The sequence below is a fragment of the Equus asinus genome, chromosome 2, assembly GCF_041296235.1.
Source record: "Equus asinus isolate D_3611 breed Donkey chromosome 2, EquAss-T2T_v2, whole genome shotgun sequence".
Classification (NCBI taxonomy): domain Eukaryota; kingdom Metazoa; phylum Chordata; class Mammalia; order Perissodactyla; family Equidae; genus Equus; species Equus asinus.
This window is the reverse complement of record NC_091791.1, coordinates 95,821,341-95,882,288: the sequence shown is the minus strand read 5'-3', so window position 1 is coordinate 95,882,288 and position 60,948 is coordinate 95,821,341. Positions and strand designations below refer to the sequence as shown.

The 60,948-nt window shown below is 47.4% G+C and overlaps 1 protein-coding gene across 1 annotated transcript; it reads left to right on the top strand.

Annotated features, from left to right (window-relative positions):
- Window positions 1-890: 890 nt before the first annotated feature.
- Window positions 891-7,819, top strand: SAXO2 (stabilizer of axonemal microtubules 2). The gene is made up of 2 exons (XM_070519506.1): window positions 891-1,353; window positions 6,876-7,819. The coding sequence occupies exons 1-2, from the start codon at window positions 891-893 to the stop codon at window positions 7,817-7,819; spliced, it is 1,407 nt and encodes a 468-aa protein (XP_070375607.1).
- Window positions 7,820-60,948: the final 53,129 nt, after the last annotated feature.

Here is a 60,948-nt window from a genome sequence, read left to right as displayed (position 1 = left end):
ATGTGAATGTGTTTCTTGGACGGAAAATAAAACACAAACACGGAGAGATCCCAAAGCTTTGAGTTGATTCTTGTAGCTCAGTGCACTGTTCAGAACCTGCTTGCCTGACCTGTGTACCGCTCCCGTGTTTCCGGGAGACCATGGGGCCCTAAACCACCTCAGCGCTTTCCGGAGCCTCCGTTCTCAGCGGATCCTCCTGAGTCTCAGCTCCCTTCACTGGATTTTCTCGGCAGCCCGTGACACCACCTCTTCGCTCTTGCCGGCTCTGCAGTTCTTCGCGCTGGCCAGCAGCCCCCAAGCAGAGAGCTCATTTCTCTGACCTTCTTCCTGGGGGCTCAGTGAGTCTAGATTTCTTAGCTGGTTCCGATTCCTTTACAGAGCATGTTCATCTTCTTGGGGTCCCTAAAGGATGCCAGACCTGAGAAACTGACCTTATGTTTCAGAATTGCGGGATTTTACTTTTTTCTGTTTGTTTTGTTAAGAGCTTTATCTTCTTTTTTTCTGATTATGAAGTAAATATACATGAGGCATGGTATAAAAATTCCACTATAAAAATCTATAGTAAAAATTCCTCATAATCCTCTTCCCCACAGATAACAATTGTTCTTTAAGACTTGTTTTACATCCACAATCTTTACAAAGAGAGAGCGCGTACTGCACACGCTATTCTACAGCCCATGTGCTCACTTTATCGTCTCTCCGTCTTCCAGCCGCCGTGCATAAGGATCAACCTCCTTCTGTTTAACAGTTGCATGCTCTTAGCTTATCTGATGTCCTGGTCACGCTTCTTAGTTGTGGACATGAAGGAGTTTAGGCATGGAGTAGTATATATAGCTCACAGAATTGTTGGAAGAATGGAAGAAAAGTTTCAAGATAAGCCTTCCGGAAAAATGCCCCAAAGTTTCACCGCAGGTCTGGGCTGCCAAGGGAGGCGCTGCCATTGCCACAATCAGAAAACCAGCAGAGCCCGGCGGACCCCTCGTCCCCCTCGGGTCAGGACGGCCCCCTGTGACCGGGACGCGGCTGCTGGCCCCGCCGACCCCGCCTCCCGCGGTCCTGCAGCCTTGCGGGGGGGGCGCTGCCTCTGCCACAGGGAACTGCAGAGCCGGGCGGACCCCGCGCCCCCGTCGGGTCAGGACGCCGCCTGTGACCGGGACGCTGCTGCTGGCCCCACGCCCCGCGCCTCCCGCGGTCCTGCAGCCGTGCGGGGGGCGCTGCCCTCCCGGTGGCACCGAGTCAGCCTCCCGCGAGCACGTGGATGCGGGAGCCCGGGCGGTCCACGTGCCGGCCGTTCCGCCTCTGCGGTGGGAGGAGACGCCGGTGTAGGCACAGCCAGATGGGAGTTTCCACCCGGTGAGGGTGCACCGCGGTTTGTTCACGGCGTTTGTAAACACCACTGCAGAGTGAGCAGAAGGGGTTTTGTTTGCGTTTTTTGGTAAAGCTGCTCTTAAACTTAGCGACGCTGAGTTTATGGAAGGTCTGATTAAAATGCAGTTATCACACAGCATGTTCTGCAGGTGGAAATGATCTTTCATTTGTTTATGTTTGCTCAGGCGACATCGTTGTCCCCATGGAATCACAAGGATTTATGAAAATGCTGGCTTGTCTTGCCCCACAACTGAATACTTGGAAAAATACCCTCCGTATGGCAGTGCTCTTCCACCTCAGAGTCTTAAGCCCAAGCAGGAATTTCGAGCAGGCAGCGGTAAAATGGAAGCAATGACAACATTTAAGTAAATATTGAGAAACTGTTTGCTTTACTTATTTTTCTTCCAACTCTTCTGGTCTTAATAATTTTTTTAACCCTATAAATTGAACTATTTAGTTGATTTAAGTTGAACCAATCCAAGAAGCAATAAACTAGTTGAGTCACAACCTGAGAAAAATAGAAAGGTGAGAATTAAGTTAGAATGGCAAAAAGTGAAAAGGAAAAAGGGAAATAAGTTTTATTGATTTTTTTTACCTCCTAAAATCTTTCGTATTTATCTGCTCTTCCACCATTGCCGCTACCTGGAGGAATGCGGGAGCTTCCTAATTGTTAGATCTGTATCTACCCTAGTTTTTGTCCCTGATCTATTTTCTGTACTTTTGAGCCTGCCGAGATGATCTTCTTAAAATGCACGTCTGATCCTGTCGCCTTCCTGCTTAAAATATTCTTATACTTTCCCATTGTATTTGATAGACACAAAAATCCCTTCGTGGTTCCGTCCCTCCTCACTTCTCTACCTTATCCTCACTGCAGTGCCCTTTGCACTCTTACGCTTACATCCCATGGACATTTTTCCCTTCTTGAAAGGACCAGGTTTCCCTTGCCACAGAGCCTTCCAAGGTGCTGTTTGCCCGCCCGGAATTCTCCCTTCCTCTCACCCTAGTTAATTCCCATCAGGCTGTAGATCTCGACTCCATTACCCTCTGAGAAACCTGCTCCGACCCCTCGCCCAGCCTCCAGGCCAGGTGGAAGTCCCTGTGAGCTCTCAGAGCATCATCCCATTCTTACCGTTAGATTAGTCTCAGCATCTGTGAGGGCAGGAGCCACGTCTGTTCTTACCTCCGAGCTCCCTTCCCAGGAGCCCAGTACCACCAGCGAGCACGTGGTGGACTCGGTGTCCACTCAGTGAGAGGTAGATGAGGGTCCCTGAGCCTGGACCCTTCCTGTGGATGGAGCTTTCTGACCTCTCTCTGTCTCTGTCAGTTGAGCGTGTTAATTCTTTTCTTTATTCTGTTGCTGTGCACACTGTATTCAAGGCACAGTCTTAGGTATTAAGTATAACAATATCCATAAAAACAGGTTCCTGCTTTCAAGGAACTCAGACATCAGATTTCCATAATTTGGGGTTTTAACAGTGTGCTGTAACATCTTATTTAGTGTTAGCGATTTTCATTTCTTTTCAGAAAGAGCCCACTCTGCCTCCCTAGCAGGGGGGGACCCTCAGACTTCTAGTCCAGTGCTTCTGCCTTTGACACCCGGGCAGCCCTTGCGGTGACAGTCCCCTGAGGTTCCATCGCTTCTGTGGGTGTGTGCCTCTTCCACAAATCGGAAGACTTCCCACATTCGTCAGACTTTGGTGTTCTTTAGAATCATCTAGAAGGGTGAAAATCACAGATTCCAGAGCGCCACTAAGGTAGTCAGTAGATAATGGAATGGTCCCAGGAATCTGCATTTCCAACCAGCTTTGCTGGTGACTCTGTTGCCACAGACTCAGAGCAGTGGGTCAGGGACCGGACTGTTCACTGGGCACGACGTGAGCCGTGGAGAGGGGCTTCGCCCTGCTGCTGTCTATAGTCTCGTGGGAATGACAGTCCAAAATGAAAATCAGATAGCTAAACAAGGTACTTACGGATTATAGTAAATGAGATGAGGAAATTGAACAATTCGCTGAGATAGAGCAAAGGGGAATAGTTGCTTCTTTTACTTCGGCTTAACTTCTTTCTTCCGGAGGCCTTAATGATTCATAATGGAGATTTGAAATAAATTTCACAATAGTTGTATTTATTGAATAAAGATTTTGTGTTTAACCAGTTCTAAGTGTTTAAATTGGGAAAACGTAACCTGCCATATTTTTCTTTGGAAAGGCAATTGCTTTTCAACTCTGGGTTTTCTCAGTCAACTTGTTCAGATAGACTTTAATAGTAAAAAAAAAAAAAAAAAAAAAAGAAAGAAAGAAGAAAAAGATGGGGCCAGCCCTGTGGCATAGTGGTTAAGTTCACGCAGTCCGCTTTGGCAGCCCAGGGTTCTCAGGTTCAGATGCCGGACGCAGACCTACACACTGCTCATTGAGCCATGCTGTGGTGGAGTCCCACATACAAAATAGAAGAACATTGCCACAGATGTTAGCTCAAGGCCAATCTTCCTCACAAAAAAAAAAGAAAGAAAGAAAGAAAAAGAAAAAGAAATGTCCCAACTCCCAAAAGGTCCAAATGTGCAATAAAACTAAAATTTCCATTTCTTAAATAATCATCTCTCCACTTAGTACAATGCTGGATCTCTTCTTTCTCCTTAGGCTTTGGAACTCTGGCTTGACTCCCTTGTGTTGACTGTGCTGACTAGGCAGCAGAAAGCTGGTTTATCTGTACAAACAAACAGCAACGTGTATTCTCTACTTTATGTAATCCAGGAAGAGGCGGTGTGGAGAGCAGGTCTGGACGTGACCCCTCATGGCATTACAGTCATGGTGTGGTGGATTGACTGCCAGAGTGGCAGAAGTCAGCCCAGAGAGCATGATCTGGACGTGTCATGTGCTTTGGGATGTGTCAGATGAGTAAGAGAGTGTCCACCCTTTACTGCTTCTCCCTAGAAAGCCGCTGTGTGTTTGGAGGCATCCTTTCTAATGCTTAACTAGTCTAGTAGAGATGCTGAGACTTCGGAGCTTTCTCTCTGTGCCCGGGTCTCCCGCTCCCCGACTGTGTTTAGCCTGCTCCCCTCCAGGTGATATTGGGAAGAGCAGAGAGCCCTCGGGTGTCTTGAGAAGCAGAGATGTGTGGTTTTTGCTGCCATTCCTCCACTGAACAATGTCTCTTAAGCATTTGTAAGTGTCAGGCCCTGTGCCAGGAACCTGGGGTGCAGAGGTGTCGAAACGGTCCTGAGCTCTGTGCTCACGGACGTCGCAGTCTAGTGAACAGGGCAGTCAGAAACCTCACTCAGAATAAGTGTAAAGTTACAACAGTGATAAAATCTAGAAGGAGCCAAACCGGAAGCTATGTGAAGCAGTTGACTGGGCGAGTGGGTGAGGAGGTGCAGTCCAGGAGGAGAGCTGCACGTAGTGGGAAGGAGTGGAGGGGGAGACTCTGACAGGGCGCTGAGCAGACGAGGCGCAGTGTGGACTCGGCGAGTCAGGAAGACTCTACTGGGGGAAGGGAGACCAGTGGAGCACCTGCCACATGGACTGGCATGACAGTGGAATCTGCGAGTCCCAGGTGCTGGGCCAGTTTTCCTTGAGGGATGCTGGCTGAGTTTGGGAGCACGGTGGGAGAGGAGACTGGACCAGAAAGGTCCTAGAGAAGTATCCCGCAGTCTCACTTGGGAGTAGATGCTTAGCAGATGAAGTCCCCCTAGAACGAGGGCTCTGCCACAAACAGCCTGCAGGTCGTGTCCTAGGGATGTCTGACACTGGAGGAAGACTGCGTCTGCCTGAAGGTGCCACAATGAACAGAGGCATGTTCTCAAGAGGAGAGTCAGTGCTCTGCAGTTTCCCAGAATGGATATTCACACTAACATCCGCTCTCAAACCTTGTCCTTCAGTCTAAAATTCTTCCTGTTTGAAAAGCAAACCTGGTTTACAAGGGATAAATATTCTCTTCTACTTGTGAAATAAACTCCTTTTCCTCTCAGTCATCTTGTCAACAAGGGCTCTCCCTGCATGTCTGTGTGGAGTTGCAGACTTTCCGTAGTACCTGTGGTCTCCTCTTAGTTACTGACAAATAGTGTCACAGTTTTACACTTTAGGCTGTAAACAGCGGAGCCTCCTTCGTGGGCCTCGAGGGGAAGCGGGCTCGTGTAAGGCTGCACGTGGACCAGAAGTGGAGAGCCGTCAGGCACACGCTCAGAGAGGAGCCCCTCGCTGCGTCTCTGCCCGGAGCTCGTGCTTTCTCCCGCAGCGTCCTCGCTTCCCTCTGCACCCTGCTCCGACCGCCCTCTGCCCGCCAGCCTCCCCCCCAATCGTTCCTGTCTCCCTGCAAGTCTGCTTGGTGTCTTCAGCTCACCATGGCTCTCCATTCTGCTTCATGGATCCTTTTAGAGTCTTCTCCCGCTTTTATCTGCCCATGTATTTTCAAATTAGGTTCACAAGAACAGGAAATGCACTTGCCCCAGCCCGTCTCTTCCTGCCAGGCTGTCTCACGGGTCTCTGCCAGCCTAAGGAGCGCCTGCTCCTGGAGCAGCTTCCACTCCCGTCCAGACGTCAGTAGCTTGAGGTGGGAGCAATCATTTGGTCCAAAACTTGGCCATCTTGGCAGAAATGTCCATGGATGAGGAATTTTTCTCTTCAAAGGAAGTATCCACATAATAAACATTTGAGTTTTGGCCTTTCCAGTAAACACTGCATGGACTCTAGACTAATGCTTTATGTGGTATAATTTCTGTCATTTATAAATTGACTTTTGGTATTTAGAAATACATACTTATGGGTGAAGTCAATTCTGTAGTATTTCTCAGCTTTCTGCCTTTGTCATCTAGAAATAGAAGAACCTAGATAACCCGCAGTTGAAGTGCAGGCCCTTCAGTTTTCCGTCGTGGTCTCGGCAAGCTGCAGGAGCAGAGTTAAGGCGTTTGATGCCTCCAGACTGAGCTCTGACACTCACTTCTGAACTCTATGCACAGCTTCTGATGCTGTTGAGAGCGTCACGCCACGCTCCTGGCCTCGGTGGCCCTCTATGTTTTGTGAATGCTTTGAACCCACTTCCTGAGGAGGAAAAGTCAGAGCCAGTGACCTTTCTGGGATAGTATGAGTTACCTGTCCTGCAGGCTTCCTAGAGAGAATGGTGCTGAAATTCTCTCTCCTTTGAGCACTCCCTCCAAAGCAAGGAATGATACCCACGTCACTTTCACCCACACATCAGGGCCCTGATTTTATGTGAACCCCTAGAGTCCATGGTTTACTTCAGCACTCAGATGTTCCATTCCCTTCTTCTGTAATCGGATGAATCTGCAATTGCAAAATTGTATGCCTTAAAGTGAGGATATAAGAAGAGGAAGGTGGGAATGAGGCAAAAAACAAATCTGAGGTGAATCAGAGAAGCTTCAGACTCGACTGGTGGTCAGGTTTCTAAAGGAAATGGAAGGGTGTATGGCAATGAGAGAACTCAGTCATGATTTTTAAAAGATGGTTGTTTTCTTCAGTATTTAAAGATGCTCTTTTTTAAAAAAAATTATTTTCAAGATGATTATAGAGCTTGGGACATTCAGAAAACTGAACTTTATAAACGAGAACAAACTTACTCTCCCCCCGCTGTGAAATTTGGAAATTCAACCACATTTCAGGACGACTATGTTCCACAGGAGATAAAGCCCAGGCAGAGCTTTAGACCCAGCTCTGTGGTCAAATGCTCCACATGCCCTTTTGATGGTGACACCAGTCATCGCCTTGACTATGTGCCTTACCAGCTAGAAGTCAAGTCCGCAAGGCCGAGAGAAGTTTACAAGCCAACCAGCCAACCCTTTGAGGTTCTCACAACGCACCGACGTGACTTTCAGGGTCTGGCTGGTGAAACTGCGAAAATCTGCAGACCTGCACACACCAGAGTGACCCAAAGAGCTCATTTCGAAGGAAGCACTGAATTCCGTGAAAGTTTCCAGCTGTGGGAACTCCCGCCCCCTGAGGTCAGGAAAGTGCAGGAGTACGTTCCTCCTGCAGGTGCGATGCAGTCAGACAGCACGAGCCACCTCGACTACGTTCCCCATCAGGCCACACGTGTCCTTCCCGTCAGGCCGCTGTCCCATCGGAGGAGGAACAGTGATCCCTTCCAAGGGAAGAGCACCACGAAGGAAGACTTTCCCGCGTGGGAGAGTCATCGCCAAGGCCCCGTCAAGCAGCAGCCGCAGATTCCTGCCCCGTCTGGAAGGTTCGAGGGTTTGAGCACTTTCAGGTCTCACTATGTGCCTCATGAACTGGTTCCAACGGAGAGCTGTAGACCTTTACATGTTCCTGTTAAGAGTTCTGCTCTGTTTGATGACGTAACCATGTACTCCACAGAGTACGTGCCAAAGAGACGGGAGATCTGCCCTGCCAGCTGTCCTTCGCCTCCAGGCTACGTCTTCGAGCACACGGACTCCCGAGGTCATCAGTTCTTCCGCAAGGTCACTCCCGTGGTAAAGGCCTTCTGATCACCAAATCACACTGAAAGGAAGCTGACTCACAGCGGGTGGGTTTTCCAAAGGCAAGACCAACTTTTTATAGTAGGAAAAAAATTATGAGAGCTAACAAAAATCAGTTTTTAAATTTTTTTTGTTTTTGAGGAAGATTAGCCCTGAGCTAACATCTGCCGCCAGTCTTCCTCTTTTTGCTGAGGAAGACTGGCACTGAGCTAACATCCGTGCCCATCTTCCTCTACTTTATATGTGGGATGCCTGCCACAGCATGACCTGACAAGTGGTGCATAGGTCTGCACCCAGGACCCGAACTGATGAACCCTGGGCCACAGAAGTGTAATGTGAGAACTTAACCGCTGTGCCACCAGGCCAGCCTCAAGTTTTTATATTTTTAAACAAGAAAATTGGAAAATTTTTTATAGGAAATCAGGATCTTAAGATTCATTTTGTATTGATATTTTTACCAAGATTTTTCTTTAATGTGCATTTCTGAAAGTTGAATGAGGTACATTCCCCTCTGAATTATTTTAATGCCCAATATACTGTTTGGTAGCTTGTCCCCAATCTGTTGTCCTTTCTCCTTGTGTTTATAATTAGGCCAATTCTGTGGTTATTCACATGCCGGTTGTCATTTATCAACGCATGAGCACTGTCTAGCACACCCCTGAAAATGATACGGTCCCTCTTCCAGGACCAGAGTGCTCATCTCCCCAGGCTTCCGAACATCCGCATGGTGCCCGGCGGGCGTCTGGTGGTGGAGGTGGCCGCGCTGCTCCTCACCGCGGGCCGGTCAGCAGGAGGCTGTGGTGTGACAAGGACAGGCTCTGGGCACCTGAGGACCTGCGTTCATGTCCTAACCACAGCAGTTCGTGTCTGTGCTGCTCTGGGCAAGTGGCTGCTGTCTCTGAGCCTCAGTGTCTTTGTTTGTAAAAGGATGTCTGCTCTGCCCGCCTCCCAGAAATTTTGTTTTGAGCATCAGGCCCTCTGACACGTTGTGATCCATAAAGTAAAAGCGCTCAGCAAGCGTCAGGGGCCGTTGGTAAGTCATTCAGTCTCTCTTTGCCCCTGGTTCCTCCTTTTCCTGTTAGGGTCATTGCCACTCAGTCCTCACTCTCTGGCCTGTAGCAAGGACTGTAAACCCCCGAACTCGCTCCGAGCTCAGGAGCAGCTCGACCGCTGAGAAGAGTCCTGCCCTTGTGAGCCTCACACCCGGAGAGGCTGGTGCGGGCCCCCCGTGGCTTGAGCGACAGTTTCCAGAGGGGAAAGAGCGCTGCCTGCAGTGGTTTTCAGCATGGTGACGGTTCGGACGACATCCTCAGGGGACCTCGGTTAATTATGTGCCTAATTAATTATGGCACCCAGAGCCACAGCTCAGAAGCCCCAGGCTTGGGATGGGGAGGATTGTCCTCCTGCAGCGTGGAGACGAGGGACAGGAGGGAGGGACGGACGAGGCCAGCAGGCGAGCTGGAGAGAGCCGCGTGTGGGAACGCTGAGAATCGCCCAAGGAACTCGACTCTTTGGGTGGTTTTCTTTAAAAATGATTGATTGTGATAGAATATAATTTATTTTATCAGGAAGTTTAATCTTTTGTAGCTTTAGAATTGTTTCAAAGTATATACTTAATTGACAATAAATCCAATATTTGGTTAAAATAATTTGAAAGTAGTTTCTTCTTATTTACATTTGTATTTATTAGTGAAAATTATGGATATGTAGAATTTTATATCTCTATGAAACATTAATAAAGCGTCAATAAAGGAATAAATTTTCATGAAATCATTTCTGCGCCAAATTTTCTCTAGAAAAGAGAGCTTTTTAATAAAGTCTTGTCTCGGTTAACCTGTATGTAATTAGATATTCCTACCGTTTTAACAGAGAACATATGCACTCAAATGAAAAGTCAGGGAATACTACAGTGCTGTCATCCTGGCCCATGCTCTGATGCTGGGGGTTCAGATCCCTCTGTGATCCAGTGGAGGGGTCTCCTCCCTGGACAAAGGTCACCATAACAAGACACCTCCTAGGGTTTCCTGGGCAGTTTGCCCTGAGCGGAGGACACTGAGATGGGTAACAGTGTCTCCCCACCATCTAACACTCAGTGTAGCAGGTGTGGACATAGCAGCACAGAGTGTATGTGAACCGTTTAGCCTGGGAGTGCAGGAAAGGCTTGCTCAAGGAGAAGACAGTGGAGCTCAGTCCTGAGAGGTAGGTAGGAACTTGCCAGATCAAGGAAAGTGGGAAGGTGGGAACAGCATGAGCACAGGTGCAGAGGGATCTGTATCTCTGTGCAAGAGTTAAAGAGACTCCAAGACACAGTGGGGAAAGCTAGCAACCCGATTCGTCCGTCGGCTCCCTAGGTCTCTGAATAATATTCAGGAACACACACACACTCACACAACATTTTAGCAGCACTGGAAACTGGTAACATTATTTAACAGGCTGCCAGATTCAGAGGGAATTTCCACTAAGCCAAACTGGGATGAGTCTGATGAAGAAAGGACAGTTCAGAGAGAAAAGGTGATAGCAGGTTTCCACCCCACCCCACACCATCTCCCCGTCTCCCTGCATAGCCTGTTGTGGGAATAACACCACAGACTCAGAAATCAGAAGGAAAGGCTTCATGGTTTATGAAAGCTGCACAGACAAAGCTGAGGTGACCCAGTAAGCCGTGGGCTGTGGGTGACGATGACGTGTTGATGTGGTTCACAGGTAGTAACGCAGGTGCCCTCTGGTGCAGGCTGTCAAGATATATATATATATATATATATATAAAGAACTTTTAAAACTCAACAATAGAAAAAAATGGGTAAAAGATCTAAAGAGAGACTTCACCAAAGAATATATACGATGGTGTGTTAGTTTGCTAAAGCCGCTGTAACACAGTACCACAAACCGGCTGGCTTAAACCAAGGAAATTTACCGTGTCGCAGTTCTGGAGGCTACAAGTCCCAGTCAGTGTGTCGGCAGAACTGGTTCCATCTGAGGGCTGTGACGGGAATCTGTTCTGCTCCCCTCTCCCAGCTTCTGCGGGTCTGCTAACCATCTTCGGTGTCCCCTGGCTTGTGGATCTCTGCCTTCATCTTCACATGGCTTTCTCCCTATGTGCATGTATCTGGTCCAAATATCCCCTTTTATAAGAACACCAGCCATACTGGTACTCACAGACATGGAACTCTCACCAATGTCACCCACCCTGATGACCTCATCTTAACTTGATCATCTGCAAAGACCCTATTTCCAAATAAAGTCACATTCTGGGAGTCAGAAACTTTGGGAAGGACACAATTCAACCCATAAAAGATGGCAAATAAACACATGAAAAGATACTCAACATCACTAGTCATTAGGGAAATGCAAATTAAAACTACAATGAGATACCACTACACACCTGTTAGAATGGCTACCAAAGAAAATAACACACACAAAAACCTGACAATACTAAGTATTGGCAAGGATTCCGAGCACCTGGAGTGCTCATCTGTTGTTGGTGGAACCATAAAATGGTACCGCCACTTTATTCACAATCACCTAACTGGAAACAACGCAGCTGTCTTTTGACTGGAAGAATGATGCTCATCTATAGCATATCCACGCAAAGCCCATTCAAGGAACGAACTATCGCCCAACATCACGCATGAGTCTTAAATGTGTTCTGGTGAGTGAAGGAAGCCAGACTTCAAAGCCCACATATTGTATGATCCCACTTACGTGAAATTCTGGAAAAGAGAATATTATAGGGACAGAAAATAGATCAGTGGTTGCCGGGGGAGGGGTGGAGGCACCGCAAAGAGGCAGGACCAGGGAATTGGGGGGCGAGGAAGCTGTTATGTGAGACGGTGGGGTGGTGGATAAACAACTCTCTAAATGGAACCGAAACCACGGAGTCAGTTAGCCATCACCCAGGAGGTGGGGAGAACCCAAAAAGGAAGCAGACTGTGACACACAACGACACAAAGGAATCACCTAACCACTCTGCAGGGAGGAGAAAGGAGACGACCTCAGCAACTTTGGGGAAGTGTCCTGACCGGACGCTATATGGCTGGAGACCAGAAGAACTCTATACAAACACTGTTCTCTAGTTGGTAATTCTTTTTCTCTCACGGGGTATGTGTTAGCAATTCTGAAATTACTTTCTGTGTATACTAAGGTCAAACCAAGAAAATAGATTGTTGATAATGACAGCCAGGCTTCTCACTGTCAGAGAAACAAGTTACAAATAAGAAAAAGGTGTAGACAGACTATAATGATGACCTATTGCACTGGATCGGCACCTGACGTTTCAGTGTGAACACATAGGTAGAGAAATAAAGGTAGATGTGTGTGTGTGCGTGCTTTCATGGGTTAGTATATATATAATAAACCTAAAAAAAACCCAAATAGCCAAAGCTGGGACGATTTGAGCAACAAGATAATGACAGTGTTGGATTTTAACCCAAACAAAATTATATATATCCTAAAGTCCATATCGACATAAGTCAATAAATAAATAAGTAGGGGAGAAGGGACAACTCTTTCTTACACTATTCCAATTAGCAAAAGTAGAAGGAATGAAGAAAATAGAAAGCCACCATTAGAACATCACCAGCACCAGCCGTAGCGGATCCTAAAATCAGGGGACAATACTTTAAGGAGAAGCAGAATATTTGCACAGTCTCAAAGTGTTTCCTCTAAAATATTTATTAATCGCAAAGAGGAAAATAGTAACTCTTTTGAAAGAAACCTGGCAGAAACCACCTCAACCAAGGATCAAGGTAATCTCACCAGCAATAGGACACATTGACATCATGTTCCCCCCGATACTGCACACTGAGAAGGGCAATAATGCAGACCTCACTCCAATCACGAGACAATGGCAGATGACCCCAAACTGGGAGACATCCTACAAAAGCTCTAGCCAGAGTCGTGGTCAAAAGTGTCAGTCGTTAAAGACAAGAAAAGGCTGAGGAAGCGCCATAGATGGGAGGAGACCAAAGAGGCGGGACAACTAAATGCCCTATGGGGTCCTGGATGAGAACCCGGGGCAGAAAAATGGACAATCATGGGAAAATGGTGCACTCCCAATGAAGTCTGTAGTTTAGTTAATGGTAGTACACCAGCGTCAGTGTCTTGGTTTTTTTGGTTGTTGTTGCTTGTTTCTTTGTTTTTGAGGAAGATTAGCCCTGAGCTAACATCTGCCAATCCTCCCCTTTTTGCTGAGGAAGACTGGTCCTGAGCTAACATCCATGCCCATCTTCCTCCACTTTATATGTGGGACGTCTGCCACAGCACGGCTTGACAAGCAGTGCCACGTCCGCACCCGGGATCCAGACCAGCAAACCCTGGGCTGCCGAAGGGGAGCGTGTGAACTTAACTGCTGTGCCACCGGGCCGGCCCCACCACTGTCTTGCTTTTGATCGTTATGGCTGCATAAGGTGTTAACCTTAGAGGACGTCAGGTGCAGGGTGCTGCTTTGTAACACATCTGTAGGTCTTAAGTTATCTCATGTAAAAAGTTCAAAAAATAGATAAACCTGCTCGGCCTGGTGCACTAGGTTTATCTTTTCAACTCCCTAGCCATCCATCCATCCGTCAATTTATTTAAAAATTTTGAGGTCATTCGACACACCTGACAACATGTTAGATGCTGGGGACTAGAAACAGATGGGAAATAAACCCTGCCTCGGCAGAGCTCACAGCTCAGGGATGGGCTGGGGGACGTTGGGCAAGGCTTGAGAAGGGAATGACCCTGAGCGGAGGGGCTGTCCCAGAACCTCTGCAAAACTGATGGGGCCGTGGGATCAAATCTGCCCTGGTTAAACCTTCTCTCTCTGCACTTCAGAATGGAGGCTTGTCGCAAACTCCTCCCGTCCTTGTTTATTACATAGAAATGTGTGGGGATAATCTCCCTATATTTTCTCAGAATGATTTTCTCACTTTTTCTTTTTTTCTTTTTTTTTGAGGAAGGTTAACCCTGAGCGAACTGCTGCCAATCCTCCTCTTTTTGCTGAGGAAGACTGGCCCTGAGCTAACATCCATGCCCATCTTGCTCTACTTTATATGTGGGACGCCTACCACAGCATGGCTTTTGCCAAGCGGTGCCTTGTCTGCACCTGGGATCCAAACCAGCAAACCCCGGGCCTCTGAAGTGGAACGTGTGCACTTAACCGCTGCGCCACTGGGCCATCCCCTCTCACGTTTTTCCTAGTTGATGTGTAAGAGAGTGAGAATTTGGGTATTTATGTCATCACACTACATGAGAGAGGACCCAAGTCTGATCCTAGTGCTTAGATGGTTAAATCTGGATTTTGCAGCGTCCTTGCCTAGTTACTGAAGATTACAAAAAAATTTCAAACTGCCAAGAAAACAGAGGGTATTTCCTAGAAAAATTTCTCTTACTATGAATGAAGTTGCTAACCCCTCCTCTCTCTCCTGATGATGCTCTCCACTCCTTGTCACTTATGTCAGCCTTAGTAAAAAAAAAAAAAAGAGAAAGAGAAAGACAGAGAGAAAGGCAAGCAGGAAAGAAGGAAGGAAGGCAGGAAGGCAGGAAGGAAGAGGAAGAGAGAAGAAAGCATGCTTTTGAGAGAGCTGAGTGTCCGGTTGCTCACCTCCCGTGTGGCTCGGCCTCATGAGGTTGACATCGTCTCACAAGTTACTGTAAGATGATTGACTTTTGTCTTCAGTAAATGACCCTGGAGACTCTAAGGAGGCAGCCAAGGTGACAATACCCAAGGCCACCAACATCAGACAAAGAAGCCACCCACATTCACAAGGATGCCGCTGAATAATCAAAGTAAATTTATTTCTGAATTACTTAAGGATCATGAAAGAGAAACATTAACTCTTATGTTACAGAAATAGTAGTAAAATACAGTACACAGGAATGTCATTTGAATAATAACAAGAAAAAGTACAATAGCAAATGAAAAACAGCAAGTTTTAACTTTAAATACAAAGGTGAAGCAATTTATTAAGAAATTTTGTTAATAAGAAAAATTTATGTCCCATGTCTTTATTAATACTGTACAAAATAAAATATTGCACCTTTAAGTCATATAATAAATATATACAAAGAGTATTTTACAAATGATCTTTCTTTTAATTTACAAACCTCACCAACCAAGTGTGACTGATGACTCACACCCACGGGCTGGTGTGTGCCCTTCACGTCCCTGCCCGCCCAGACACCAGACCCTCTGCGTACAGTAGTGCTCACCCCAGTGTCAGCGAGGCTGGACAGAATAGGAGACCTGGGGCTCGGAGGGCGGCCGGGACTCGGCACGCTCGTCCGCAGATGCATCCAAAGCCGCACGCGCTGCTCAGTGCTGGTGACCGGGCACGCGGTCCAGCAACACCTCCTTCAGGGAGCTTTGTGGCCAACAGACTGTAGGCAGCGTGCGGCCCAGCGCTGGGATGCGGGAGGAGGACGTATGACCACCTGTTGGGGTCATGTGCCCTCTGAAGCTGTCACTGGTAGAATGCAAGGGCAAGAGCCCACGACCACGTCAGCCTCAGAGCTTACGATTTAATGCGAGCCCCAGACTGCTTCAGCAGCAACATTCACCCCAGACTTAACCTCTGCCCCGACCGTAACACCAGCGCTGGCCCCAATCTACACCCAGCCGGACTGACCTAACCTGGCCCTGACCCTAACCCTAACCCTAACCCGATAGCCAACTCCAGCCTTAACCCTAACTGAACTTCCGTTCTCACTAACCGAATCCTAATCCTGAACTTGTCACCCAATCCTAACTCTCACCCCCAGTCCTAACTGCAACTTCCAGCCTGACCCTAATTCACTTCGGATTTACTGAAAAATCAGTTCAAATCAAAACAATTATTTACTATAAACAATTCTTTTCAGCTATCAGGTTTCATATTTAGATTACTTTCTTATAATTTTTCCAAAATAAAAATCCTTAGGAATACTATTTTATGCATAAATTAGGTCTAATAGGGCTTTGATTTTGTGTTTGTGTGCAAGAGAATAGTGCTTACAAAAACTTTTCATTCACAGCTCTTAAAAGAAAGCTTTGAATAGACTCCAAAATCAGTAGAAAAGGTTAACTTTCCCTCTCCTGTGGTTTCCAGGGCGCCTCCTTTGGTCACAGACCGATTTCCGTAGTTGTGAAAATGGCAGCAACATCTACTCTGCGTTTTCTCCCATGGGTTCCCTCAGAGCAAGGACAGGCGCCACCCGCCACGTCCCTGGACCAGTCAGTGTCACAAGCCTGTCCAGAGTGACTGTCTCTTTCACAGACGGAACTCAAGGATCCAACACCGTCACAACTACTGGCTGGAGCTTCTGAAGCGTAGATGCCTCGTGAGCCTGTCGAAACCCTAAACCTTGAGGGGGGAAGTCAGCTGCTGTGTGTCCCCAGGTCTTCAGGACGCCCTCTCTGTAGGAGGCTACTAAGCACAGGAAGCAGCAGCACTTGACAAGGCACTGGCCCCCTCGTGCTTCCCCATCACAAGGACGTGGTGAGGGCCCACGCGCCGCGGCATTTTTGTTAGTCCTCGAGCACATCATGGAAAGAGTCGGAATTAACAGCCGGCCGCGGGAAAATGACGCTGCAAGAGCTGAACGCTGGTGATGTTGCATCCACCTCCCATCGCAGAATCTAGAGTTTGGAAGAAATGCACGTTTATGTGCATGGGGAAAAGAGCTTTTACATTTTTCTTTTATCTTCACAGCAGCATCAGGACCCCTCCAAAGGTTTATCCTTCTTGACATGACCGGCAGCACCTCCGTCTGTAGATGCCTAGCGAACACAAATTGAGATGCTTCACAAACATGCAGCGGTGTGTGGCGTCTGTGCAGTCTCCTGCAGAAAATAAAATAACAACATATATCTCCACTCATCACACAGGTCATCAGAGACCTAGCTGAAAGAACCCTGTGACTTCCTGACAAGCGTAACCTGAGGTCACAGGGTGAAGCGAGGAAACCGGGCCCTGAGCAGGGCAACGGCCTTGCGCCCCAGCCAGAGGGCGCCGACTCTCTTCTCGGCTGGCGACGCCTCTGCCTTCCCCGGGACCCCACGGCCTCGGGCCAGGCCGCTCCTGCAGGTGCTGGGGTAGCGGTGTCAGCTTCGGGAGGGTCAGGACCCCTGGAAAGCTTAAGAAAGCTGGGGGCCTGCTCCCTAGAGAAATGCGTTTATGATGAAATCTGACACCCAACTCAGGACCTTCGCCCCTACGCAGTCCCACCCTCGGACCCCCAGGCCCGGCGGAGGAGGCTCCCAGGCAGGTGGGAGGCCGTGCGGAGGCACAACCCGGGGCGCGGACACCCCTCGAATCCACCTGTCTCTCCTCTAAGGAACACTGGGCTGCGCCCGCATCCAGGCGGCTAATCTGGCGGCCCGGCCAGCGCGTCCGTTCCGAACGGCCCTCGGGCGCGGGGCTGGCGGGACGGGCTGCGGGCGGCCGTGGTCCCCGCGAGGGGTACGTACTGTCACAGGGGGGCCTGAGGCAGCGCCGCCGGGACGCGGGCTTCTCTCCCTGCGCGCAGCGCCTCGCGGCCACCGGGGCGCAGCTCCGCGCGCGGATGCAGTCGACCCTCGGGGACCGAGCCGCAGGCCGCGGGGCAGGGCCGCCAGGGGCCCGGGCGCTAGCACGCGTCACAGGCCCCTGCCGAGCAGCCCCTCCCAACGGCGGGCCTGAAAGGAGAAGCACAAAACAGGAAGGCAGCGGTGTCACTTGCTGCTGGGATCCAGCTTCCACACACTAAACGTGTGACAGTTAGGACCCTACTCGTCAGGACGCTGACTGCCCTTGTTCACGGCTGACTAGCAACGTGGTGGGGCAATCGCGGCCGCAACAGAGGCGAGCGAGCCTGCGAGTCCACGACTCCCAGAGCCAGGGCCAGGCGCACCCCTAGAGGATGCGGTGTCCCCATGAGCTGGAGCAGATCAACTCAGCCAAGGAGGAGGACCCACAGTGAACCACTTCACATCTGTGAACAAACTTTAAGTTTCGAATGTAGGAGCACTTGAAACCTGTTCCGGCACGAGCACGAGTTTGTGCACGAGCATGAGTTTGTGCACCAGCATGCGTTTGTGTACGAGCATGCGTTCATGCACGAGCATGCGTTTTTGCACCAGCGTGAGTTTGTGCACGAGCATGCGTTTGTGCACCAGCATGAGTTTGTTCATGAGCATGCGTTTGTGCACCAGCATGAGTTTGTTCATGAGCATGAGTTTGTGCACGAGCATGCGTTTGTGCACGAGCACGAGTTTGTCAACGAGTATGAGTTTGTGCACGAGCATGCGTTTGTGCATGAACATGAGTGTGTGCATGAGCAGGTCCGTCCACCAGAGAAGGGCTCCTGCGTCTTCTTTAGGCCACACCATGGGTCACAGCCAGAGCCTACAAGACCCTCTCTGAAGTAGGGGCCTGTCTCTGGTTTCCTTCCCCTTTAAAACAGATCAGAAAGTTAATGCTCTCTGATGGTTGAAAACATACGTACTGTGAAGGGTGGAGCCCCTGATGGGACCCACTTTGGAGCGTCTGCCCTTGTTCCTGGGGCAGGGCTCCCGGAACACACATTTGTACTCCAGGAGAAGGTGTCCTCACCCAGAGGTGACAGGCAGAGGCCCTCACTGAGCTGGTTCAGTAACCTTCTTCTTCCCAGGAATCTGGGGGTTGCTGAACAAGATGCCTAAAGCTGAAGGCTGGAGCAGTAGTGCCCATGTTCTGCTGTTCGCGCCAGAGAAGGAGAAGAATAATATTTAAGAAGAGAGAAGAATGAAGCAGAAATGCACAGAGTTGCAGAGCTGGGAGGAGAGAAGTGTCCTGATGCCTTCTGATTTCTTGGTTACAGTTCTTCCTGAGGTCTGACTGCACCCTCCCTCTGGGTTCTTGAAACATTTTTGCATTCCTATAAAAGGCTCCTCTTGAGACATATCGTCTATAAGGAGTGTTGAAACACCGCTGGAAATGTAACAAGATGGAGAATATTGTGACACCCGAACTGTCTAGAATTACACATAGTTGGAAGCAATACTTTGAGTGGCCAGTAGGGGGAGACTCCATCAAAGGGTTTCCTTTAGTACCGTCGCACCAAACGCGTAAGGGATTTATAGGGGATGGGGAGGGTGTCCTCTTCACTGCAGGGCTTTCGTTTTCCCCACTGGGTGTGCATCTTTGGGGCCAAAAGTCAAGTTGCTCTGGACAACAGGGCAGAGACTGAGCACTCCTCAGCCATCTCCCTATGCACAGATCAGCTTTTCTACAGAAAAAGTTTGAGGATGCAAAGAACACTCAAAACTTATGTTTAAAAGGATATCAGGGGCTGGCCCTGTGACCGAGTGGTTAAGTTTGCACACTCTGCATCTGCAGCCCAGGGTTTTGCTGCTTTGGATCCTGGGCGTGGACCTAGCACCGCTCATCAGGCCATGCTGAGGCAGCGTCCCACACAGCACAACCAGAGGGACCTACAAGTAGAACATACAACTATGTACTGGGGGCTGTGGGGAGAAGGAGAAGAAGAAGAAGAAAAAAAAAAAAGATTGGCAACAGATGTTAACTCAGGGCCAATCTTTAAAAAAAAAAAAGGATACCAAATTGTTAGGCACCGATGTAGAGTGGTCCTGTCTTATTAATAAATCTCTGGCCCTCTTTGCATAAATCATTCCAAGTTGATTTCTGTCATTTCCTGCCCAAAGGACCTTAACTAATTCAGTCCCTTCTTCTGTTTTGATAGAAGGTGGAGCCAATGGGAAGTCAGAAGGAACCACTGAGTTTCCTAAATATGAAAGATGAGGAGGCTTAGGGAGCTAGAGACCATCATAGAAGCTGAAGCCCAAGACAGCTCAGACTGGTCATTGAGGACCTAGTAAAAGACACAAGGTCAGTCCAGCAGAGGGCATCACTTCCTCCTGGCCAGGGACAGGACTGGGGATGGGGACGCCAGAGCCAGAGGGACACAGTCTGGGCACTGGCACTATGCACACCATGGGGCTCATGTGTTTTCTACAGGAAAGTCGATTCGGCAGTGGAAGTCTTGAAGTAACCCTGTTTCTACTGGTCTTTCTCAGTTTCTGGCTCCAGTCCCACCTCCAATAGGCCGTGTTGACATCAGGCAGATGGAACCACTGACTCTGTGGGGCCGCAGATTCCAATCCTGGCTGGTTATCAGGAGCAAGCGGGCAGCTCTAAGAAGATGTAGATCACCAGGCTCCGCTCCAGAAGATTCTGATTCAGTAAATCCAAGTAGAGGCCCAAGAATCTTTATTTTTAAGAAACTTCCCAGCTAATCCTGACTCTTGGCTAAGGTCAGGAATCACTGCCTTGGGGAACAGACTCTTTGTGTCCTAAGGCCTTTCCTCAGGTCCTCAGGGCGTCTTCTTGCCATAGGTGTGGCCTAGCCCCACCTGGGTAATTCCCACTCCCTCTGTCACCCTGTCCAATGGAAGCGCCATGCCTACCCTTCCCAGGGCCTGGAGAGGAGGCTGCTGGACAGCCTCTCACCACTGAGCCTCTGCCCATGGCCATGAATGATGCAATTCCCTCTGAAACACCCCCTGATGTTTATGAGGCCCTACTATGGCAGGGGCTGGGGTCGGAGTGGGGGGGGGTTCCTCCAGCCTCTCACCACTGAGCCTCTGCCTGTGGCCATCAATGACGCGATTCCCTCTGAAGCGCCCTCTGATGTTTATGAGGCCCTACTATGGCAGGGGCTGGGGTCGGCGGGGGGGGGGGGTCCTCCAACCTGTCCATCGCTCCCTCTCCACACATTGTGAAGGGACCCCGAGGACCTTACCTACTTCAGCGAGCCCACAGGCAGCATGCAAGTCAGCAGAACTGGTCTGTGGGAAAAATGGACCAAAAAACTGCCCAAGAAACCCACAGTAGCTCTCTAGACAAACTCAGTCCTTCCTTGTGAACCACAAGGTATTTGAGGAAAATTGACAGCATGGAAGAAAAGCACCAGGATATAAAAAAAAACAGCCACCCCAGAGGGAACAGAAATGGTGGAGAAAATGAAAGGCAGCTAGACTCTTTCCTCTCAGCTCTAGGAGCTTTTCTTCTATTATGTCTGAAAACTTTCCAGCCTTTCGTTTCATTTCTGTGTCTCTTTTTCTAAAACTGCTCTTAATCAGATGTTGACCCTCCTCATAGACCCCTCCATGCCTTCTCCCTTCTTCATTATTTCCATCTCTTGTTTTGCTGCTTTTAGCAGGAACGTGCATGGCACATCCGAGGAACTGAGAGAAGGACAGTGTGGCTGGGACACGAGGCTGAGGGAGAGCGAGGTCTGGGACGAGGCTGTGCAAGGAGGCAGGACTTGATCGTGCAGTGTTCCACGAGGCACGTTAGGGACCAGGGTCAATCTTCTTCCTAAGACCAAGCGAAGCCTCTAAAGTGATACTAACCCAGCAGGGAGACGGGGTGTCGGGGTGGGGTGATCAGATCTGCGTTCTGGGGAAGGTTACTCTGGTTGTGGTGTGGAGACTGGGTTGGAAAGGAGCACAGGTGGACAGAGACCAGGTGGATGGCCTGGCCAAGGGTAATGGTGGTAGAGACGGAAAAAAGTGGATGGGCTTGAGAAAAATTACACAGAGCCAAAAGGCATATAAAAAGTAATCAGAAAAGTACAAATTACAATAAGATATAATTTTTCATCTATCAGATTGGTAAAATTTTTAAGACTGAAAACCTATTAATGTTGATGAAAAAGAGGGGACTCTCATACGTTGTTGGTTGAGACATTTTGGTGGTAATTTAGCAATATCAAAATGAATATGCCTGTCAATTCAATTCCATATCTAAAATCTGTCCTATAAGAATATTACCTTTTGTGCATAAAGATATGTCCCAGGATGTTTACTGCAGCATTTTCTGGTAATAGCAAAACATTTGAAACAAACAAATGACCATCAGCAATGGAATGAGGAATATTAAATACAACAGTTAAAAAGAATGAGGTGAAGGAGGAGTGACATCAGCATCATGGCAGAGTGAACTTGACGGGGACTCCCTCCCCTCCAACATACAACAAAAAGGAGCAACCAAACTCCAACAGAAAATATCCTAATAACACAAAAACGTCAGAGAGACATGCAGCCACATGACGGAGGGCGGAGAGGCTGGAGCCCCCCTCAGAGGAGCTGGAACGGGGTAAGAGAGAACTTCGCTCCCGCCTCTAAAGTCTGGGATGGCTGCTGCCAAGGCTCCACAAGGGAAGGAGCAGGGGAGGGGCCACCCATCCACAGGATCACCCAGGACCCCCAAGTGCCCTTGCAGCCTAGAGGGAAGCCCTCTAACAGGGCGAAGGCTTTCACATGGGTTGACTTCATTAAGCCAAGACCCCAGGAGACCAGATAGCAAGGGCTGATCGGGAAACCGGGACTGCACACTGGAGAAAGCAACCCCCCAACCCACCCTGCACCATCTCGGCTGAAGGCGGAGGGCTAAGAACACGCAGCTATCAACCTCCACCCAGTGGCAACAGGCTGTAACTGCAACCGAATAATATCAGAATGGGAAAGTCCCATCCTTCCAACATCAGGCAATTCATCAAATCTCCAGACCAGAGAGAAAATGACAAGCACCCAGAACTCAGCCCTGAGGATGCAGAAATAAGTAAACTAAATGATAATGAATTCAAAATAGCTATCATCAAAAAACTCAACAATGTAAAAGAGAATACAGAGAAACAATTCAATGAGTTCAGGAGCTACTTCACAAAAGAGATTGAAACTATAAAGAAGAATCAATCAGAAATATTAGAGATGAAAGACACAATGGAAGAGATAAAACAAAATACGGATTCCCTGAATGCTCGAGTGGACACCATAGAGGAACAAATCAGCATAATTGAGGATAGACATGTTGAATTGCTCCAGACAGAGGAGGAGAGAGAACTGAGACTAAAAAGAAATGAAGAAAGTCTCCGAGAAATATCTGACTCAATGAGGAAATGCAACATAAGAATTATAGGTATCCAAGAAGGTGAAGAAAAGGAGAATGGAGCAGAAAGCATGTTCAAAGAAATTATAGCAGAGAACTTCCCAAATCTAGGGAATGAGAGGGAAATATGTGTGGAGGAAGCTTCCAGATCTCCTAGATTGTCAATGTAAAAAGACCTACTGCAAGGCATATATTAGTAAAACCAACAAAAATGAGTGACAAAGAAAGAATAGTCAGGGCAGCAAGGCAGAAGAAAATAACCTACAAAGGAACCCCTATCAGACTTTCAGTAGATGTCTCTGCAGAAACCTTACAAGCTAGGAGAGAATGGAATGACATATTCAAAACTTTAAAAGATAAGAATTTTCAGCCAAGAATACTCTATCCAGCAAAAGTATGCTTCAGATATGAGGGAGAAATTAAATCTTTCCCAGACAAACAAAAGCTAAGGGACTTCATAGCAATGAGAACTCCCCTACAAGAAATCCTTGAGAAGGCCCTCATACCTGAAAAAGGAAAAAAAGGGAGAAAGGGGTCACAAAACACAGAGTAAGGAAATAAATAGGTAGACAGAATCAGAATAGGAGAGCAAATATTCAATATAGGATTAGACTAAAGGAAAGGAAAACACCAAAAACAAAGACAATCTTGTCACTTTAACCACAAACTCACAACACAAGTTGGAATAAGATATGAAAATAACTTAGGAGGGGAGGAGGAAAGGGACTGAATCAGTTTAGACTAAGGAAATAAGAGGCCATCAGAAAATGGGCTATGTTAGGCACAAGATTCTGAATAGAAACTTCAGTGCAGCCACTAACTTAAAAAGCAGAACAGAGACACAAAAAACAAGTAAGGAAAAAACAAAGAAACACACCATAAAAAACTACATAATTCAATGGGTAGACCAAAACACACAGGACAAGAAACAAAGGAAATGCAGGAAAACCAGAAAACGAGTGACATAATGACAGCATTAAGCCCTCATACATCAATAATCACCCTCAACGTAAAGGGATTGAACTCTCCAATAAAAAGACACAGACTGGTGGGATGGATTAAAGAACAAGATCCAACAATTTGCCTCCAGGAAACACACCTCAGCTCCAATGACAAACACAGGCTCAGAGTGAAGGGATGGAAGATGATACTCCAAGCTAATGGCAAACAAAAGAAAGCAGTTGCTGCAATATTTATATCAGACAAAGTAGACTTCCAGATAAGGCAGGTAAAGAGAGACAAAGAGAGGGAGTATATAATGATCAAAGGGACATTCCACCAAGAAGTAATAACACTTATAAATATCTATGCGCCCAACAGAGGAGCACCAAAGTTCATAAAGCAACTATTAACAAACCTAAAAGAAGACATTAAAAATAGCACAATAATAGTAGGGGACATCAACATCCCACTCACATCAATGGATAGATCATCGAGACAGAAAATCAACAAGGAAAGAGTGGAATTAAATGAAAAGCTAAAACAATTGGACTTAATAGACATATATAAAACACTTGATCCCAAAACAGCAGAATACACATTCTTCTCAAGTGTGCGTGGAACATTCTCAAGGATAGACCATATGTTGGGAAACAAGGCAAGCCTCTATAAATTAAAAAAAAAATTGAAATAATAGCAAGCATCTTTTCTGATCATAATGCTATAAAGCTAGAAATTAACTACAAGAAAAAAGCTGAGAAAGGGACAAAGATGTGGAGACTAAACAACACACTATTGAACAAGCAATGGATCACTGAAGAGATTAAAGGAGAAATCAAAAAATATCTGGAGACAAATGAAAATGAAAACATACCATACCAACTCATATGGGATGCAGCAAAAGCTGTATTAAGAGGGAAATTCATTGCAATACAGGCACACTTTAACAAACAAGAAAAATCCCAAATAAGCAATCTCAGATTACACCTAAATGAATTAGAAAAAGAAGAACAAACAAAGCCCAAAGTCAGCAGAAGGGGAGAAATATTAAAAATCAGAGCAGAAATAAATGCTATTGAAACAAAAAAGGTGGTAGAAAGGATCAATGAAACAAAGAACCAGTTCTTTGAGAAGATGAACAAAATTGACAAACCCCTAGCCAGACTTACAGAGAAAAAAAGAGAGAAAGCTCAAGTAAACAAAATCAGAAATGAAAGAGGAGAAATAACAACAGACTCCACAGAAATACAACGGATTACAAGAGAATACTATAAAAAACTATATCCAACAAAATGGACAATCTAGAGGAAATGGATAAATTCTTAGACTCTTCCAACCTCCCAAAGCTGAATCAAGAAGAAACAATCTGAATAGACCAATCACAAGGAAAGAGATTGAAACAGCAATCAAAAGCATCCCAAACAATAAAACCCCAGAACCAGACAGTTTTCCTGAGCAATTTTACCAAACTTTTAGAGAGGATTTAATACCTATCCTTTTTGAGCTATTCCAAAAAATTAGGGAGGATGGAACACTTCCTAACACATTCTACCAGGCCAACATCACTCTGATACCAAAGCCTGACAAGGACAGCACGAAAAAGAACTACAGGCCAATATCGCTGATGAACATAGATGCAAAAATTCTCAACAAAATTTTGGCAACCCTAATTCAGCAATACATCAAAAGGATCATACATCATGATCAAGTGGGATTCATACCATGGACACAGGGATGGCTCAACATCCTCAAATCAATCAACGTGCTACACCACATCAACAAATTGAAGAATAAAAACCACATGATCATCTCAATAGATGCAGAGAAAGCATTTGACAAGATCCAACAGCCATTTATGATAGAAATTCTTAATAAAATGGGGATAGAAGGAAATTACCTTAACATAATAAAGGCCATGTATGACAAAGCCAACATCATACTCAATGGGCAAAAACTGAGTGCCATCCCCCTGAGAACAGGAACAAGACAAGGATGCCCACTATCATCACTCTTATTCAACATAGTACCAGAGGTTTGGGCCAGAACAATTAGACAAAAGAAAGGAATAAAAGGAATCCAAATAGGGAATGAAGAAGTGAAACTCTCGCTGTTTGCAGACGACATGATCTTATATATAGAAACCCCAAAAAAATCCGTTGGAAAACTACTAGAAATAATTAACAACTACAGTAAAGTTGCAGGGTACAGAATCAACTTACAAAAATCAGTTGCTTTTCTATACTCCAACAATGAACTTACAGAAAGAGAACTCAAGAATACAATTCCATTTGCAATCACAACTAAAAGAATAAAGTACCTAGGAATAAATTTAACCAAGGAGGTGAAGGACTTACACAATGAAAACTATAAGATATTACTGAGAGAAATTGATAATGACATAAAGAGATGGAAAGAGATTCCTTGCTCATGGATTGGAAGAATAAACATAGTTAAAATGTCCATACTACTCAAAGCAATCTACAGATTCAATGCAATTCCTATCAGAATCCCAATGACATTCTTCACGGAAATAGAGCAAAAAATCCTAAAATTCATGTGGGGCAACCAAAGACCCCAAATTGCTAAGGTAATCCTGAGAAAGAAGAACAAAGCTGGAGGTATCACAATCCCTGACTTCAGAATGTACTACAAAGCCATAGTGACCAAAATGGCATGGTACTGGTACAAAAACAGACACACAGATCAATGGAACAGAACTGAAAACCCAGAAATAAAACCACACCTACGGACAACTAATCTTTGACAAAGGTGCCAAGAACATACAATGGAGAAAAGAGAGTCTCTTCAATAAATGATGTTGGGAAAACTGGACAGCCACATGCAAAAGAATGAAGATAGATCATTATCTCATGCCATACACAAAAACATGCGACCAGGTGTCTTTAACTTCTTGCGTAACACTCCCTGTTGTATCTTTGACTTCATTTGTAACAATATCCCTGGTGTCTCTGACTTCATGTTTAACGGTCCCCCTGTAGTCTCTGACTTTGAGTGTCACACTTGCCCTGACGTCTCTCACTTCGTTCATCACTCCCTCTGCAGTTCAACTTTGTGTGCTACACTCCCAGTGGGATCTCTGACTTCATGCGTAACATTCCCCCAGGCCTCTCTGACTTTGAGTGTAACACACCCAGTGGCATCCCTGACTTCTTGTGTCACACAACCCCTGGCATCTCTGAACTCCTGTGTCGCAATCCCCATGGCATCGAGGACTCATTTGTAACACTCCATATGGCATCTCCTACTTCTTGTCTAACACTACCCTGCTGTCTGTGACTTCGTGTTAACATTCCACATGGCATCTCTGACTGCCTGTGCCACGTACCCCATGTCGTTTCTGACTTTGTGTGTTACTTTCTCCCTGGTGTCTTTGATTTCATGTATAACACTTCATGTTATGTCTTAAAATTCAGGTGTCCCACTCCCCCTGGTGTCTTTGACTTCATTTGTGACAATCCCACTCACATCTCTGCATTCGTGTTCAACACTCCACCCATAGTCTCTGACTGCATGTCTCACACTCCCAAAGGCGTCTCTGAAATCGGTAACATCCCTGGTGGCATCTCTGGTTTCTTGTGTCACACTTGATGTGGGCTCTCTGGCTGCCTCAATAACACTCACCCTTGTGTCTCTTGCTTTGTTCCTAACGCTCCTCTGTGGTGTCTCTGACTTCTTCTGCAACAGTCCCTGTGTTTTCTTTGACATCATTTGTAACCTTCCCAGTGGCCTCTCTGACTTCGTGTGTCACATGCCACCTGTCATCTGTCACCTCGTGTGTCACAAACCCCATGGCCTGAGGGTCTTCATGTGTAACAATCCACCATGGGGTCTGAGTTTGTGCATCACAAGCCTCATGTCATCTCGCATCCCATGTGTCACTCTCCCTTGTGCCCTTTGACCTCGTGCGTATGACTCCCCCTTGGCTTCTCTGACTTCATGTGTCACACAACCCAGGTTGTTTCTTTATTCGTGCATCACTCTCTCCTGGCTGTCTTTGATTTCTTGTGTAACACACCCACTGGTGTCTTTCATTTCGTGCATGACACTCCCACTGACCTGTTTGACATCATGGGTAAAACGCCTCCTGGCGTTTCTGACTGTGTGTAAGACTCCCCATGGTGTCTCTGAGTTTGTGTGTCACACACTCCCTGTTGTCTCTGACTTCCTTGTGTAACTCTCACTTGGGTGTTTCTGACTTCATTTGTCACGGTCCCAGAGGGTTCTCAGATTTCGTGTATGATTCTCCCTGTGGCATCGCTGCTTTAATTGGTCACATTCCACCTGGCGTCCTTACTCACGTATCACACTCCCCCCATCATCTCAGACATCGTGTTTAACAGACCTGGTGGTGTCTCAGACTTTGTGTGTCACATAAGCCCTGGGGTCTTGAACACGTGTGTCACAATCCCCGTGGCAAGGACAACTTCCTGGTACACTCCACGTGGCATCTCTGACTTCAGGTGTAACATTCCACGTGGTGTCTCTGTCTCCGTTTATCACACACCCTGTGTCATCTTCCACTTTGTGCCTCCCTCTCACACTGGTGTCTTTTTTTTATTGAGTTCATAATAGTTTGCATCAATGTGAGATTTCAGTTTTACATTATTTATTGAGTGTCACCACATAAGTGCTCCTCTTCACCCACAGGGTTCCCCTACCCCCCTTACCCTGCTAGCCACTGAACTGTTCTCTTTGTCCCAGTACTTGTTTATATTCCTCATGAGTCAAATCATACGGTGTTTGTCTTTCTCAGTCTGGCTTGTTAGCATAATTCCCTCTAGGTCCTTCCATGTTACTGCAAATAGGATGAACTTGTCTTCTTTTCTGTCTGAGTAGTATTCCACTGTATACATATATACCACATTTATCCAATCATTGGTCGATGGGCACTTGGGTTGCTTCCATGTCTTTGCTATTGTGAATAATGCTACAATGAACATAAGGGTGCATATGTTACTTTGGATTGTTGATTTCCAATTGTTTGTGTAGATACTCAGTAGTGGCATGGCTGGGAAGGCGGAGTCGCAAGATGGAAGGAGTCTGGGTCCCTGGGAGCTCACGGAACAAAGCTCTTTACCCCTGAACATTGACCAGCTCCAACTTTTATACAAGAGCAAAGCAAACCCCTCCTCATTGGAGCCCCTTACCAGGATGAAAGTTTACTCTATTCTCTGCTGGACCATTGTGCCAGCAGCCTCAGCCTAAGCTTCTAAAGAGGAATAAAGTAGCTCATTGAAAACATCAGGGAGATTTAATCTGAACCTAAACCAAATATTGTTAGGCTTGACCAACTTGGTATACAGAGGAAAATATTTGTGTACTCTCAATGCTCCCCTTTTTTCTCTTTGGGGTGCCTCTCTCTATATGCATAACATCAAAATAATTTGTAATAATAAACAGTACATATTAATATTTCAGTATAATATATACTATTGAGGACGGCGCTATGAGAAACCATAATTTCCCAGGAATTGTCAATTATGCGAGGTGGTGGACAGGTAGAGTAATTCTACTTCCGCGCCGTCCTGGGCAGGGACCGAGGCAGGAGAGCTGTGTGCTGCCCTAGGGCAGGGCCAGTACCTCCTGTCCTCACAGCCGGAGTCAGAGCCGTTGTGGTGCTGACAGACGACGAGATGGCACTGCGTCCTCCCAGCACGGCCCAGGCAGTGTCCGGGACACTGGAACCAGAGCACAACAGTGTGAACAACCCTGCGAGCCCAGCCTGCTGTGCTGCCAAGACCACGCACTGAGGCGGGGTTGTCACAGACCAGCCACAGGGGCCAGCTGTCCCCAGGGGGCGTCAGGGAGGATGGGAGCACAGCGCTGAGGACCAGACTGCCCTGCCTCAGAGCCGGGAAGATTCCTAAGTTCCTCTTGCCTCCTTTGCCCCCAGAAACTCAGAACACCTTCGGGGAGAAGGGAGAAGGACAGGGCCAATCTGTCACCGGTTTGGCTTAGGTCCAGAAATGACCACGCTTAAAACCATGAGCCAAGTTTGGGTTTTCCCACTCTGAGCAAAAGCAGAGGCTTGTGTGTGATGGTGAGTTCAGTTATAGGAAAAAAGTGTGTTTTGAACTGCAATTCTTAAACTTTTATGTGGTCATTATACCCAATAATTCTTCCTTATAATTTGTTTTATGCTGGAAAAGGTCTTCTCGTCATGACAGTTCGACTTCAGTTTAATTACTTTTACATCGAGTGCTTTAATCAAGTCAGAATTCCGTTTGGTGTCTGCTTTGAGTCAGGGCTCTGATTTTAGGCATTCTTCTTACATTAGTTAACCGATTTCCCTCAGACTATTTTTTTGTTATTGTTAAGGACTTTATTGAGATATAATTCTCATACTATACAACTCACCGTTTAATGTGTACAATTCAGTGGTCTTCAGAGTTGTGCAACCATCACCACGATCAATTTTAGAACATGGTCATCACCCCACAAAGGAACCCCACCTCTTGAGCAGTGACTCCCATTCCCCCATGGCCTCTCCCCCACGGCCTCGACGACCACTCATCTGCTTTTTGTCTCTACAGATTGATCTATTCCAGACACTTCATACACGCGGCCTCCTACAGTCTGTGGTCCTTTGTGTCTGTCTTCCCTCACTCACCAGAATGTCTGCAAGGTCCATCCACAGTGTAATACACATCAGCACTTCATTCCTTTGAATGGCCAGATAATATTCCATTGTACAAACAATTTGTTTATTCACCAGTTGTTTCCACTTTTTGGTTATTAGGAATAATGCTGCTATGGAAACTCATGCACAAGTTTTTGCGTGGATGCATGTTCTCGTTTCTCTTGGGTATACACCTAGGAGTGGAATTGCCAGGTCACCTTGTAACTGTCTGTTTAACCTTTTGAGGAACTGCCAGACTGTTTTCCAACAAGGCTAAACCATTCTAGATTCCCCCCAGCAGTGCGTGAAGGTTCCTGTTTCTCCATATCCTCACCAGCACTGGTTACTCCCTCTCTTTTTGATGAATGGCACGCTAGTGGGTGTGAAGTGGTGTCTCACTTGGTTTGGATTTGCATTTCCCTAATAACTAAAGATGTTGAGCATCTTTTCATGTGCCTATTGGCTATTTGTACATCTTTATTGGACAAATGTCTACTAAGATCCCTTGTTAACATTTTAATAGGGTTATTTGTGTTATTATCAAGCTGTGTCCTTTATATATTATAGACACAACCTCCTTTTCACATAGGATTTCTAATTAGTTTCTCCCATTCTATGGGTTGTCTCTTCACTTTCTTGATCATGTCCATTGTAGGACAAAAGGTTTTAATTTTGGTGTCGTCCAATTTAACTGTTTTTGTTGCTGTTGTAGCTTATGTTTTTGGTGTCCCATCTAAGAAACCGCTTCCTAATCTAAGGCATGAAGATTTATGTCTATGTTTTCTTCCAAGAGGTCATGATGTTAAGAGGTCATGAGTTAAGACTCTTGGGGATACAGGAATGGGTGAAAGTCCAGATTCAGGTGACACTTGGAAGAGGCCACCCACCATGAAGGAGGAAGGGCAGGAGGCTCACAGAGGCGTCTGCAGTGAAGGAGGAAGGAGCAAGCCTTCTTCATAAGAGGAAAGTCACTGCTCTGACAAGAATGAAAAGGGCGCTACAGATCCTGGACGCCCCAGGCCTATGAGCAGAGGGAGGAAAGGGTGAGCCTGACTCTCACGCAGCCTGCGGGAAATCCATCTACTCAGGGTTTTTGCCATCATCATGTTTTTCTGAGGCCCTTTCTGCATCTGGTCCAGAGCCTCCCAGAGCACATAGGCTGGAGTGTCCTCAAAGTATGAGCACAGCACTGCAGGCCCCAGGTGTGGCCAGGGGGCTGCAGGAGGGGATAGGGATGGAGAATGGCTTCATGGAGGAGGTGACGTCTGAGCTGGGCCTCCAAGGACGAGCTGTCATCTAGCCAGGGCCTGGCACCAAGCAGGTACTAAATACATGATGAACGAATGAGTGAGTGAATGAGTGAACAGGCACCCACCTCACAGCAGGAGGGGCAGCCAGCCAAGCCGAGGTGTGAGACACGGGGACTTCTGGGGCACATGGGGAGGGGCTGCAGTCGGGTGCCCACCTCACCCCCTTTATGGCCGTCCTGCCACAACAGCCCTGCTCTGGCTGCTTGGGAGCCCTGGTTCGCCCCATGCTCTGGGACACTGCTCATCATTCCAGCCACACCCACATGTGTCGCCTCTGAGTCCCCGTAAGTGTCCCAGCCTCCTGGGGGTTTGTGAAGATGGGGGTCGGTGTGCAGCCCAAGGCTGAAGACGGGAAGGAGTGCATCATAGGGTCTCTGGTGGTGGATCCAGGGCTGGGATGCACTGGTGGTGCATGGTTGGGGGGAGCCCTGCCCGGGGGCTGAGGATCCCGTTGGTGGGGGCTCCCTCACCCAGATGGGCTTCACGGAGAGAAGGCAGTCGTGGGGCAAGGGCTGAACTCTGTTTGGGACACACCAACTTCGAGAAGCCTGGGGGCCCCTGTTAGGACTTTTCATCTGGGTGGGGAGTCAGGGCGGGGTGCTAAGCGGGGGCCAGGCCCTGAACGCTGTGAGGGGAATGAGGGGGGTGATGGCAGGGAGACTGGGGTGGAAGCTGTCACTGTGGATGGAGGAGGCAGGGAAGGCTCCTCTGAGGAGGAGACATTCCAGCTGAGCCCTTGTCTGGAGCATGTTTCCATCTTCTGTGAACCTGGTGTTTTAACATCCGTCCTGCATGCCTACGCAATCCTGTCCTGAATCCCCTCCTCTTGGCCTCCTGCCTCCCTTGTTGCCAGGAACAATCCTCCTTCTTGGGCCCACTATTCAAATACACACCAACCAATCCAGTGTCCGTCCACACCCCAAGCACCCCCTCTATTGAACATGCACATCCAGGCCACTGTCCCCCTGCCCTTGTCACCCAGGTGGGCACCAGACACCTGGGACAGGCCCAGGCCCCAGAGCCTGTGCAGTTATTCAGACCAGCCAGTCCTGAGCCTGCTCGCCCGCCTTACTGTTCCTTCCTGCAGAACCCACAGCCCCTGCTCCCTCTGCCTCCTGGCCACCCTGGAGCTTCCCGTGTGGCCTGTGTGGCCCTGCGTGGTGTGGTGTGCCCCCTCCTTGGGAACTGTGAGTAACAAACCATCTTGTCAATGGCGTCGTCTCCTGGTCTGTTGGCCTCACTGAACCTCCAATTTTCCCTTAATACATCCTATTTTAAACCAGCCCTCAAACACTTTGCAGACACTCAGCGTAAACAAATGAAGAACTAGTGAGCTATGGGCACTTTCACAGCATCTTTGACAAGGTGAATAGTCAAATTACATTAAATCCTTTTCTTACTGGGGAGACAGGAACACAAATGTCTTATCAAGCTGAAGAATCTCCCAGCGTCCCCTACCGGTCTCCCAATGGCCCCCCGCCACCTGCCGGTCTGGCTGGGGCTGGACCGAGAGGCCAGAGGCCCCATCAGGCTGCCCAGAGTGTGGGGAAGCATCCCCACAGGACACACCCTGGGGCAGCTGGTTCCCCAGCCCCACTGCTGCTGCTGGTGCTGCGGGTGGAGGCGGAGGCCCCGGGGCCAGGCTGGGGGGTTGGGCTGGGGTGGCGGTCAGTCCTTGACTCCAGGCCGGGCCGGGGACAGGCAGGCCTTTGGCCTTTGGCCCCAGCTCTCCGTTCTCCCCAGGCCACTGATCTTCTGCCTCACGGAGCCAAGCGGGGACAACAGGCTCCCTGTGTCTGCGTCTCACTGGGACCCAGAGACCTCCAGCTGCACCATGCAGGTCGGGAAGAAACTGCGGCCATGGGGTCGATGGGAGGGATGTAAGGTCTACGAGGACAGTGTAGCCCTCCACCTGGGGCTTCTGGGCGCTCAGGGTGAGGGAGGTTGCCATGGTGTCATCGTATCCCCTTCTTCATAAGGAATCTTGGACGTTGTCCCTCCCAAAGCCCATGTTCTTCACGACGTGTGTCACTCAGAGGCCCCGCAGTCGCAGGGCAGCTCCCTGTAAGGCCTGGGTCTCCCATAGTGACCCAGCACGTATGGTCCTTCAGGATGTCTCTCAAGCTCCTCGTGCTGGGGTCGAGGTCATCAGTTTTTGCAGGAACCTCCTGCCCTCGCACAGCAGGGGCATGGCAGGTGGGTACCACCTGGAGTCGTTCCCCAGGAAGGGCAGGGAGCTGGAGAGCACGGCATAGAGCAGCACGCTAGGGCTCCAGACGTCTGCCAGGGGCCCCTCCTAGTCCTCGCCCCGGAGGACCTCCAGGCCGTGCCCCAGGGGCTGCTGCGGCCCATGCTCAGCCTGTGGCCCAGGAACGTGGTGCTGAGCAGCACGTCTGCCAGCTTCACGCTGAGCCCAGTGTCAAGCAGCACTGTCCCAGCGTCAGGTCCCCGTGCATGATGCCCTTGCGGTGGCAGCACTGGAGGGCCGAGGGCAGCTGCCGGAACATTCCCTGGGCCTCCTCCTCAGTCATAGGGCCATGCTTGTCAGGTGATGGTACAGGTCTCCCCCGCAGACGTGCTCGGTGAGATACAACATCTTCTCGGTGTCAATCACTTCAAACAACCTGACGGCTGGGTGTTGGGTGATGTTCGGGTGACGCAAGGCCTTCAGGCTGTGGACTTAGCAGAAAGGTTCCCTCGCTCTGGAGAAGATCTGCTCCTCCTTTGGGATGACATTCACGGCTACTTCTGTTCCGGTTGGGATGTGGCGGCCCAGCTCCCCGACGGCCCTGAGGAGCTCAGAACTGTGAATACGGGCTGCCCCTCAGTGGAGGCGGCCTCGAGGCCCAGAAGCCTGGTGACCTGCTAACTACACCCAGAATGCTAACTAACCATGCTAACTATGCTAACAAGCAAAACGACAGTATGCTAACTACTACTAACTAAAGATACTAATAAGGCCACCCATGCTTACTAACTATGCTAATAAATAATGCTAACTATACCAACAACATTAACTATACCAACAACACTAACTATAATAACTGGACTGACAACTTAACAATACTAAATAAAAAATTTAAAGAAGATAAGGAAAAAAAATTTTTTTAATGAGAAAAGAACAAATAAAAATTGAGAAAAAGTAAAAAAGTGAGAAAAATTAAAGAAGAAAAATGAGAAAAGGACAAAAAGAATAATAAAATGAGAAAGGAGAACAAAGAAAAGTAAAAAAGAAAATAAAGCAAAAAGAAAAAACTAGATAAAAAAGAAAAAATTTTAAAAATGGGGGAAAAAAAGGAGAAAACAAGTTGGCTGTGGTCCACCTATAGGTTACCAAAAATTAGCTTCCTGGGCTATTAACACCAAAAACATTAAGCCCAGCCAGAGGCTTGTATAGGATGTGTAAACTCCATAGGGACTTGTGGCTCCTTATGAGGTCAGAGCAAGAAATGGACCAGTCATGGCTGGGGATCAACTACAGAGGTTTTCTCACATTTAGATCTCAAGGCCATGTTACTCTTAAAAATAGGACCCCAAAGAGCTTTTTATTTGTGTGGGATATTAGAGAGTGATATTTACTTTATTAGAAATTAAAATCTGTAGGATGCTTCAGTGGCCTTTTCATTTCTAATTTAAAAATCTGTAATCATTTTTGGCTTTTAAAGACCTCACAATGTCTACACTTAAAATACTCATTTCCTTTCCCTTAAGCTCTGATTAGTCTCACAACGATCCTACAACTTAAGAACGTTATAATACTACAGGAAAACACTCTGTTGCGTAAGACATGAGAAGGGACATCATCCATGTTTACAAAGCTGACGGAAGAGAGCTTTTATCACATTCTCCCAGTAAGACCACGACAGATTTCTCACCAGAAACCTTGGAGGCCAGATGGCCTGGGCTCATGTACTCAACGTGCGGAAGGAAAAAAGAATCCAACCAAGAATCCTGAATCTGGGAAAACCATCCTTCAAAAATGAGGGAGAAATAAAGACGTTCCCATATAAACCAAAGCTGAGAGAGTGCTTTACACCAGACCTGCCTCCAAGGACGGGGTCCTTCAGGATGAGACGAAAGGACACTGGATGGTAACTTGATGCCTCACGGAGAAATAAAGATCCTGGTCAGAGTACGTATGTGGACGACTATAAAAGCTGGTGCTATTCTAACTGGTTTGTGGCTCCACTTTTTGTTTTCTACATTAAGAGACTAAAGTGTTAAAAAACCCAAGTATTAGTATCTCTTTTTGGACACACATGCCTAAAGATGTAATTTGGTGACGTTCATAATTGCAATGGGGTGGAGCCAGAGCCATACAGGAGCAGAGTGTTTGTATGGGACTGAAGTTAAGCTGGTATAAATTGACATTCGAGTGTGATAACTTTATGATGTTAAGTGTAATGCCATGGTAACCACAAAAAAAAGAGCTATAGAATATACACGACGGAAAATGAGAAGATAAACCGCCTCTTCAGTACTGCACAGACTAGCTGTGTGGCCCCATGAGTGCAGAAAGCCCAGGGGATGGCTTCTCCCACTGAACCATCTCTGCTGACCGCCAGGGGGCCGTCCTAGGCCCCTTTCCCGCATCTGCTGTGTCAGTGACAGTGTTCCTCAGGTCGTCTTTCGAGTTAATTGACAGTCTGGTGCAGGGTAGTTTCCCCACGATGCCACAAAGCAGTGTCAGCTGTCTTGACGGCTCTGGCCATCCACAGCTCTCACCACAGCTACACACGCCTGCCAGGGCCACAGGCCGCCTCCCGTTTCACCACAGGTGCAAAATTGAAAAGAACACCAATGATGATGACCATGAGAGCCACTCCTTACGTGCCGAGCCCCGGGCTGGGCCTTGGTGCATGTTACTAATGATTTTCACAGCAAACTGGCAGCTCCAGCATGGTCCTCGCTGTGTACAAGAGGGACTGAGGCTCCTGGAGGCTGCGTAACTGCCATGGTCACATGCCAGCCGGCGCCGAGGCCCATTGTGAACCCAGGTTTGCCAACTCTACCCACTCCATGCACTGCCTGCTCCACCATGCCCCCGTTACCACCTCAACAGCTAGCGGCAGACCAGCCTCTGTCCATCACGTCAGAAGTCAGGACAGAGGTTACTTGAGGGCAGTGACGGAAGGGTCCGTGGGGGCTGGAGGGCTGATAATACTGGGCTCCTGTTCCCAGTACTGGCTCCCCAGGGGCAATACTGTGATTTATGAGAAGTCAGTATTTGCTCATTCAGATGACCAAATATATTTCCTATATTTGCTCTTCCTCTGCGGTTCCTGGCTCACAGCTCCTAAAGCCCTTTGCATTTCCTGAGAAATAAGAGCAATGGAAGCATCTTTTGTTGTAATACAAGTCTCTTATTCTCCACTCCTGAAAATGCTTCAGAGCATAAAGGTGAAATGGGTGTCTTGTTATTCCTAATGAGCCCCTTTCCACCACAACTGGGTTTGTGCTAATGAGATGACTGTTTTTAAGCCCCTAAGGACGGGGGGCTGGTGGCCTTGGAACCAACCATGATCAGAGGGCTGGAACTTTCTGCCCTGCCCCCTGATTTCCAGGAACGTGAGAGGGGCTGGAGGTTGAATCAATTACCAATGGCCAATGAGTTAATCGATCATGCCTACATAATGAAGCCTCACAAAAACCCAAACCCCAAAACAGGTTTGGAGAGCTTCCAGGTTGGTGAACTAGCATGCTTCCCTGGGCCACCTGCCAGGCCCCAAACTCCACGAGGACAGAAGCTCCTTTGTCAGGGACCCTGCTGTGTGTATCTTCATCTGGCTGCTGATTCATGTCTTAATATCTTATGTAACAAACCAGTAATCTAGTGAGTAAACGGTTTTCCAGAGTCCTGTGAGCCACTCTAGCAAATTAATCAAATCCAAAGAGGGGGCCACGCCAACGTCTGACTTATATCCTGTTGGTCAGAAGCACAAGTGACAACCTGGGCTTGCGATTGGCGTCTGAGTGGAGGCCGTCTCATGGGACTGAGCCCTTGACCTGTGGAATCTGATGCTGGCTCCAGCAGAGCGTCAGGACTCAGTTCCATTGTCAGGCGACTGTCAGGTGTCAGGGAATTGCTTGGTGGTGTGGGAACACTTCCCCCAGTACACACAAGTCAGAAGTGCGTGCCAGAATCTTTACCAGGTGAGCGCACACTTAGGACACAAGCAAAAAACAATATGAAAGGGGGAAAGAGGAGGCAGGATAGACAACGTAAGATTAGTTATGAGCTGATAATTGTTGAAGTTGGGCATACGAGGGGGTGGTCATTATACTGTTTTGCCTACTTTTATGAATATCTGAAGTTTTCTAAAAGAAAAAGTTGAAAAAACAAGACACAAGAGTAAGTGAATTAGGATGCAGGCACTACTGGACTCCTGCTAAGTGGCAGGTGGGGAGTGGGGCACACGACACACCCTGGCTTCTCTGAGGTGTGCTTGGAGAGGCTGGACAGACATCCTCCTCTCACAGCCTTGCTACAGAGCTGGAGTCTGATCAGATCCATGGTCATGATCACTGCATCCCTTCTGTGGGTGAGAGCCCCATCAGAGCATCAACAGGAACCTATAAAACTTCTAGGAAAAACCATCAGAGAAAACCGAGACCTGTGATTAGGCAGAGACTTCTTGGAGTTGACACCAAAAGCACCAGCCCTAAGAGGAAAGTCTCTCAGCTGGACCACAGTAAAACGTAAGCATTTGCACCATGACAAAGATGCTGGGAAGAGGATGGAAAGACAGCTACTGACCTGGAAGAACATTTGCGAACCACATACCGACGGAGAAGCGGCATCTAGAACATGCACAGAACATTTGCAACTCAACAGGATCCAACAATTCAACCAGAAGACGGCAGGGGCTGAGAGGGCACCTCCCCTGACAAGACGCGCACATGGCAGAAAGCACGTGACCAGGTCCACGTCATCAGCACTGGAGACACACGGAGTAAAACCACGATGTGCTTCCACACCACACCCCCAAGCTCAGCATGAACATAATAGCGTGACACCAATGCTAGGGAGGCAGCGGCGGGAGTGCAGAATGGTGCTGCCACTCTGGAAAGGGTTTGGCAGTTTCTTATAAAACTGAACATACAACTACCATACAAACCAGCAACCGCACTCCTGAGCATCTAGTCCTGAGAAATGACCTATGTTCACACAAAAGCCTCTACACAAGTGTTCACAGCCACTCTATTTGTCAGACAAAACACTGGACACAAGCAAGAGGACATTTGACAAACTGTGGTCCATCCACACCACAGAACGCTACGCAGCAGCAGGAAGGGGTCCCCCAGGGACACAGGCAGAGCTGGGACGGATCCCAGCATGAAGATGGACAATGCAGAAAGGTTATGCACTACTCGATCCCGTCCACATAACATTCCTGAAACAACAAAATATAGAGACAGGAAGCAGATGAAATGCTGCCAGAGGTGACGGGGCAGGAAGGGAGGGTGAGAGAACAAAAGGGCAACATGAGGGATCCTGGCAGTGACGGAGCACTGCCCACAACAGCCAAGACACGGAGACCACCTAGTGCCCATTGACGGATGAATGGATAAAGAAGATGTCGTATATACACATATGAACTTATGCCATTATGCTCAGTGAGATAAGCCAGACAAAGATGAATACTGTATCATATCACTTACATGTAGAATCTGAAAAACCCAAACTTACAGAAACAGAATAGAATGCTGGTTACCAGGGGCTAAGAGGGGGGGGAGTTGAGGAAATGCTGTTAAAGGGCACCAACTTGCAATTAGAAGATGAGGAAGTTCTGGGAATCTAATGCTCAGCCCAGTGATTACAGACAACAATACTGTATTATATACTTAAAAGTGACTAAGGAACTGGTTCTTAAATGTTCTCACCACAAAGAGGTTGTAATTATACGACATCATAGAGGTGTCAGCTACAGCTATGGTGGTAATCATACTGCAGTATATAAATGGGTCAAATCAACACATTGCAGTTTAAAACAATTAAAAGTAGACCTACTACCTAAGCCAGCAGCCCTGCTCTGGGCACACATGTGAGGAAACGCAGGGCCTCAGAGACAGCTGCACTCATGTCCATCACGGCGTTATCCACAATAGTTAAGACATGGAAAGAAGCTAAGGGTCCACCGACAGAAGAACGCATATGGAAGATGGAGTGTATAACAACATGAAGTATTATTCAGCCACGATAAAGAAGAAAATCCTGCCATTTTCAACAACAAGGATGGACCTTACGCTACGTGTAATAAGTCAGAGAGTGACAAATACTGTATAATCTCACCTCTATGTGGAATCTAAAAGACCAAACTCACAGAAACTGAGGAGAACTGTGGTTGGCAGGGGCTGGGAGTGAGGAGAAAGAGATGTTGGACAAAGTGTACTAACGTTCAGTTATAACATAAATAAGTTCTGGGGACACAATGCACAGCATGCTGACTATAGTTATATATAGTTAAGAACACTGTATTAAATACTTGAAAGTTGCTAAGAGTAGATCTGAAATGTTCTCACCACAAAAAAATGTGAGGTGATGGAGGAGTGAACTAACCTTGCTGTGGTAGCCGTCCTGCAACGTACGTGTGGCTCAAACTGTCACACTGTTCACCTTAGACTCACACGTGTTCTATGTCAACCACGTCACAACAAAGCTGGGAACAGAAGGGTTTCAAGATGTGACAGCAGAGCATGTGCCAAGCATAGCTTTTCTGACAAAGGACCTCGTGTGACAGCACCGTCACGTGCCTGTGAAGCTGCCCTGGTTCTACCTGCAGAGACACATCTAAGGTCTGAGCACCTGTCACCACCTCCACTCCCCCTGGGTTACCACAGTCGTCTCCTGTCTGACCTGCTTCCGCCTTTGTCCTTCAGTCCACGTGCAGCACAGCAGCTGCAGAAGCCAGATGACAGGGGCTCCAGCACGGCCACCCTGCAGCCAGGGCTGTACTTGTGCCATCCCAGGACCCTCCCAGGACGTCAGGGACAGGGACCTGTCCTGTTCGCGGCCCCAGCCAGGGCCCTGCTAGGTCAGGGGTGGGGCAGAGACAGAGCTGAGCATGCTGTTCCAGAAGGGACCCTCTGGAAGAGCCCAGCCCTGGGCATGTGTGCATACCAGTGTGCAAAGTGTTAACAGGGAAAGGGGACAGGCAGGCCACACAGGAGCCCTGCAGCCCCACACCAGGCAGGGCAGCAGTAAGTCACCAACAGCCCAGCTTTCCTTCTCCCTCCACACACACCAGCACCACGGCTGGAGGTCTGAGTCCCAAATCCACCACTTGGGAGCCTGTGGCCTCAGCCTCCCCCAGCGACTTCTCTGATCTGCAAAATGGGCAGGAGTGCCCACCACTGGGGGCGTGGGAGGACCCAGAGCTCCTGCAAGGAGGGCGTCCAGCCTGGCGCCCGCCAAGGTCTCCCTCACACAGAGTTAGAGAGGGAGTCTCAGATGTGACCAACTTGAGACCCTACCCCAGTCACCCTGCCGCGCAGGCCTGTGAGCGGGTCTCGGGTGCTCAGGGGACGTGCCGAGGCCCCTTTCCTGCAGGCTTCCTCCCCTCCCAGTCTCACCGGGTCCCTGCAGCCCCCTGGACGCTGATGGCCAGCCGGGCGACCAACCTGAACCCCAGGCTGCACGGAGGCGGCCAGGCAGAAGCGGGGACTCACAGCGCTTTCCGTCATTGTCAGCTGTGTTAGCTTCACAAACCACAAACCCTTCACACATCCAGCTGCTGTCCCCACCACCAATTAACATCCTTCCGGAAGCTCCTTCAGTCTCCCCACCCCTCCGCCCCGCCCCTCACGGCTCCCAAACCCCAGGCAGGGCAGGGCTGGGGGTACCCGGCCAGGCCCTCTCCTCCTCCCTGGTGCGTCCAGCCTGGAGTTGGAGGGCAGTTGAGGCAGGGAAGCCACTGGACAGGATGGCAGGAGCAGTACGGGAAAGCGACACCCCATGCCTCTGAGTGTCTTCCTCTCAGGCACAGGGCCAGCCCCAGGGGACGTCCCGGGTGCGCCAGAGTGAGGGGCCCATTTTCCGGGACGGGGCCTTCCCGGGTTTGACGTTCCCAGTCACAGGGACCCCGGTGACCCTGCCCACCCGCGCCTGGGCTGCTGTGGGGCAGGAGGATTCCTGGGGGTTCATGGCCGGCGGCCTGCTCGACTCGGCAGCCCAGGCGGTGGCGCAGAGGCGGGGAGCGCACGAGTTACTCCGCCCGGTGAAACGGGTGCCCAGGGCCACACGGCAGACGCACGAAGTTTAGCCAACGGGGCAGGAACCCCGCGGCCCCCTGCCGACCTGCCTCCTCTCTCCCGCTGTCCTCGCCCCTGCCCCGCCCGGCGCACCCGCCCCAGGCCGGAGCCCCAACTCCGCGCACAACAGGCTGAAGGCGCGGGGCTCCCACAGGAGCCGGAACCGCCCCCGCCGCGGGCCCAGGAGCGCTCACCGAGGGCTGGACGGGGGCCGGGTCCCCCTCTGCGCGACCTGGGCCCTGGGCCGGACAGCGGGAGCGCAGCGGCAGGCCCGGGGAGGCGGCGGCGAAGGGCGGGGCGGCGAGAGGCCAGTTTTTCCAACAGTCGCCCAGCCGCGTGCGCTCCGTCCTCGCGCTTCGCCCAACCGGCCCCGGCCACGCGCGGCGCCACGTACGAGTCCCACCGCGCCACGTGCGCGTCCGCTTCCGCGGGGCTTCCTGGGGCGGCGTGGGCGGTGGGAGCCGGGGCGCAGCGGCGGGAACAGAATCCCCTCCACGGCCTCCCCAAAACAAAACCCCGAGGGGCCAAGCAGAGCTGGAGACCTTACTGTCCCGGCCATGTCTGGGTTAGGGTTCGCAGATTTAGAGTTAGGGCGAGAGTGAGGACAAGGGTTAGGGGTAGGGGTTCGGGCTGGGGAAGGGGGAGGGCGAGGAGTAGGGGTAGGGGTAGGGTCAGGGCAGAGGCCAGGGCCTAGGATCAGGGTGAAGGTTGAGAGTGAGGTTTGGTTGGGGTCACGGGATTGGATTAGGGTAGGGGTTAGAGCTAGAGTGATGACCAGTGATAGGGGTTAGAGTTAGTGGTTAGGGTTAGATCAGGGTGAGGGTGGGGGTGAAGTTGAAAAAGAGGGTGTGGAAGGGTTCAGAGTCATGTCAAGAGTCAGGGCTTAGGGTTAGGGTTTAGAGAATGGGGTATGGGTTCGGGGTGCAGGATTGGGTTCGGGGTTTGGCTTTGGGTTTTGGGTTCGGCTACGAGGGTTCGGGTTCGGGGTGAAGGTTAGGGCTAGGGATAGGACTAAGGCTAGGGTTTGGGTTAGGGTTAGGGTTAGGGTTTAGGGTTACAGTTAGGGTTAGAGTTAGGGGTTAGGGTCAGGGTCAGGGCCAGGGGCGAGGTGCAGGGGTTAGGGTTAGGGTTGGATTAGGGTTAAGATAGAGTGAGGGTGAGGGTTAGACGTTAGGGTCAGGGTCAGGGGCCAGGGGCCAGGGCGAGGGTGAGGGTTGGTTTAGAGTTAGGGTTGGGTGAGGGTGAGGGTGAGCGCGAGGGCATCGGCGAGGGTGAGGGTTTAGGGTTAGGGTTAGGGTTGGGTTAGGGTTAGGGTTAGGTTAAGAGCATGCATTGTATATCTGCTTTAGAGATTCCCTATGGCAAGAGCAAAAGGCCCTTGAGATAAAGGTGCAACTTCTCTCCCCCTCCAAACGTTGGCGTCTCTTTAAAGATTAAGCATCTTTCTTTAGGCTGGGAACCGATTGCAGTGCTCATCTGTGACCGGGCAGCCGGAGGCAACACACCTGCCACCCTACAGTGTTCACTGAGACAGCAGACCTATCTGCCGTTTCCATCAACCGCTGTGCTGACAGAGCAGCCTTGTGACTATTGTAAAAGGGACATTTCAATCATATTTGAAACATACTCTTTGAGGGTATATAACCACACTGTGTACCCCCACTTCTTTGGAGTGCTCTGTTCCTTTGTGGAAAGACTCTCCCAGGTTATAATCCTAAAATTTAAGCTCAGAATAAACTCACCCAAATTTTCATTTATAGATTGGTTATGGATTATTTTCATTGACACACCACACCCAAAAATTAACTCAACATGTATTAAAGACTTGAATCTAATACCAATCAGCCCCAGACCGTTAAACTTCAAGAGGAAAACATTGACACTATGCTCTTCGACATTGGTCTTAGCAGTATATTTTCAAGTACCATGTCTGACTGGGCAAGGGAAGCAATAGGAAAAAATCAACAAATGGGATTACATCAAACTAAAAAGCTTCTGCACAGCAAAGGGAACCATCAATAAAATGAAAAGACAACATATCAATGGGGAGAATATATTTGCAAATAATATATCTGATAAGCAGTTACTATCCAAAATATATAAAGAACTCAAATATGATAAGTAAAAAATTAAAAACCCCATGTAAAAAAATTGGCAAAAGAGGCGCAGGCCCAGTGGCACAGTGGCTAAGTTGGCACATTTCGCCTCAGTGGCCCGGGATCTGCCAGCTGGGATCCTGGGTGCAGACATATGCACCATTTGTCAAGCCACGCTGCAGCAGGCATCTCACATATGAAGTAGAGGAAAATGGGAACAGATGTTTGCTCAGGGCCAGTCTCTCTCAGCAAAAAGAGGAGGATTGGTGGTAGATGTTAGCTCAGGGCTAATATTCCTCAAAAACAAAATAAAAATGGGCAAAAGACATTTCTCCACAGAAGGCCAATGGGCACATCAAAAGATGTCCAACGTTGCTAATTGTCAGGGAAATGCAAATAAAAACAATAATGAGATATCACCTCACGCCCATCAGAATGACTGTAATTAACAAGAAAGGAAATAAGTGTTGGAGAGGATGTGGAGAAAAGGGAACTCTCATACACAGCTGCTGGGATTGCAAACTGGAGAAGCCGCTATGGGAAACAGTATGGAGATTCCTAAAAAAAATTAAGCATAGTACTATAGTACGATCCAGCAATTGCACTGCTAGGTAGTTATGCAAAGAACATGAAAACATGAATATGTAAAGATATATGCACCCCTATGTTCATGATAGCATCACTGAGCATAGCCAAAACTTGGAAGCAAACTAGGTGCCCATGAAGGAATGAATGGATAAAGAAGATGTGGTGTATATACACAATGGAATACCAATCAACTCTAAAAATAAGGAAATTTGGCCATATGTGACAACACAGATGGACCTTGAGGGTATTATGCTGAGTGAAATAAGACAGAGGGAGAAAGTCTAATACCATATGATCTCATTCATAAATAGAAGATAACAACAAACACATAGAGAAAGAAATGGAGTTGGTGGTTACCAGACGTTAGGAGTGAGGCAGGAGGGTGAAAGGGGTGATGAGGCACATGTATAAGGTGGTGAGTTGTAATTAGCCTTTGGGTGGGAAACATGATGAAAACACCAAAATTCAAAGATAATGATGTGCACCTGAATTTTATATAATGGTATAAGCCAAGGTTACTGCAATAAATAAATAAATAAATAAATAAATAAATAAATTCATATTAATTAATATGGTAAAGTTGCAGGATACAAATCAACATGCAGAAATCTCTTGGGTTTCTACACAATAACAAGGAAGTAGCAGAAAGAGAAATTGCGACTATAACCCCATTTACAATTGCAACAAAAAGAGTAGAACACCTGGGAAGAAACCTCACCAATGAGGGGAAAGGCCTTGGCGCTGAAAATGATAAAATATTGTTCAAAGAAATAGAAGAAGACACAAAGAAATGGACTGATATTCCATGCTCTGGAATTGGAAGAATTAACATAGTTAAAATATCCATACTTCCTAAAGCAATCTACAGGTTCACTGCAATCCCCATCAAAGCTCCAAGGACACTTGTCACAAAAAACGAACAAAGAAACCTAAAGTATATATGGCACAACAAAAGAAAAACAGTCAAGGTGTCATCAACTAATTACCCCGAGGAAAACAAAGGTGGGCTTGGATATTTTAACTATTGTCCCAAATTGTTTTTTTTCCTTTTGTTATGTTGAGATGCAATCACCAACCACCCTGAACAAGCCTCACCACCAGAGCAAAGCCTATAAACTTTGCCTTATTTTTAATGCTAAGATCTCTCCAGGAAGAGTTTGTTACCTTGTTAAGGTAAACTGCAGTGTATGTGGAAACTCGCTTTCCAACTGAGCCAGCGCAAGCAAATAACCACCTCTCTCTTGTGAATATTCAACCCCCATCTGCAATAAATGTCCTTGCTTCCCTTTGTTTGTTGCAGATGCCATGACCCTGGAAATGATTCCTAATGGTCTCCTATTTACTGCAAATATACTTTACTTTGTAACAAAATCAATTCTGGAGAAGACTGTGAGTAAACTCCCCAGAGCGGCCCCACTCTGGTTTTGGTAACACCCTCAACTCTGGAGTCAGGAAAGCTGTGCACTCCTGCTGCCTAAGGCTCTACTCTGGGGAGAAATGCACAACTGAGGGCTGAGGCGGGCCCTTCCATGGCCATCTCTCTAGGTGCACAGCTGCGGGGCACAGGGAGAAGTGCATCCTGGGAGGGCCTCCTTTGTCCAAAGGAGGGACAGCTCCCAGCTCCCAGGGCAAAGACTCTGTCAGGGGTCTAGTATGGCGGAAAGGGCCCTAAGTCCTGAAATTTCTCTGGGAGTTGTCCTCAGTCCTGTGGGAGCAGGAAGCCACCGGGCAGCTTTTGTGCGACTTGGGGCTTAGCCCTGCTACATCCGAGCCCCTTCCAGCCATGACCAGGCTCGCACGGGAGGATGACGGCTTTGGCAGTGGCCAGTGGAGAGGCGCTGGCTGCAAGGGTGGATTTCCATAGTTTCCTGGGGTGCACTGGGAGGGGCAGGGACCTACCTCAAGGCAAAAGATGGACAGATACCACAACTGATACTTGGAGTGGAACTTGGGGATCTTCATCACCCCTGCCTCAGGATATTTCCTCCTGCTCCACCACCCCCATCAGACTCAATCCCCATGTGCTTAGGTCCAGATGTGAGACCATGGGGATGACTGGGGTAGCCGCTCCTCACCACCACATCTGGCACACACTGCAGTGGTGTTTGCGGTGGCAGGGGAAATGGCACTGGTAGCTGAGGCAAGACACCAGGCGGCAGCAGCAGCGACACAGGGATGGGAGATTTCAGTGACCCGATGAGGGAACCAGGAGTGCAGCCACAGCCTCCCCAGCTCCCCAACATCTCCCATCCATCCTGCTCTCTCCCACCCTTTGGTGAACCCAGTGGCCTTCCTTTCAACCTCTCCAACTGCACATGCACTGCGACTCAGGCCCTTGGCCTCACAAAGACCCTTACGCATGCTCAGCAATGGGTCTTCAGGGCTCTGAAGGTGTGTGGGAGCCCACTGGTGGTGGCCAGGTGCAGCAGCAGGTGAACTGGGGTTCCCATTTCCTTCAGCTGGGTCTCACATCCCCTTCTCCCCTTCTGCTTGGGTCGATGCTTGTGTTTTTCTGCCCCTCTTGGCCAACCACAGACCAGGGAGGGGGGCAATGCTATCTCCTGCCAGCTGGTCATCCCGAGCCTCGTTTATTTTTTGATGAAACACGGCGACACGGCACAAATGAACCTTTCAATACCAGTAGGAAGAAAGACTTTGACAAGTGACAGGGCCAAGAAAGGCTTGCCAAAGGAGAGTGGCCACACTAGACAAGCTCCCTAGGGAAAGAGCAGGGGACCCACTGTGCATGCCCTTCCATGGGAGAGTACTACTCTCAACTCTGCAGTCAGGAAAGCCATGCCTTCCTGCTGCCTATGGCAGTACTCTCTGGAGAAATCCATGACTAAGGGCCAATGTAGGCCCTCCCCTGGCCATGTCCCAAGGTGCACAGGTGAGAAGCAGAGGGAGAGGAGATTCCTGTGACTTCCCTGCTTTGTCTGAATGAGCCCGGCTATCCCAGCCCCCTGGGCCAAGAATCTGTTGGGGTGACTAGCATGGAGGAAAGGGCGCTCAGTTCTGAAAGTTTTCTGGGAGGTGTCCTCAGCCCCATCAGTGTGGGAAGCCACTAGGCAGCTGCAGTGCCCAACCTGGAGCTTATCCTCTGCTACATCTGGGTCCCTTCTGGCCACACCCCGTCTCCAGATCGGGGACAATAGCCTTGGCAGTGGCAGGTGGAAGGGTGCCAGCAGTCAGGGTGGTGTTCCATTGTTTCCTGGGATGCACTGGGACTGGACTTGCGGGGACCCCGGTGGTGTGGCCCATGGAATGAACTGCCTCTGGACACCTCTGGGGCAGGGACCCATCCCAGGTCAGCAGATTGATGGATGCCACGACTGACACTTGGAGGGCAACTTGGGGATCTTCTTTGCAGCTGCCTCAGGGTATCTCCTCCTGGCCCACCACACCCACAGGACCAAATCCCCATATTCCCAGGTCTGGATCTGAGACCACGCAGGTTACTGGGGAACACTCCTCTTGATGTGGATTAAGGCTGCCCCAGCTAGAGAAGCCCAAGGTGACCTGGCCTACATGCCGAACTATATGACCTGGTGGATTTTTATGGTATGAATTAGGGCTGCCCCAGGGAGAGAAGCCCAGGGCATCCTCACGTACATGCCGACCTATATGGCCAGATTCGTGTCTAAAGTTATACGACTGCACAATAACCAGACCCCATCTGCACTGAAATCATTTAATGACTTTTTACATCATCTTTTCTTTTTCCAGTAAAAATAAGTCATGTACCCATGCCTTATAAATTTAGCCCTAACCCTCAACTCGGGGCAGCAGCAGGAGCTCTGACTGCCCATGGGTCCTGTCCCCATGCAGCAGCAGCAGCAGCTCTTCACTGGCCATGGGTCCTGTCCCCATGCCTGCAGCTCTTCACTGCCCACGGGTCCTGTCCCCATGCTACTCCATACTATTCTCTAAATAAAAAGAGCACTACTGCTAGACCTTGAGAGTCCAAGAAATCTTTCTTTCGACTCTTCAGCTTGCTGTCCCCGCATCAACAGGGCCATGGGGCTCCCCAGTTGGCTCTAGGAGCCCCGGGTGACCTTGGCAGTATGAGGAGAACATGTTAAAATTTTTGCTAGATACTGGAGCCACATTCTCAGTGCTGAATACCAAAAAGAGAAACCTTTCAAAAAGAAAAAGATGTAGCATCAAAGGAGTATCAGGCAAAGGAGAGACCAAAAGTTTTCTGGAGCCCCTTGACCTATGAAACAGAATAAAAAATACTTAAGCGTTTCTTTCTGTATGTACCAGAATGCCCTGTTCCCCCTCTAGGGAGGGACATGCTATCTAAGTTAGGGGCCTCAATAAGCTGGGAAAAAGATAAAGTAGAGAGCCAAGACCCAAAAAGTTGGGGAGTTGAGCTTATGGCCCTATTACGGGATACACCAGCACCTGAGAAGGAAGAGATTCCCCTAAATGTTTTAAGTTGAGCTCACTCAGAATTGTAGGCACAAGGACAGGTGGAGTGAGCAGCCAGTGCCATGTCAGTAAAGGTAAAACTGAAGCAGGTAGATTGCTGGCCCCAGGTTAACAATACCCCTCGAAGCCAGAAGCCATAAAGATGAATCTTTCTTATAATCAATACATTTTTAGAACTGGGGAATGTAGCTTTGTTCAAGACCGTAGTGCTGTCAATGCTGTACAGTACTGGATTTATAATAATAAATATCTTCATTTTGTTTCTGCAACAGAGTTCCCAAAACTTTTGTAATTTCCCATATAAGAGCCATAGAGGCATATTTTGTTATAATAATTACTTTAGTCCTCAGTTCCTGAAATAACTCCAGAGCAATAAAGGGGAAAGAGGTGTCTTTTGTTATTCCTAACAAGGTCCTTTCAACCACACCTGCATTTATGTTAATAAGGTGACATTTGGAAAGCCCCTAAGGGTGGGGGCCGGTGTGTGGGAAAATAGGGAAACCTGTTGTGTGATTCGGGGTTGGAATTTTCAGCCCCATCCCCCTCTCCACAAATCCAGGGTGAGGAGAGAGGCTGAAGATTGAGTTCGATCGCCAAAGGCCAATGACGTAATCAACTGTGCCTATGTAGCGGGGTCTCCATTAAAACCCAAAGGGATGGGCTTCAGAGAGCTTCTGGGTTGGTAAACACCCAGGGAGATTTGGGGAGAGTGGCATTCCCAGAGAGGGTCTGGGAGCTCCACATCCCTGCCCTACGTATTTTACTCTATGCATCTCTTCTAGCTGGCTGCTAACTAAAATGTTTTCCTGAGTTCTGTGAGCTGCTCTATCAAAGTAATCAAACCCAACGAGGGGGCTGTGGGAACATCTGCTCTGTGGCTGGTTGGTCAGAAGCACAGGTGACAAGCTGAACTTGCAATTGGCATCTAAAATGGGAGGCAAAGGGTAATCCTGTGTGACTGAACTCTTAGCCTGTGGGATCTGATTCTATCCCCAGGTACTATCAAAATTGAGTTTGACAAATAAAAATGTCAAGCAATGGGATATATTGGAGTGTATGAGGAGGCCATTTGGTATAGACCTAATTCGGCCTGACTTTGCTTTTTTTTTTTCTGAAGGGGCCTGACTGGCTGTTGAGTACGCATTGCATATCTGCTTAGACATTTCCTATGGCCAGAACAAAGGCCCTTGAGATAGGGGTGCAACTTCCCCCCACATTAGCATTTCCTTAGGGATAAGCATTTTGCCTTAGGCTAGGAACTGATTGCTTCACTCACCTCCCAGCTCACCTGTGACCACCCAGCTGGAGACAACAGACTGCCACCCTGCTGTGTTCACTGAGACAGAAGACCTACCTGCTATTTCCATCAATCGCTGTGCCCACAGAGTAGTGTGGGGACCTGGAATTGGCCACCCCAAGATATGTCTCTTTGGCATCAGGATTATTTGAGGCTGATTGCTTTTGATAAACTGGAACAGGGAAGGAGGCTCTGAGGAATGGAACTTGCCCTTCCTTAGGACACATTTACATTTGTAAGGGAAATCTCTATCTGTAAAAGGTGCCTCCCTCTCTGTACCAGGAAGAAGAAAGGAGATGACCTTCTCTCTAAAAACTCTTAATCAATACCAAAGGCAAGGACATTAAATCTGCATTTTATTGTGCTTCTCTGGTAACCTCCTGTAACTGACTTCCCTCCCCCTCCCAACTTTGGCATTTCTGTAAAGATGAAGCATCTTTCTTTAGGCTGGGAACCGATTGCAGCGCTCATCTGTGACCCCCCCCCCGCCCCCAGCCCGAGGCAACACACCTGCCACCCCGCAGCCTTCACTGGGACAGCAGACCTATCTGACGTTTCCATCAAGCGCTGTGCTGACAAAGCAGCCTCGTGACTATTGTAAAAGGGACATTTCAATCATATGTGAAACACCCCGTTTGGGGGCTATATAACCACTCTGTGCACCCCACTTCTTTGGTGCCCTTTCTTCCTTCAGGAAGAAAGGCCCCGGGCCATGGTTCCTCATAAAGCTTTGTTTAATTTTCTCTTGCTATTCTGTCTCATGTGAATTTAATTCGTTCTCCAGCCAGACGAACCCCCATTTGGGGAGAGGAAATGTCCTCCTCCCCTACAGTTTTGGCGTAGTCGGCAGGATGAAATTTCACTGGCTGGACACTGCTTGCTCCTAGACTTCTGCGGCCAAGAGATCCCGGACCCCTGAGAAGAGCCGGCAAGAGGTAAGAGTTCTTACCATGTCAGTCTCCCGGATCTCTGCCCGCAGGCTCCAATGGAAGCAAGAGTGGTGAGTTTTTGCTCTTCTAAATTTAGATTAGCAGGAGAAAATGTTGGTGAGGCTAGCTTCTTGGATTCAGCGACTCTAGGATTTGAGTACTCACTGGTTGTAGATCCTTTTCCTCCCAGAGATAGACTTTTCCTTGTCTCTATCTTTTTGTTTGTCATAAGACACAGGCGTCTCTATAAGCCTGTTGTCTGGGCTTTTTGTCTTGTTCTGTGTCTTGAGAGCTTGGTTTTGTGACCTTTCTGGTCTCCGCCATCGGAGGATGCATGTACCGGCATGCATCTTGGCGGCCAGTCACATAGACTGGGGTTCCGGGACACACTCTTTGTCAGGCTGTTTCAGCTCTCGGGGGAGTTTGTCATAAGAGGTCCCAATTGCTTTCATAAGGGGCCTTTGTCATCTCAACCTTTGTTGCTTGCCTTTACTTTCTTAGGCTATTTTTGGGAGTGAATTTTCTGGATCTCTTTTGGGGATGCCTCTTTGTCCTTGGTTAAGCTTTGGTTGAGTCGCTGTTGAGATCTTACTCGTCAATTCGGCCAAACGATGGATCATTTAAATTCGGAAAACTTCTAAATTGGGGAAAAAAATTGTGAGAGCTCTCATAATTTTTATTGATATCTATGAAAAAAGGCCAAATTGAAAAGGAAACACAAGAAAATGGTAACTAGGTTTAAACCCTGACTCAGGTTATAATTGAATTGGTGAAATATAAAGGTCTAAGTGTTGATAAGATTGTAAAGGTTGGAATGCTTGAGGTGATTTTCTTTTTATGAGGAGGTTATATCAACTTTGCCTGACTATGTTTTAAAACGTCTTTCTGGGAATGCTTCCTTATGCAATATTATAAGACTAAGACCTGTTAAATCCTGGCGATGGGTCCTGTCCCCATGCTGCAGCTCTTCACTGCCCATGGGCCCTATCCCCACACTGTTCTCTGAATAGAGGAGCGCTACTTCCAGACCTTGAGTCCAGGAAGTCTTTCTTTTGACTCCTTGGCTTGCTGAGCCCGCTTGCTTCACCAGCTTATCAGCTGAAGTTGTAGTCTTCCTTGTGCCTTTCTCTTTTTCAAGGATGGATCTAAATTCACTGCTCCATCGGGAACTTTCTCGGACAGCTGTATGAATCCACGTTTGCTGCCCATGGCTACTCTATGGGGCAAATTGTGGCATTCAGCCTGAAGAGAATCAGTACCTTAAGCCTGAGGGTGATGGAAAATGAATTAATCCATTCCTTCCTGACTCTATCTCTAATAGACAAATTTTCCATGGGCACGGGTCGGCCACTTAAGTCATTAGGACGGCTGCCAATCTCCAAGACTCCCGTGGAAGATTTCTTTTCCTAAGGCTGGATTGGGATCCCTTCCTCTGGCACCTGACCATGCTCTGAACTGTGGGAAAAGTCCCAATCGGGACTCCAGTTCAAGGCAAGTACAAAACTCTAACCTTTGGTTGAGTATGGGAACGTCTTCTTGGGAGAATGGCTCCAGGATGCAATTGGGTAGAATGTCTCCCAGACCGGCGGAAAAATTCCTCACTGTTTTTCTCTGTTCTTTGATCTTTGGGACAATTCACCTGGCACTTATGACTGCCAGGCATAATAGGGAAGGTGTACAAGGGATGCAATGCAGAGGGACGCCCCCATCACCCCCCCCCCCCCCCCCCCCCCCCCGCTGTAGGAAGCCCACAGGCAGAACGAGTAGGATGCTGCCTGAGGTTCAGGAGATTTTCAAGGAAATGGAACATTTTCTTTCCTCTCTCTTAAAGTGACAGTGGTCATTTTTTTTTACTCCTTTTGAGCTTTGCAATAGAGAAACAAAGAAATCTTTAAGGTGTTAAAGGCTCCACCCCTGGGAGCCCCCACTCTGGTTTCCGGGCCTGATCACCCTGGCAACCATGTGGGGAGCCCTCTCTTGGTAAACATTTTAGGTGGCCTAGTGAGTTGGTTATGAAGATAGGAGACCTGTGATTTTATTCTGTGACCTGTCCTCATGGTGTTGTGTGCCCCGGCATGGGAACTGCTGTGTGACCTCTATCTCGATAACCCTTGGGGAAGAGGCCATGAGGGTGAGGCTTGATCTCTTTTCCTTTGTTCTCCAGGCCTTTGCCTTTGCCTCCTGCTTCCCTGCCTGGCTCACCTGTGCTGGCTCAGAGACTAAGTGCCCTGGGCTAAGTGGGATTTGACTAGATCTTATAACTATGTTGATGTCTGCAGTCAGGCGCCTTTGCACCCTTTCTCTGGCCTTGTCAGTTGGACACCAGCTTTACAGCCATGGAGAATGCCTCAACCATCCCTAGAGACTCACCCGCTGGGTGCATTTTAACTAGATGGAAACGCTTTCAGTTGGATGGTTTATGCCCCAGATACTCCAGCTTGGAGAAAACTTGAGGAGTTTCTCTGTGCCTTTGTGATGTAGTTGGACAGGTAGGTCAATCTAGAATGTCATAAAGTTAAACCCAGTAACTTCCAACTGTCCTTGGAAAATCCTTGCAAGACTGGAAACACAGCTCTAGAGGCAGTTCAGATCCCACCCAGTTCTTTTATCTCAAAAAGGATTATCATCTCCATCACTAATTCCTAAGACTGAAAAAAAAAAAAAAAGAAAAAGAGGGGAAAGGTCATAAGCGTGCCCTTGCCGAGAAAAAAATCTAGCATCTTGAGTGTCTTCTCCAGAAATATTAGTAAGAAGGCTCAAAACAAAATTCCGGATTTATAACTAGGGAGCTTTGTATTGTACCTGATTCATGGAGTGATTTTTAAAACAATAGGTGTGAAGGCTCTGTGTCTGTGTGTGTATATGTGTGTGATATTTTTACCCCCGGGTGATATGGCCAAAACTAAGAGCTCTGTTTAATTGGATTAAAGTAAGCGCTTACATAAATTCTAAATGCAATAGAAATTAACCCAATGTCTTTTAAGTTAAGATGATATGGATTAATCTTTGGTTAATGAAAGTTTAAGTTTGTTGGTTTGATTGAAAAGGCATGTCCTAAAGAGTTGTCAGTATTTGGATGTGATGCAAACATGCAGCCTGGGTTCACTAGTCAAAAAAGTTAATGTTTTCTGTTAGAAATTTGTCAGCATAATAAGTTTAAATGATAGCTGTTTGTCTAATGTCTCAAAGTTTTTGTGGGTAATCTAAACATCATTATTGGGAACAAATGATTTAGATATAAATGAAATAAGAGTTTATAGATAAACTTTTAGCAATAATTTGAGTTTATGGTATGTGTATTTAAAATAACTTCGAAAATCTTTGGTAACTTGAAATTTTGAAATTTTGCTAGGTTAATTTAACTGAATGATAAAATTCATTGAGTATGAGTAACTAGATCATTTCCAAATAAGATATTAGACATTAATTATTAAATGTAAGTTTATCTACTTTTGGCTTCTTATTGCAAAGAGGCTAAAAACATTTGGGTCTATTAGAAAGTATGCCTCATGTTTTATTGTAAAGTGTCATGTTTCTAGAAATTATAAAAAATGTTTAGAATGCTGTGATAAAAGACAATTCATAATTGCTTAGTTTTTAGTTTTTTTCTGGGGTCTGTAAGGGTTAAAAGTTCTAATTAACATATGTGATTAAAGCTATTGGAAATTAATAAGAAAAAAACCAGTTCTGTATTCAAGGAAAGTAAAATGTAAGTTTTCAGTAAAGAGGGTATAAAGAATGGAAATATTTTGTTTGATTTGTTAAGAAAGATAAATTTGACCTAAAGTACTAGAAAGTAAGAAAGAAAGCATGGGACAAATTCTGAATGTAACAAGAAAGTTGTAGAAGGTTTGTGTAAGAGAAATTTTGAAAAGAGTTTTGTACCTGGTCAAGTTGGTTAAGATTAAAATGAATCTAATTAGGTAAATGGGTTTTAACATGAAAAAGTAAACTGGTGCAGAAATTAGAATTTGGTTTTCTCTCAAAAGGATAATTTTCTTAAACTCTTAGTCTGCTCTTGATAAAGAGATTATAAAAGCCTTATAAGATCTATGTTTGGTTAAGATAATCTCCTATGCAAAAAGACAGAGGTCTCTCTATTAAGGTTTTTTTTTTTTTTTTGCTGTTGATACTTGAGCATTGTTTCACAGTGAGCATTGTTTGAACAAGTGTTTTAAAACCTTTTGATATTTTTGACAAAGCTTCTCCCTCAAAAATATTCAAGTGCTGAATAAAGGCTTTCTTTTGACCTGGATGAAGGAAAAGGATTTCTCTGGGGATTTTCAGAGGGCCACTGGGACTTCACAGAAATTTTCTCTCTCTATTCCTATAAGGTGGAAGATTCTAAACTAATTAGGCTTATTTGGTCTGTTAAATTACATTGGAAGCATTGTCAGCTAAGTGATAATCTTAAGTGGTATTATGTGGGTAAATGTTACTGATATGAATGTTCTGAAATTATGTAACATTCCTAAAAAGTCTGATCTGTCCTGGCTATCAGCCTTAATTCTAAATATTATTATAAGGTGTTGTATATTGCAGAAATAACCGAGTTTCTCTGTCAATTGTTCAATTGTCATTTTTAAGTCTTTTGTTGTTTACGGTTAGTTGTTTTACTCTGCTTTTTGCTTTTGCAAATATGTCTAATCTTCAGAGGGATTAATGGAAAGGACTCTGACACTTACTCTGGAATATAGTTTTCTGATAAACTTTCAGATCATAAAACTGAACTGGGTAAGAAATTACAGAAATCTAATGGAGAAACTGACAACCTCATAAAACTGCTAACAGAAGATTAAGATCAAGAACCAATTATACAGAACTGTGTGAACTGATGAGGATGATTATAATTTTTTTATGACTTCTGTTTGAAATATTGTTGATTTTTGGATGTCTTACTTTGTTTTTTCAGATTCAAGAAAATCTTTTTTTCTTGTGCTATGACTTAGTAGCAATTTGGTGAAATTACACCTTTGTGAGCAAAACTGAAACATTTATCTTTTTCTCCCTACCTGAGCCCTCCAGAATTTGGAAACTCTTTGTGAGTGAGTATGGTTATTTCCTGGCAATATAGTTATTTGCATAACTTCGATAAGAATTTGTTCTCCTTATAACAGGACACATTGGTTGTATTACCAAGGCTTTGACTGGAATGTCATATTTGAGAGGAACATACAGACTCGGATATGACAATACTGCCTTTGAGGAATAAGGTTGACTTTGTGAAAACAAGCCACTTGGAAATATGGGCCTGGTACCTTGTGTATAGAGATTCTGGCAATCTTACCTGGTGAGTAAGGAAGCTTACTTATCTGGCAGATGTAAGGAACCTCAGAATATTTTGGGGAACCTTGAGAAGAGAGGAGTCCATCCAAACCTGTAGGTACTGCAGGCAAAATCTGACAGCAAGTCCTTGGCTTGGCTTTTCTGGCCTCGAGAGGCCTTTACAGTTCAATCTGAGATTCCTCATAAAATTCCAGCAAAGCAGATTTAAGAGCCTATATGATCAATTGCTATTCTTGCTGCACTTATGTAAATAATTGGGCCAAGTTTCTTGAAACTAAACTTATTTTGCAAACCAATTAGTCTTAATTTGGCTATCTTTGGTAAAAACGAGGGTGATTTTAGAGAGAAGAACTATGTTTCAGTGAAAAACTATAATACACATTTGTGGATACTAGATCCTAGTTCTGTTGATTGTCTTTGAGTTTTTTTTCTACCTGTGAACTGGACTGGATCCTGAATTCTACTGCTGAAAAATCTGGTTACACATCTCCAAACTAATGTTTTCAATTTTTTTTACCTCATTTTCATTTGGAATCATTGAGAATTGAACCTGCTCTTTTTCCTGAAGCCTTGCTAACTAAAGCTGGACAACTTGATAGAAACTTAACAGAGATTCCTGTCTGTTGCTATGTAAGCTGTAAGCCACTCAGAAAGATACCTGAATGCCTGATGACATCATCAGAAACGATTCAAGCTGCTAAAGATGCTTCACTCTGACACCTAGAAGTCATCTTGACTGGCTGTCTCCCGGACTCAGGAACTAGTTTGTAATTTGCTCCAACCATTAACCTTGTTTTTCTTTTATTTCCATAGAAATACTTATTAAATACCTGATTGCTTGCTTCCAAAATATAGGCCTAACTTTGGGAGCCCACCTGCATCACTGCCTTCTAAAATGACTTTAACTGGACTGATCTATTACCAGGACTCAGAAATGTGTTCAGTGAGATGAAACCATCTACCACTCAGCTTCTGGACTGTGAAACTTTAAAAAGTTTCAAAGGTGGGACTGTGGGGACGTGGAATTGGCCACCCCAAGATATGTCTCTTTGGCATCAGGATTATTTGAGGCTGATTGCTTTTGATAAACTGGAACAGGGAAGGAGGCTCTGAGGAATGGAACTTGCCCTTCCTTAGGACACATTTACATTTGTAAGGGAAATCTCTATCTGTAAAAGGTGCCTCCCTCTCTGTACCAGGAAGAAGAAAGGAGATGACCTTCTCTCTAAAAACTCTTAATCAATACCAAAGGCAAGGACATTAAATCTGCATTTTATTGTGCTTCTCTGGTAACCTCCTGTAACTGACTTCCCTCCCCCTCCCAACTTTGGCATTTCTGTAAAGATGAAGCATCTTTCTTTAGGCTGGGAACCGATTGCAGCGCTCATCTGTGACCCCCCCCCCGCCCCCAGCCCGAGGCAACACACCTGCCACCCCGCAGCCTTCACTGGGACAGCAGACCTATCTGACGTTTCCATCAAACGCTGTGCTGACAAAGCAGCCTCGTGACTATTGTAAAAGGGACATTTCAATCATATGTGAAACATCCTGTTTGGGGGTACATAACCACTCTGTGCACCCCACTTCTTTGGTGCCCTTTCTTCCTTCGGGAAGAAAGGCCCCGGGCCATGGTTCCTCATAAAGCTTTGTTTAATTTTCTCTTGCTATTCTGTCTCATGTGAATTTAATTCGTTCTCTGACCAGACGAACCCACATTTGGGAAGAGGGAATGTCTTCCTCCCCTACAAGTGCTAACCCAAATGCTGAGACCCCCCAAAAGGGCGGTAGCCTATTACTGTGGCAAAATGATGACTCCCATGCTTGAGAACTGTAGCTGCCACCTCCCTATTAATTAAGAATGCAGAAAAAGTGATGATGGGCCAAACTTTGACTGATGTGGAACCCCCATCAAGTCTCTAGCCTGATGAGGATTTTTAGGCTGGTTAATTTTAAAACAGTTTATGATGAGGATTTTTAGCCTGGTTAATTTTAAAACTACAGATGAGAAGTGATGCGGAGTTGGTGAGCCGAGAAGTCGAAAGAAAGATTTTGTAGGGGAGGAAGACATTTCCTCTTCCCAAATCTGGGTTCCTCTGGCCGGAGAACGAGTTAAATTCACATGAGACAGAATAGCAAGAGAAAATTGAACAAAGCTTTATGAGGAACCCTGGCCCGGGGCCTTTCTTCCCAAAGGAATAAAGAGCGCCGAAGAAGTGGGGTACACAGAGTGGTTATGTACCCCCAAACAGGGTGTTTCACATATGATGAAATGTCCCTCCCACAATAGTCACAAGATTGCCCTGTGGGCACAGTGCTTGATGGACATAGCAGGTAGTGGGTCTGCTATCTCAGTGGGCATAGCAGGAGGCAATTCTATTGTCTGGAGCTGGGTGGTCACAGGTGAGCGCAGCAATCAGTTCCTTGCCTAAGGAAAGATGCTTAATCCTTAAAGAAATGCCAGCGTTGTGGGGGGTGGGGGGTGGGGGTCAGTTACAGGAGGTTATCAGACAAGCACAATAAAATGCAGATTTAATGTCCTTGCCTTTGGTATTGATTAAGAGTTTCTAGAGAGAAGGTCATCTCCTTTCTTCTTCCCGGTACAGAGAGGGAGGCACCTTTTACAGATAGAGATTTCCCTTACAAATGTAAATGTGTCCTAACAAAGGGTAAGTTCCTTTCCTCAGAGCCTCCTTCCCTGTCCCAGTTTATCAAAAGCAATCAGCCTCAAATAATCCTCATGCCAAAGAGACATATCTTGGGGTGGCCAATTTTAGGTCCCTACAATTTCTTGGACTGTCAAGATCTGGCAGTAGTGCTCTTTTATTTAGAGAGTAGTGTGGAATAGCATGGGGACAGGACCCATGGGCAGTCAGAGCTGCTGCTGCCGGCATGGGGACAGGACTCATGGGCAGTCAGGCTGCTGTGTGGGGACAGGGCCCACGGGCAGGAGGAGCCGCTGCTGCTGCCCCAAGTTGAGGGTTAGGGCTAATTTTATAAGGCATGGGTATGAGTCATCTCTTTACAAGACCAAGCAAAGAACACGAAAAAAAGTTAAAATGGTATCAGTGCGTGTGGGGTGTGGTCATTGGGTGATCCCATGACTTTTAGACAAGAATCAAATCGGATTAAGTAAAGGTTAGAAAGGTTAGAAGCCACCACCCTAAATCAGTTACATGAGATTGCCAGACAGTAACCAACTTAAGTTCTTGCCTTCTTCATTAAGAGTTTCTAGGGACAAGGTCATCTCCTTTCTTCTTCCTGGTACAGAGAGGGAGGCACCTTTTCCAGATAGAGATTTCCCTTACAAATATAAATGTGTCCCAACAAGGGCAAGTTCCATTCCTCAGAGCCTCCTTCCCTGTCCCAGTTTATCAAAAGCAATCAGCCCCAAACAATCCGGATGCCAAAGAGACATATCCTGGGGTGGCCAATTTCAGGTCCCTACAAGGTCATCCCCCCTTCCTTCACAAATGCAAATGTCTCTCAAAAGGGCAAGCAAATTCCAGTCCTCGGAGCTTGCTTCTCATCTGCAGTTTTAAAAGTAACCAGCCTAAAATCCTCATCAAGAAGCAGGCTCCAAGGAGTGGAATTTGCTTGTCCCTTTGTTGGGAAACATTTACATTTCTAAGGGAAACCTCTATCTGTAAAGATTCCTCCCTCTCTGTGCCAGGAAGAAGGGGGATGGTCTTATCTCTAGAAACTCTTAATCAATGCCAGAGGCAAGAACTTAAGTTGTTTACTGTCTGGCAACCTCATGTAACTGACCCCACCCGCGCCAAATCCTCCTTTGTCTTTAGCTGAGGATAATATTTAAGCGGTGACTTCTGCCATTTACTCAATCGGTTTGATTCTTATCTAAAAGTTGTGGGACCATGAAATGGCCGGACCCTTCGGGCACTGATACCATTTTAACTTTTTTACATATTCTTTCCTTTGTCTTGTAAAGAGATAACTCACATACCTATGCCTTAAATTTAGCCTTACTCTCCACCCATGTTTTTGCAGCAGAAGTGGTAGCAGCAGCGGCTCCTCCTGCCTATGGGTCCTGTCCCCACGCAGCAGCTCTCACTGCCCATGGGTCCTGTCCCCATGCTGGCAGCGGCAGCAGCAGCTTCCCATGCCAGCAGCAGCAGAAGCGGCAGCAGCAACATGCCAACAGCAGCTCTGCCTGCCCATGGGTTCTGTCCCCATGCCAGCGGCGTCAGCAGCAGCTCCCCATTCCAGCTGCAGAAGCTCTGACTGCCCATGGGTCCTGTCCCCATGCTATTCTATTCTCTAAATAAAAGAGCACTACTGCCAGATCTTAAGAGTCTAAGAAATCTTTCTTTCGACTCCTTGGCTCACCGACCCCACATCATAGCCTACTAGAGACTAAAGGACATCTCTGGCTATAAAAGAATAGAATACTACAATATCAAGCTATGCTGTTAGGTTCCCCTCGGATTTCTTTAAAACCTTGTCATACCTTAAACCAAGCTACCCT

Bases quoted from the DNA above. Each gene is read 5' to 3' on its own strand.
- SAXO2 (XM_070519506.1), top strand. From the start codon at position 891: ATGCCCCAAAGTTTCACCGCAGGTCTGGGCTGCCAAGGGAGGCGCTGC. The intron at 1,354-6,875 runs GTGAGGGTGCAC...ATTATTTTCAAG, and splicing joins CAGATGGGAGTTTCCACCCG to ATGATTATAGAGCTTGGGAC.